The sequence below is a fragment of the Bos javanicus genome, chromosome X, assembly GCF_032452875.1.
Source record: "Bos javanicus breed banteng chromosome X, ARS-OSU_banteng_1.0, whole genome shotgun sequence".
NCBI classification, from domain to species: Eukaryota; Metazoa; Chordata; class Mammalia; order Artiodactyla; family Bovidae; genus Bos; species Bos javanicus.
The window spans coordinates 108,862,975-108,935,063 of NC_083897.1; the positions used below are offsets into that span (position 1 = coordinate 108,862,975).

The 72,089-nt window shown below is 39.1% G+C and overlaps 1 protein-coding gene across 1 annotated transcript; it reads left to right on the forward strand.

The window, feature by feature from the left end:
• Positions 1 to 18,347: 18,347 nt before the first annotated feature.
• Positions 18,348 to 19,605, forward strand: LOC133242862 (melanoma-associated antigen B16-like). The gene has a single exon (XM_061409089.1). It carries the CDS (start codon positions 18,392 to 18,394, stop codon positions 19,187 to 19,189), a length of 798 nt encoding a protein of 265 aa, XP_061265073.1. The 5' UTR covers positions 18,348 to 18,391; the 3' UTR covers positions 19,190 to 19,605.
• Positions 19,606 to 72,089: the final 52,484 nt, after the last annotated feature.

Below are 72,089 nucleotides of genomic sequence, written 5' to 3' on the forward strand. Positions count from 1 at the left end.
CCTAAAAGTGTGTTTGATTGTGTACAGGTAGGCGGGGCTCTCGAGATAAACAATTTGAATGACCTCACATCAGCGTGTCAACATCCTTTGGGTAGCTCAAGGTCAAGAAATCACTTCAAAGAAATACCACACTGGTCAGAAAGAAAGAATCCCCTCACTGGGTCATCCTCATGGAGTCTGGTCAGAACACTGAGCCAATGAATGGGAGAGACCTGGGACTCCTCCTGGCATCTGGATTACCCCACACTGAATTGGTGTGGGTTAAAGAGTTAGAGCGTGGTTTCTGAAAGGGTAGAAATGGGATGGAGCCCACGTTGTTCTTGAAATGTTCAGCCCTGCTGCCTCCATAGACCCCTGGCACCAGAAGGCGTTTTAGACATCTTCCTGGAAGACTGCTTCGGCCTACCTGGCTCCTTGAGGCAAAGGCAAGCGTTGCCTGAAATAAAGAGTGGTACTGCCCTTAAGTATGGGAGAAGGCAATGGCAACCCACTCCAGTACTCTTGCCTGGAAAATCCCATGGAAGGAGGAGCCTGGTAGGCTGCAGTCCATGGGGTCGCTAAGAGTCGGACACGACTGAGCGACTTCACTTTCACTTTTCACTTTCATGCATTGGAGAAGGAAATGGCAATCCACTCCAGTGTTCTTGCCTGGAGAATCCCAGGGACGGGGGAGCCTGGTGGGCTGCCGTCTATGAGGTCGCACAGAGTCGGACACGACTGAAGCGACGTAGCAGCAGCAGCAGCAGCCCTTAAGTATCAGAGAAGGCAATGGCAACCCACTCTAGTACTCTTGCCTGGAAAATCCCACGGTGAAGGAGCCTGGTAGGCTGCAGTCCATGGGGTCGATAGGAGTCGAAAACGACTGAGTGACTTCACTTTCACTTTTCACTTTCATGCATTGGAGAAGGAAATGGCAACCCTCTCCAGTATTCTTGCCTGAAGAATCCCAGGGACGGGGAAGCCTGGTGGGCAGCCATCTATGGGGTCACACAGAGTCAGATGTGACTGAAGCGACTTAGCAGCAGCCCTTAAGTATATATCATCATATGTATAGCCTACACAGTTATCTAGTGAAGAGTATATACTAATTTACTTGACCTAATATTCATTCTTGGCCACAGATGTCTAGTAAATGTGTTGCACGGGCTTCAAGTTTAACATTTAGACATTTATTTTTAGTCATTATTACAACCCCCAAAAAAGAGAGGAAAATGTAAGGAAAACTTGCACCTAAATTTTCACACACCCATAGGTAACTACTGCAAATGCTCAAGTATATGTTGGCAGAACAGCCATTCATTATTGTTTTATAAAAGTAGAATTATGTATACAAATTATTCTGTAACCTGTGATTCAGACCCAGAAAACACACTTTCCATGTCAATAAATAAATTTATACAAGGCCACTTGGTAACCAGAAAATATTCCACTTAGAGAAGAAACCTACATCTTCAATCATTCTTATTTTGCAAATATTTGTGTTGTTTTCAACTTTTTACCCTCTAACACATCACTGCAAGGAACACATCCTTCTTGCTAAATAAAATTTATTATAATCTAGATTTTCATTGTTATGGATGAATTCCCAGAGGTAGAAATTGTTGGTATGACATACGTAATTCTTTGATAAAAATATTAGCAATCTGATCTCCTGAAAGTCATTTTTATAACAATTTTGTCAAAATGGAATGGTATGTTTAGTGGAGTGGATGAACAACTGGAAATACAATACAAAAAAGAATGGAATGATATTTGGAATGTTAATAATATGGGATATAAGGTGGATTTGAAATGTAATACTGAATGGAATGAAATGAGACTGCAGAGCAAACTAGAATGAGATGAGGAATAGAAAATGGACTTGAAGAGGGTATGGAAAGGAAAACTGAATGGAAATTGAATGGAATATAATGGGAAAATGGAATGGAAAGGAGGATGGAAATAAATATTTAATGGCATACAAAATAAAAAATATAACATCATATGAGAAAAGGAATATAGAATAAAATAAAATTTTTAAGAAAAAGAACAAAATTGAAATTAAATAGGAAGGAATACAGAATGGAACTGAAAATGCAGTGGCAGGAAATAAATGGACTATGAAATATTCACTATTTAAAAATAGATGAAATGGAAAAGATGAAATGGGACTTGGAATGAAATATAAAATACAATGTCTTAAAGGGTGGGATAGAAATTGAATAAAAATGAAATGGAAGATGGAAAATGAAATTACTGATGAATGAAAGGAGGCACTAAAATGAGAATACATTAAAAGAATGTGTTTAAATCAGTTACTGCTCCATAACTTGATGCTGTGAAACAATAATTATAGATTCTGCAGATCTGCAGTTCAGACAGGGTTTGTCTCTATTCCACTGTATCTGGGCCCTCAGCTGGAAAAAATTGAATGGCTACTAGGTCATGAGGGAAGAACAATCAGTGATGATTCCTAGAATTTGGCTAGAGAATCTGGGTGGATGGAACAGGGAAAACTCGCTGAAAGGGAAAACTCGCTCAGTAGAGGAGCAGATTGGGAAGAGAATGGAAGCTGGTGATTCTGTTCTGACCAAGCTGACCACTACAACCCGAATGGTTGTGCTACTCATTTAGAGGAACAAACCCCAACTCACCTCATAACATTCCATATGTTCTAGAGGGCAACTTTCACCAGTTTCATGGATCCTGTATTCCTCTGGGGTATCATTTCAGACTACTCTCTGATATCCGTCCCTTCCTTTACTCCTTTTTGTAGTCTTTCTGGAACTGAGTGATAATCCTTGAGTTAATAATAACTAAGATGTCTCCATTTGTCCTTGCTCTCATTTAAAGATATATCTATTTCTATATATAAATACATATAAGGAGAAATATTTATGGAGAGAAAATGTATATACTTCTCCATGTATGTATATCTTATATGTATGTATATATTTCTATATATATTTTTATATAAAAACTACAAAATTGTCTTTACATATATTATTTTTAAATAAAAATATATTACATATATAAAATTTTCTATATATTTTTATATAGAAATAAATTATATATATATAACTTCATTAAATATACATATTTATATATTACATTAAATATATACTTTTATATGGGCTTCCCTGATGGCTCAGTGGTAAATAACCCACCTGCCAGTGCAGGAGACATAAGTTTGATCCCTGGGGCAGGAAGATCCCCTGGAGAAGGAAATGGCAACCCACTCCAGTATTCTTGCCTGGGAAATCCCATGGACAAAGGAGCTTGCCGGGCTACAGTCCATGGGGTCACAAAAGAGTTGGAGGAAATGGCAACCCACTCCAGTGTTCTTGCCTGGAGAATCCCAGGGATGGCGGAGCCTGGTGGGCTGCTGTCTATGGGGTCGCACAGAGTCGGACACAACTGAAGCGACTTAGCAGCAGCAGCAGAGCAACTAAACAACAACAACAATCTACCTGTGTATCTATCTACCTGCCTACCAATCTATCCATCCATCCATGATTTCCTTTGGCTACTGTAAAAATATTAACACAATTTTGATGACTTAATGTAATAGAAATGTATTCTTTCAAAACCCTGGAGGCAACACATAAAGATTCAGTATCACTGGGCCACAATCAAGGTATGGGCAGGCCTGCAGTCCCTCTGGAGACAATAGAGGAGAATCTGCTCTTGACTCCTCCAAATTCTAGTGGCTACCCACCTTCCTTGGCTGATTGCCATCATCACCCTAATTTCCACCTCTGTCTTCCCATGGCTTTCTCTGTATTTGTACATCTCTCTTACATCTTTCTACATCTGTCTTTGCCTCTCTCTTAAAAGAACATGTGATAGCATTTAGGGCTCACCCAGATAATAAAGAATTATCTCCCCACCTCAAGACTTCAAGATCTGTAACTTAATCACATCTGCAAGGTCCTTTTTTTTTTTTTTAAACCATATAATGTAATGTTAGCAGCTTCCATTGATTCCATTGATTAGGATGTGTATATCTTTTGGTGGATCATTATTCAACCAACCACACTATCCATCAATCTCTCAACCTACCTATCTTTATACCTACAGAGCTTTCTTACATAGATTAGGATCACATCCCCTAAGGAGCTGTAGTTCTCCACTAGGTACATTTTTTCCCTGAGGAGACTTGTGATATTAATAAAATCCCTGGAGATATTTTTGGTTGTCCCAACTGGTAATGGTGGAAGTGCTATGGGCATCTAGCATGTAAAGGAGAGAGACGCTGCTAAACCCCCTCAATTCACAAGATAACATCCTACAAGGGATTATTTATCAGAATCACGTCAACAGTGTCAAAGTTGACAAACCCTGCTGAAGACGATTTAGAAAAGCTGATAACAAATTTTAAATCCCGAGCAATCCCTCCAGTGATTGATAACTATTGTTAAACATTTGATATGTCATCAGAGTGAAGTCCCAGGAAGTTGACAGAGCAGAGAAATCTAAAAATCCATCCCTCCACAAGCAAGCGTTGGCAAAAAAAAAAAAAAAACCCTCAGTATCAACTTGGTTTTGAACTCTATAATTTAATTTAAAAACTTAGAACCAAAAAGTGCTTAATGAATTAAAGGCATTTTTTGTTACCTGCCTACCATCCCCATTCCTTGGTTAGGCAGTAGCTCTGTGGATGGCAGCCTGAATTCCTGATTCAGCTTGCTGGTGCCAGAGGGAGAAATATAGACGTTTTTCTCAGAGTTGTGGTTGTGCATTTTGACCTGTTTTGTGGCTCCCTGAGGAATCACTCAGAGATTTGCCTTTGCTTCACCTACCTCAGAACTGTCAGGGCTGGAAAAGCCTCCTGGGTGAGCATTTGTTGAAAATATTTCAAAGCAAATACTACCTCTCACACAACTCAATATCTAAAAAACAAACAACCTAAAAATTGGGCAGAAGACTGGGATAGAAGTTTTTCCAAGGAAGACACACAGATGGCCAACAGGCACATGAAAAGATGCTCAACATCACTAATTGTCAGGGAAATGCAAATCAAACCACAGTGAGCTCTTCTCATACCTGTAACTGCTCAGTCATGTCTGACTCTTTGTGACCCCATGGATTGGAGTCTGGCAGGCTCCTTTGTCCATGGAATTTTCCAGGCAGGAATACTGGAGTGGGTTGCCATTCCCTTCTCCAGGGGATCGAACCTGGGTCTCCTGTGTTGCAGGCAGATTCTTCACCATCTGAGCCATGTGTGTAAAATCCTTACACCTGTAAGAATGCTTATTATCAAAAAAGCAAACAAATAAGTGCTGGTGACCATGTGGAGAAGAGAACCCTTGTGCACTGGTGGTGAGAATGTTAACTGGCACAGCCACTACAGAAAACAGTATGGACGTTCCTTCAAAAAACTAAAACTAGAACTACCATATGATCTAGCAATTCTATTCCACGGTATATATTCAGAAAAGACAAAAACTCTAATTTGGAAAGATTCATGCACCCCAATTCATTGCAGCATTATTTACAATAGCACAGTTATGGAAGCAACCTAAATGTCCATCAACAGATGAATGAATAAAGAAGATGTGGTATTTGTTGTTGTTCAGTCACTTGGTCGTGTCCGACTCTTTGAGACCCCGTGGACTGCAGCACGCCACGCTTCCCTATCCATCAGCAACTCTGGAGCTTCCTCAAATTCATGTCCATTGAATGGGTGATGTCATCCAAGGTATATATACCACATCCAACATGTGGTGTAGGTAGCACTAGTGGTAAAGAACCCATCTGCCAATGCAAGAGACATAAGAGATGCAGGTTTGATCCCTCGGTCAGAAAGATCTCCTGGAGGAGGACATGGAAACCCACTCTAGTATCCTTGCCTGGAGAATCCCATGGACAGGGGAGCCTGGGGGGCTACAGTCCATAGGGTTGACAGAGTCAGATACGACTGAAGTGACTTAACACATACATATATAAATATACTGGAGTGGGTTGCATTTCCCCCTCCAGAGGATCTTCCTGACCCAGGGATCAAACCCACATCTCCTGCATTACAGGTGGATTCTTTACTACTGAGCCACCAAGGAAGCCCCATCCCTGAGGTAGAGTGTCTCACCTCAAGGAGACTGAGACTCCTACAGCAGGCTGCTTGCTCTAACTAGGTCCATTGTGCTGATGCTGACCACCTTGGTGTCTTGGTGTGAGAAGAGTCTCATGCAGATAGAGGTATCTGGGACTAAGTTACTTCCCTGACTGGGTCCCTTTTACCCTGTTCTTCTCTTGTCACCCTCCCCACCCCCAAAGCCCCCCAGGTCTCTGTACAGGGAGGAAAGTCTGTGGCTCACAGGAACAAAGACTTCCTGGATCAGGCTGCATGTGGGACTTGGATTTTCACCATTTTAATAGGTGTGCTGTGGGTCTCGTTCACTTTTAACTACAGGTTAGTCAGACAGCCTTCATTAAAGCAGAACTGTTACCCACATGAAATCAAACATAAATGAAAAGTAAAATCTGCCAGAGAGCAAGAGCAAGATTAAACACAGAACTGGGGGTTTACAGCACTTTTATAAAATTCCTTGAGGCTATTCATAGCCAAACCTGAAAGCTGTATCAAGAAGGAGTGAAGTCTGGGGTCTTAAAATTTGCTTTTTGCCATTAGAGAAAAAAATCTACAACTTCTATTGGAAGGCATTTAAAGCACCCCATGGAACAAATTTAGAAATGTTACAATTCAAAAGCAGAGCTGGAACTAGGTTGTGTAAAACATTAACCATACGATGGGAAAAGTCAATGCAAGTAGAATACCTAGGCAGAGCACTACGGATTGCACGTATTTGGTAATCCCTATATCTTTCTGAAAGGATACAAAAGCTTTTATGAAAGCCCTTTTTCTTTGCTATAAGAACCTCAATCCTCCAACAATTCATTCAGATTAAGTTAATTCTTCTTTTATGCCTAAAGCATCCAAGTAGGGCATTCCTATATTTCACCATGTAAATCCCTGTGATATTTATCTAATCAACAGCTGGATCTTTGGTGTTTAGGAGGAAAAAATAGGTCAGTGGGAAATCTTGAAACAACTATGGAGAATAACATATTTGACTTCCCTGACTGAAGGATACATGTGATACTAATTTGGGGAAATAGGACCTTCTCTCTGCATTTCATCCTTCCTGTCTTCAGATTGGACTCCACAAACAGAACCTTAAGCTCTGCTCTATAATTTCAAGGTTTTGGGGTTTTTTTTTTCTATCTTTTTTTTAAATTTTATTTTATTTTTAAATTTTACATAATTGTATTAGTTTTGCCAAATATCAAAATGAATCCACCACCGGTATACATGTGTTCCCCATCCTGAACCCTCCTCCCTCCCCATACCATCCCTCTGGGTCATCCCAGTGCACTAGCCCCAAGCATCCAGTATCGTGCATCGAACCTGGACTGGCATCTCGTTTCATACATGATATTTTACATGTTTCAACACCATTCTCCCAAATCTCCCCACCCTCTCCCTCTCCCACAGAGTCCATAAGACTGTTCTATACAGTATACTAACGCATATATATGGAATTTAGAAAGATGGTAACAATAACCCTGTGTACAAGACAGCAAAAGAGACACTGATGTATAGAACAGTCTATCTTCTTTTTTAAAAATTTTGGCTAGTGAAGCAGAGTCTCTGACTTTAAGGTTGCCTGAGTGTGTGTTCTAGTTTTACCTTTGAAAAATGCCACCCTGAAATCTGGAAAGACAGGTATAGGAGCCAAGATGTGCTTACATTGTTGTTCAGTCACTAAGTGGTGTCCGACTCTGCAACCCCACGGATCTGCTTACATAATCATGGATTTTTTTCCCTCCAAGGACCACGCTAAGTTCTCAGGGTAAAGAATGAAGAAATAACCCTTTTGGCTTTGGCAGAGGGAGGGGAGAGTAACTGTTTGTAAATACCCCCATAATCTTCCTATAACCAAAGCCTACTTTCCAGGATAAGATACTTCAAAATAGCATAATTCTGAAATTTTATCCTGGCTAGAAAATGAAATCCCTCTCCAATCTGTCACCCATGGTTTTCCTGGCCTCACCTGGTGGGGGCGGAGAGTGGGGGGAGCTTTAAGGAGATGAATTGGGAATGTTGCAGTCTAAGAAGTCGAAGTAGTAGAAAAAAGGCAAAAATGATATATCACTGGAGGAGGGACAGAAACCATTGTTAAGGTCATAGCACTGAAACACAGGCCCTCTAAAGACTGACAGTCAGGTTATAGAATGCTTCCTGTCCTCCACACCCTACCACCAAATCAACAAGGCTCCAGTATAGTGACACCATGTACCAACCCTTGTGTCCTTGTCTTTAAAGTAAAATGCTGACTCAAGAATTAATGATTGGGAAATGTGAAGATGAAGAACCATCCAATGGCTTGTTGGGTTGGGGAACTGGTAACAATTTAGACTATATATTTGCCATTTAGCAACATAAACCAACTCCCAGTTCCCTGAAAGATATGAATAAAGGCCTGACACATTCTTAACTTGTTTTTAAAGGATGCAGACCCACCTCCAGATGAAAACTGCTGACCCTAAGAACACAGAACATAGACTGGTTGAAACTGGAAGACTGATGATACTTGAAACTTCACCTTGATGCCAACTGATGGTAGAATTTTCCACGAGCTGATCATGCCTTGCTCCTTGAACACTATAAAATTCCTTACTGCCCCCTCCAGGGTGAGTCACACAGCCTTGAGGGTATTAGCCTGTGTGGCCCCCTTTAACTGTCAAGGCAGTAAAATCTACTCCTTTCAACTTCACCCAAAACTCTGTCTCTGTGTTTCAATTTGCCACCAGGAAACAGAGGCCAGGTTTCAGCAAAAATAGTAACTCTGGGTAACAGCTGGAAAAGCTGTAAGAAACAGCTCAGGGAACAGTGCACAGAGAAACCCCAAAGCCAAAATGGGGAACCAAAATAAGGACGCGAGAGGAATTTGATGCTTCTAGCACCCATAGCCACCATGAACATTTATCACAACCCTCCTCTGAGCCAGATTAACAAATCTTCACACTAACAGACTCTACCACAGTTTTATAACCCAAACATCTACCTTTCAACAACAACAAAAAAGGACAAAGTATATCAAAACAAACCCATAGTCTTAAAAAACAAAAGAAACATCAGAACCATACTCAGATACAGCACAGGTATTAGAATTATCAATGAATTTAATATAACTCTGAGTAATATGCTAAGTTGTTTAATGGAAAAAGTAAATAACATACAAGAACAGATCTGTAATATAAGCAGAAAGATTGAAACTCTAAGAAAAACAAATTCCAGAAATCAAAAAACACAGAAACAGAAATTAAAAATGCCTTCAACTGCCTCATTAGTAGACTCCACATGTTTGAGGAAAAAAATTGAAGATGGGTCAATAGGAAGTTCTCAAAGTAAAATGCAAAGAAAATAAATATTTTTCTAAAAAAGAATGTATACACATGTATAACTGAGTCACTGTGCTATACAGCAGAGATTGGCAAAACACTGTAAATCTACTATATTTCAATGTATTTTTTAAAAATAAAGTAAAAAATTAAAAAAACAAAAACAGAATAACCAAGAACAGTGGGGCAATATGAAAAAGTAACATACGTGTAATTAGAGTACCAGAAGGAGTAGAAAGAGAAAATGGGGCAAAATAAATATTTGAAGTAATAATCACTCAGAACTTCTCAAAATGAATGACAGATAATGATGGATAAATTATAGATCTGGGAATCTCAAAGAACATTAAGCAAGATAAATACAAGGAAAAAAGCTACACTTAGACATATCATATTCAATTTGCACATTAAAAAAGAATGAATTTGAAAAAAAGGAAAATAAAGTATCTTATTTATAAAGGAATAAAGACAAGACTTACAGTGGACTTCTTGTCAGAAAACATGTAAGCAAGAAGAGAGGGCTGTGAAATATTTAAAAGTGATGAAAAGTGATGAAAGTATCCTTCAAAAGTAAAGGAAAAATAAAGACTTTCTCGGAGAGAAAAAATGTGGCAAATCATTGCCAGTAGACCTGCCCTGTCAATAATATTCAGAGAAGATCTTTATGTATAAGAAAAAATATATCTGATATATACCTGTATATTTATCAGAAGATTTGATTTTCATTGAAAAAAAGCATCTGAGAAGAAATAAATGAAGATAAAATATTTTCCTTTTCCTAATTTAATTTCCTTTTCTTAGCCTAAAATATACCTTTCTTTAAAGCATTAATAATAACAATGTATGGGGTTGGGGGCTTCCCTGGTGGCAGACTGGATAAGAATCTGCCTGCCAATGCAGTTAACACAGGTTCAAGCCCTGGTCTGGGAAGATCCCACATGTCACAGAGCAACTAAGCCTGTGAGCCATAACTACTGAGCCTGTGCTCTAGAGCCTGCAAGCTATCAATACTGATGCCTGCGCTCTAGAGTCTGTGCTCCAGGACAAGAGAAGCCACTGCATTGACAAGCACCCACACCACAAGAAAGAGTAGCCCCTGCTCACTGCGAATAGAGAATGTCTGCACAAAAGCTGACCTGGTGCAGCCAAAAACTTAAAAAAAATTTTTTTTAAATATTAAAAAAAATAAATGAATGACTACCTAAAAAAACAAATGAATAAATGACTACTTAAAAAATGTATGCAGTGACTATATCATATAGGTAAGTGAAACAATACATGCAAGGTCACAGGGAAAGCAGGCAGGATTTGAGAATATTCTGTTATAAGGTACCTGTGCCACATGTAAAACAGTATAGTGTTATCTGAAGGTGAACTAACACTAATTAAAAATATGTCTATTTTAAACCCTAGAGCAAGCACTGAAAATTTTTTAAAATAAATATAAATAATAGGCTGAGACAGGATATAAAATAGAACCAAATAAAATCAGAGAAGGCAGAAAATGACGAGGAAGAAACAAACAGGAAATAGAACACACAGAAATCAGTTACACGGGTGGTAAATATTAATCTAGCTATATAAATAAACACTTTACATGTGAATAGTCTAAACATCCCAACTAAAATACAGAGATACTCAGAGTGGGTAGAAAAAACTAGACCAATTTTCCTTAGAAGATAGTGGTTTAAGGGAAGAAATGAGTGTCTTGCTGCCCAACAGGAGAATTGCCAAAAAGGGATCAACAATAGAAACAGAACAAAAAGAGGACAGAAATGAAGATTCAGAGCTATAGCTTCTAGGCCTCTTCAACAAGTACACCTGATCTGAGAAGAAAACCTTGGGAAAGAACAAATACAGTGAATGGCAGCAAGTTACCTGTTATTTCCAGACCAAAATCTGTGCCCTCATCACAGCCCAGTGACAACAGAGTGCAGACAGAGGAACTAGACTGTGATAGCCTGAAGCAGGACTTTTTTCTATTTTTTAGGTCACGCCATGCAGCATGTTTAACTTATATGCAGAGTACCTGCTTATTTAACTTACATGCAGAGTACATTATGCGAAATGCTGGGCTGGATGAACCACAAGCTGGAATCAAGATTGCTGGCAGAAATATCAATAACCTCAGATACCCAGATGACACCATGCATATGGCAGAAAGCGAAGAAGAACTAAATAGCTTCCTGATGAAAATGAAAGAGGACGGTGAAAAAGTTGGCTTAAAATTCAACATCCAAAAGCTAAGATCATGACATCATCCCATCACTTCATGGCAAATAGATGGGGAAACAATGGAAACAGTGACACACTTTATTTTCTCGGGCTCCAAAATTACTGCAGATGGTGACTGCAGTCATAAAAATTTTTAAAAGACACTTGCTCCTTGGAAGAAAAGCTGTGACCACCCTAGACAGCATATTAAAAAGCAGACATTATTTGCCAACAAATGTCCGTCTACTCAAAGCTATGGTAGTAGTCATTATGCATGTGAAAGTTGGACCATAAAGAAAGCTGAGAGCTGAATAATTGATGCTTTTGAACTGTGGTGTTGGAGAAGACTCTTGAGAGTCTCTTAGACTACAAGGAGACCAAAGCAATCAATCCTAAAGGAAATCAGTCCTGAATATTCATTGGAAGGACTGATGTTGAAACTGAAACTCCAATACTTTGGCCACCTGATGCGAAGAACTGACTCATTTGAAAAGACCCTGATGCTGGGAAAGATTGAAGGCGGGAGGAACAGGGGACGACAGAAGATGAGATGGTTGGATGGCATCACCGACTCAATGGACATGAGTTTGAGAAAACTCCAGGAGTTGGTGATGGACAGGGAGGCCTGAATTGTTGCAGTCCATGAGGTCACAAAGAGCTGGACACGACTGTGTGACTGAACTGAACTGAATGCAGCATGTGGGATCTTAGCTCCCCAACCAAGGATTGAACCCATGGCCCCTGCACTGGGAGCACAGAATTTTAATCACTGGACCACCAGGGAAGTTCAGGACACTGCAGATGAAATGAGAAAAGAATTAACTAAGCTAAAAGAAGAGCTTATTGATTCAAACAGGCAGGAACTGAACAAGTCAAATACCACATAGAGCAACAAACTAAGGAGAGATAGGACTTTAATCCGGAGAAAGAAAAAAAAAAAACACCTACAAAGAATAACTGTTAACATAAAAAACCCTTACATTTTGTGGGCTATAAGAAGAAAATGGAGATAGTTAGAAGGAGGAAAAAGGCAACATAGTTTGAAAACCTTCTGACATTACTATTCCTTCAGACATTACTCTTACTTCAGACATTACTATTCTGGTGATAAGCTATTTCCCTCCCAGTTTGCTGCTTTTTTCTTCACAACAGGATGGAAGAGAGTTGTATAGAAATTCCTATATCACTTATGAAGAAAATACTAAACCTGTCAGGCAAGATACTGTGCACTGAAATATTTTCTTGTCAAGAGAAAAATCACACATTTTCCACTACCCGTTGCAAAAATAAAGAAAAGATAGGTTGGAGAAGACAGAGGATGACATAGTTAGATGGCATCACTGACTCAATGCACATGGGTTTGGGTGGACTCCAGGAGTTGGTGATGGACAGGGAGGCCTGGTGTGCTGCGGTTCATGGAGTCACAAAGAATCAGACACGACTGAATGACTGAACTGAACTGAACTGAAGAGACTCTCAAGAGTCTTTAAAGGATTATTAATTAAATAAAAATGAAACACACCTTAGCAAAATCTGTGGGCTACAACTGAACAATGTACATGGAAATTTATAACTTAAAGTGCATATATAAGCACAGAAAAAAGACCTAAATTAATTACCTAGGCTTCCACCTTAGGAAACAAGAGAAAAAAAGAACAAATTAAAACTTTAAAATATTTTATTTTAAGGTATAGTTAATTAACAATTTTGTGTTAGTTTCAGGTGTAAAGTAAATTAAACTTAAAGCAAGGATAATAATTGCATAATAAAAATTAGAGCAGAAATCAGCAAAATTAAAAAAGGAAAACAATAGAGAAAAAATATCAATGAAACTGAAGGCTGATTTTTTTTTTAAATCAATAAAATTGATAAGAAAACAGACAAATCTCAGTTGAGGGACATTATAAAAATTACTTGAGAAGGTACTCCTCAAAACTGTCAAGTTTGTCAAAAATAAAAAAAGTCTGAGAAACTATCACAGCCAATGAAGACCTTGAGGAGACATGATCTAACACTGTTCTCCTGGAGGGGACTCAGGAGTTTATCAAAGAACATTAGATTAAAAACTAGGGAAATCTGGAAAAATTATGGAGTATAGAAAATAATGTATTAATATTGGTTCTTTAATTGTGACAAACATAGCCTACTAATGGAAGATATTAACAATAGAGGAAGTGGATATAGTTTATGTATATGGAAAATCTCTGGATTATAGAAAATAATGTATTAATACTGGTTCTTTAATTGTGACAAACATAGTCTACTAATGGAAGATATTAACAATAGAGGAAGTGGGTATAGGATATGTATATGGAAAATCTCTATACTATCATCACAACTTTTCTGTAGATCTAAAGCTTTTACACACAAATAAAAATTACAGAATTAAGAGACTAAAATAGTATTTATTATTCCAAGTCCACTTGTTACATTTATACAAAATGCTTCTATTTCAACTTTTGACTTAACATATATCATGGGCATTGACAATTATGCTTACTATAGCATTAAAATACCCCACATTAGTACAATTCAGAATTTTACCCATTTTAGAATACTTTTGCTTTAAGATGAGACATAGAATAGATGCAAATGCTCCATAAAATAAAGATGGAATCTTTAAAATTCCAGATGACATTAGTTCTACATTCTTAACCACTACTCTGTCTCTAAAAACCCCCAATATATAGGAAACAGAAAACATTTTATATTAGTGATATAGTACATGAGAGTTGACAAAAAGGATAAAATGAAGACATAAGAAGTTGATTCTGGGACCTCCCTGGCCATCCAGTGGTTAGAATTCTGCCTTGTAATGCAAGGGATGTGGGTTTGATCCTTGGTCAGAAACTAAGATCACACATGCCATGGGCACCACAACTACTGAACCCACATCCTGAAATGAAAGATTCCACAACTAAGTTGCAGCTAAGACCCAACACAGCCAGATAAATAAAATGCTTTCTTTAAAAACTTGATTCTGTCTTACTCTGATATCCCAACCTCAAAAAAGGAATGCAAGTAAATAAAATATATCCAAAGAGCTCTAAAATGATTCCAAGGCAAGATGGACTAGGTGATGAAACTGCTTCACAGCATAAGCTCTCAAAGAGCAAATAGAAAACCCGTCCTTGGACTTTGTGCTTGAGACTTTAAGCTTATGCCTAAGCGTCACAGTATGCTGGTTGGCATTTAATCACTGTGATTGACAGGGCTTCATGTAGCTGACCTCATATGTCAAGAACAGGAAATACAGAGGCTAAGTCTATAAAAGGTAGAGTATAGAAATAGTTAACCTTGTAATTTTATTGTTTCTCATTTCTCATGGCCCAAGGAAAGGCTACTAATTCTCATGAGCAATACTTAGAACACCAATTATATATCTTAATATACATGCCACCTCAAGACAATATTTTCAGACAAAAATGCATTAGAGTTTTAATTACAAGCTTAGTCATTTTAGTTTTCTTAATAAAGAAAAATGCTAAATCTATATAAAGGTCTTGTACATTCTGGAAATATAGACAAATATATAAAATGTCATCAAGAACATGGTCAATCTGCAAAATAGTAATAAAATTATCTGAATTTCCTGACTTTAGGGCCACTCTGAAGATTGATATTGTATATGCTTCAAGATGCATTACTAATTGGGGGTAGAGTTGAAAAATAATATGTATTTTATTGTTCCATTTTTTTAAGTCATGACCACATTTCCATCCATTCAGAATAAACTCATAATAAGGTTATATGGTGGTGGGGATGAGGGAGGGGATTCTCAAGGGAGCATTTTGTTATGACTGCATGTTTGGAATTCTTACAGTGAGAAAACAGTCATAGAACACTTCGGTGTTTTCAACAGATCAGAACAAATCACTTGCAAAACACTCCACTCCCCACTCTGAAGCCCCAAGTCATTTTGAGTACAAGGATGGAAACAGCGGATGTCACTGTGATTACTCCTTGTGGCACAAACTGTGTGATCCTTGACAAACCACCTCCCCCCCACCCCCAACCCTGTGCTCCAGGCTCTACATCCAAAGAATGACAATTTGTAAGATTCCTACTTTACTATTTCAATTATTTACCAAATGATTAGAGGTCAAGTAAGAACTTATATCCACCTAGTGGGCCTATGCTGGCTCTTACAACTGTTCATTTCATCATGAAATGAAGTGACACAATGCTTCCAAGGGATATGGCCAAAATTTCCTTAAAAAAATGTGTCTACATGAGTCTCCACCCTGTAAATCTTTTGGAACAGAATATTCCCAAGTGTTTAAGTCTGGCTGGAGAAGAGACCTCTGATGGGAAGGGATGTGTGGGTTCTCTAACAGTCTAGCAGCAACTCTAGACACACACATACCTTGTGCTGCAGCCTCCCCAACTAAAATCTAGTCTGGGACTCAGATTTCAATCTCTATGAGAGTTGCAGTTTGACAGAAGTGCACAGACTGATAACTCCCTTCATTAGTAAGAAATATTAATCAAGGATCAGTTAATTAATCAAAAGGACTGTGGCCGAGAGAAGGATCCTGAATGAGGGCTGAATGTGGCCACTCACCCCAGAAGAAAGAGGGCCTCACGGAGCCAAGTCCCAACTGTTAGCCCTGGGAAGCTTGCAGTAGGGGTGGCCAGATGGTACAATCCCTGACCTTCTCCTGCTGCTGCTGCTGCTAAGTTGCTTCAGTCATGTCCGACCCTGTGTGACGCCATAGACAGCAGCTCACCAGGCTCCGCTGTCCCTGGGATTTTCCAGGCAAGAACACTGGAGTGAGTTGCCATTCCCTTCTCCAATGCATGAAAGTGAAAAGTGAAAGTGAAGTCGCTCAGTCGTGTCCGACTCTATGCGACCCCATAGACGGCAGCCCAACCAGCCTCCGCTGTCCATGGGATTCTCCAGGCAAGAACACTGGAGTGGGTTGCCATTTCCTTCTCCAATGCATTAAAGTGAAAAGTGAAAGTGAAGTCGCTCAGTCGTGTCCGGCTCCTAGTGACCCTATGGACTGCAACCTACCAGGCTCCTCTGTCCTTGGGATTTTCCAGGCAAGAGTACTGGACTGGGGTGCCACTGCCTTCTCCATCCTGTAAGGCAGGTGAGGACATTAAGTGAGAATAGACAGGTGGGGTGGGGTCTCACATAGCCCCGCTTATTAGTCTGCTCAGGGATACGCCACATATGCGTGGCCGGAAGTCACGCCCCTAACTTCCCCCTCCGGAAGTGAGACTGGTGAGGGCACCATCTGAGGATAGAGGTCACAAATCAAGAGAGACAAGTTCCGGTTCTGCAAAGAGTCCAGGTAAAGATTCTGAACCAGGACTGAGGGGCCGCCCACCCAGAGAGGAAGGGCCCCCCACAAAGCCCTGCCCCCCCCCCCCCAGCCCGGAGAGCTCTGGAATAACTGTCCGAATGAGGCACCCGCTCATTTGTTCTGGGGGTGGGTATGGGGAGGGTGGTCTCAGGGGAAAGAGGGCTTTGCTCTAGGGTGGAGTCCTAGGCCTGCAAGGGGTGTAGGTGAGGACTTGTGAGTAAGACCTGAGGGTATCGCCCCTCTCAGAAAAGAGAAACAGCCACACCCTGGCTGTAGGCGTTGGAAAGCCCTATGGAGGTAGATAGAAGTAGTGCCGCTGAGCTCTTCTTTGGGCGCCTCAGGCCTGTAGAGACCTGTCCATAGGTCACCAGAGGGAAGATTTCCGGGCTCTGTAGGTGTCCCGGTGAGGCTCTTCATTGAGAAATTATGGGACCACTTATCCAAAAATGGCCGACATCCATGAGAGCCCCGTCCCTGCTCTCATCTCTAGGAAACCCCAGAATACCTTTTAGACCGAGATACCCTTTGACTTTCACTCCTGGTGATACAGGGAGGTGAGACATGTCCCAAGGGAGCCCTGGCCTCAGGAAAACAGAGGGGAAGTGACCTAGGGCCTTCTAGGGATCAAAGTGAGGGCCCTCAGTGAGAACTGAGGGAACTACCCACCCCAGAATAGACAGCATCCTCCCCCGCATCCCCACCCTGGTTGTTAGACCCGGGCAGCTCTCAATAAATCTGTTACACTCAGGCATCCTCAGACTTCCTACTCGGGGTTCTCAGGGAAGTAACTACCCTACTCTGAGGAGGGGGGGCAGGTGGTCCTAGTTCAGGAGGAGGAAACGTTCCAATCAATGCATTGAGTCAACGTGAAGACCCTTAATGAAGGCTGAGCAGATAACACACCTTTGAACACAAGGGACTGCACATGCCTCAACCTTGCCCTGCTTTCAGTCTGAGAGGGCCAGCTGCATCCTGAGGAATTTTTCCATTCCTCCTTCAGGTTATTATGGAACAGGTGGTGTAGGACAGAAGTCCTGTGAGGCCCTCTAGAGCGCTGTCCTTGGGGAAGACCTGTGGAGGTAGCCTCCATGAGAGCTGTGATGGCAAAGGTTACCAGCTGAGACCAGTCACACCCTCCCCCTCTCCCTTAAACTGTGGGCCCTCTTAACCCACTCTCTTGATGACACTCCTGTCAGCTGTCACCTATGACTGATAATAAGGAGAGTCCATGCTTCCCACATGAGCAATACTTTTAGGCACACAGGGAGACCCAGGGCCCGGCAGGTGCACAGGTAACACAAGCTGAGAATGAGGCTTCCTCTTCCTCCTCCTCTTCTCTGATCCCCCACCCCATGGAGGACGTTTCTATTTCTGGGACACCCAGTTCTTCCCAGTGTCCTCAGAGTGCCTCCTTCTCCTCCACTGTCACCACAGGTACCTCATTAAGCAGATCAACAGAGGGTTCCAGCATCCAGGAAGAGATGGAAAAATCAGATGGGGGTTCCACTAGCCAAGAAGAGATGGAACAATCGAGCACTTTGCAATCCCTGTCAGACCTTGAGAACTTGCACATAGACCTTCTAGATGAAAAGGTGGAACTGCTAATCAATTTCCTGCTGCAAAAGTATCAAATGAGAGAGCCAGTCACGAAGGCAGACATGATTGGTAATGTTGTCAAAGAGTACAAGGATGACTTCCTTGAGATTCTCAGGAGTGCCTCTGAGCGCATGGAGCTGGTCTTTGGCCTTGATGTGAAGGAAGTGGATCCCATCAACCATAGCTATACCCTTGCTAACAAGCTGGATCTCACCTACAACGGAATGCTGAGTGATCAACAGGGCATGCCCAAGACTGGCCTCCTGATAATTATCTTGGGAGTGATCTTCATGAAGGGGAACTGCGCCACTGAGGAGGAAGTCTGGAAAGCGCTGAATATGATGGGTATATATTCTGGGAGGAAGCATTTCATCTTTGGGGAACCCAGAAGGCTCATCACCAGTGATTTGGTGATGGAAAAGTATCTGGAGTACCAGCAGGTGCCCACTAGTGATCCCCCTCGCTATGAATTCCTGTGGGGTCCGAGAGCCTATGCTGAAGTCAGCAAGATGAAATTGCTGGAGTTTTTGGCTAAGATCCATGGGACCAACCCCAAGAGCTTCCCATCTCAGTACGAGGAGGCTTTGAGAGATGAGGAAGAGCGAGCCCGAGCCAGAATTGAAGCTACGGCTGGCACAAGTGCCATGGCCAGTGCAAGTTCTGGTTTCTCCGACCCTTACTGAAGACTGAGGCAGCCTCTGCACTTTGCTCTTGAAAAGGGATGTCAATGTTTGAAACAGTGGAAGGCTGGAGTGGGATTAGGGGGAAAAAGTAGATAAAACCTGTGTATTCTTATATTTCACTGTGTTGGAAATTTACCTTTTTGGCATTTTTCATTTTTTTTCTTTTAACAAGAGGATTTATGAGCGTTAAGAATGTAAGTTTATGAATGACATTGTTTAGACATCTATTACTGTTCCTCAGATTTAACACTAAGAGATTTGTTATCCTGTAATAAATGGAAACCAGGAATTTCCTTGGAAATTTCTAAGAATGCAGCAGTAAGATAGTTGGAGTCAATAAATAGCAATAAAAAGTAAAAAATGGTCAATTCCTGGCTTGTTTTTTCCCTGTTAATGTGTTCTACAAAAAAATTAAATACATATATTTGGATTTGCTTAGCTCATTCAAGATGTAGAAGGAACATTAACTCCAAACATTAATTGGGCAGCTACTCTTCAGAAGGCACCACACTAGTCCTGAGGACATTAGGATAAGTAAGACCCAATCCCCATCCATAGTATTTTAGCATATAGGAGCAGCAGTTACATAAAGATGATGGTGGGTATCATCTAAGACCTAAAGGACAAGGAAAAATGAGTGAGAAGATTGAGGATCCATATGACAGAAGTCAAGTTTAAATGCCCTGAGACGAGGCATACTGGGGTCTTGAGAAACCATAAGTCCTTCAGTGGAAGGTTCAGTGAAGCTGAGGGGTGGGCAAGGTGAGGCATGGAAGTGGTGAGCAGGAGCCAGACTCTCCAGTGTATCTGAGTCTGAAGCTAATAACCTGAAACTTATCACACTGAACATAGTATTATGGTAAGCCAAAGAAATCTGTACTTCGGGCAGGAATGGAACTTGTCCTGTGCTCTTGTAGCAGTGCACCTGAACACAGTACACAAACTAGTTGTTTTATGTACACTGTTGTCAAGGAGTTTCTGAGAAACAGAGTGATGTTCCTTTGGAGTGCCACCAGCTACTGGGATGGCACTGTTTTTGCTGCTTTTAGAGAGCCAGAACCGACTCCATTCAAAGGACATTTTAATGAGATTATCTTGAGTGTAATTTATCAACCTCTATGTGAGATATTTTTGCCTTTTCATACTGTTTATGGGGTTCAAGACTCTGATGCTGGGAAATATTGAAGGCAGGAGGAGAAGGGGACAACAGAGGATGAAATGGTTGGATGGCATCACCAACTCAATGGACATGAGTTTGAGCGAACTCCAGGAGATAGTAAAGGACAGGGAAGTCTGGCATGCTGCAGTCCATGGGATCTCAGAGGTGAACACGACTGAGCAAGTGAACAACAGGAATGTGAGATCTAGATTTTTGGTAGAGGTAAAATAAATGAAAATAAGCATGGTTTGGGTAGAAGGGCAGCTGAGTGGGAATGGAAGGAGTGCTCCTCTACACAAATTCTAGGGGCATTGAGGTGCATTCAGTTTAACAAAATTCCAAAACAGAAATAATATATGCTCTAAAGGGGAAAACTGATTTAGATTTTCTTGCTAATAACCATTTTTAACTGACTTGGTATACCATGTCCTAGAGTATTGCATTTCCCCTAACATCTTCTCAATAAATAAATCTCAATAAAGAGGGTATTGGGGTCTGAGGTCAAGATAATAGTAATACCTGCTAATCATTAAAGACCCAATGTACTAAACACAGTACATTAGTTGTTTTACATTCAGCACATGGATTTCAACAGTCCTACAACACAGGGCTTATCAGTCCCATTTCGCAGATGAAAAAACTAAGGCTCACAGAGCTTGGCAATATGCCCAAGTTCGTATGGCAGAGTTGTATGTGGCAAAATTGGGACAAGACCCCTGATTGGAGAGTGTCTATTGCCCACCTGAGGCCCACTCCTCCCAGCTGTAGAACTTTTGTTTCTTAATTCCTCTGGACACTGAGTCCTGCTCCCAGTGGAATAGACAGCCCAGAATCATCTGCCCTCTTCCTGATGGAATATTCCAACTTCCTGTAGTCATCTCTTGATGGATCCTCATCACGGGATCCCTCTGAGAGCAACAGCCCTTACTCTCTAGAGTTCACATTGGACAGTGAATTTTAGAAACGTGATCGTCCTCCATCGGCATCTTTATCACACTCAAGGCATTTTCCAAATACACTGGATAGTAGAATATGACTGGGCACAGAACCTACTGGTTTCCAGCATATAACTCTGAAGTTAGAAAGGGGTTTTTGAAATCAGCCTTAACTCAGATGGTAAAGAATCTGCCTGCAATGCAGGAGACCCAAGTTTAATCCCTGGCTCATGAAGATCCTCTGGAGAAGGAAATGACTACCCACTCCAGTATTCTCACCTGGAGAATTCCATAGATAGAGGAGCCTGGCAGGCTATAGTCCATGGGATCACAAAGAGTTGGACACGACTAAGCAACAAATACTTGACATCTGAATTAGGAGTTTACTAGTGTCTTCTTTGAAACTGGACATATGTACCTATATGTGAGAATACTTACATGGTCAAAATCAAATCCTCTTCCACAAATGGTAGATAAGGAAACACCATGGAAATCACTGTATAAGCAAATATATAGAGAAGCTGAATTCCTACAAATTCTGCAGTATTTCTAGAAGGTGGAAAATGGTTCCTTGGCAGTCATGCTAGCTTTGATTATAAAATAAAGAAAAATAATTCACCATCCTTCCATTGCCTTTTATCTGTGGACACTCCCCAGAAGAAAATGCTAGTTTTCAGGTTGTCTATTGGCACCTGTACATTTTCATTTCACAGATGAAAATGTTCCATTATTTTCAGTCAGGTGACATGTAGGAGGGGCTCCCAAGTTAAGATATTGAACATGCACCAAAAAGAAAGGAGAAAATGCTCAGGCTACTGAGATGATAGAGGTTCTTTCAAAGAGCAGTGTAGAGAGGTACTACTGAGTGACGAAGGGTGAACCTTTCCTACTGATAATTTTCAGGCTCCTTTTGAAAATGAAATGGCATCCTATATTGGAAAGCACCTATCACATCTTAGGCTCTTGAAAAAGCTGGTTAATTGTAAGATGAATTTGTATTTCTCAGAAACTTCTCCAAGAAACAAAGAGGGTTGCTGTCATAACGAATTGTATAATAGTTGCTCTGTATTGAACACAGATTATCTAACAGTTTGTGGGAGAGACTGCAAATGTTCACCCATATCCTGGCTTCCTCTACTTCCTTGATTCCTGGAAATACTACACTGCCAAGTACATGCATAGCTAGAAAGGATTGTGTGAGTAGCCCTTGCCACTGAAATAGAAGCTTAAGTAATGATATTTGTCAGTTCCAGGCTAAGACACATGAGAACCAGTTTGACACTTGCATGCTTTTTTGTCTATTTGGCAGCAAACATGGAGAACCTGACTTGAGATGGTGGACATACAAGAGTTGGAAACCTGGAACTCTACTTCAACTGACAGCAGGGAGTCCCTGCCAACCTTGTCCACTTTATGTGCAGTGTAAATGCTTCTTGTTTTAAGCCATTCACGTTTCAGATTAAGAGAATTTTATCTCACTGAATAACAGCTACTAGCTCTGCTGTTGTCTGTTAGTTGCTCAGTCATGTCTGACCCTTTTCGACCCTATGGACTATAGCCCGCCAGGCTCCTCTCTCCATGAGATTTTTCAGGCAAGAATACTAGAGTGGGTAGTCATTCTCTTCTCCAGAGGATCTTCCTGACCCTGGGATCGAACCTGGGTCTCCTGAACCACCAGGGTAGCACAGTTCTGTTGTTAGACTTATTTAAATATTCCAATTACTAAGGTAACAGTACAAAGAGCTTTCTTGCAAAGAAAAAAAATTCTAACAAGACAAATACATCACAATTCCACTCTTTAGAATATTTCTCAAAAATTCAGCCATTCTCTAGAGTTAACCACTATGAACAATCTGATGTGCTAAAGTTGATTCTAGGTTTTTTCACATAGAAATTTATTTAATAAACATACATTGTGATTTTTTAAATACATGGGTAGTGATGTATACATTCTTCTCCCTCTTGCCTCTGTGAATTAATAAATGATCAACTAATAAAATGAAGGACCTTCCATAGCAGGACATACGTATCTACTTCACTTTTGTAACTTCTACCTAGGCATGCCATGAATGTGTGCAGGAAATCAGCCATTCTTCCACTGATAGACACAGAGTTGCTTCCCACTTCATGCTATGACCAATAGTACTGAAATAAGCATTTTGGAACATGAATTCTTCAGAAAATATGCACTTTTTAAAAGACATAGCTGTGTGTAACCTATATTCAAGTAGAAAGTGTGATTATTTTCAATTTCTATAAATATTGCTAAAATTTCATTCTAAAAATGCCATACCAATTCATGTTCGTACCTATGTGAATGTTCGTATCTATGTGAATGCATTCTCAAAGACATTACGTTTTGCCATTTGTCATAGAGTTATTTTAATTTATAATATCCCTGTTTCCTAATTAGGCTAAGCAGAAACTTAACATAGCCCGGCCAAAGTCCCTATGTATTCAATCAAGCACTTAATGTAGGTGTTACAGTGACACTACTGATGGTAGTTAAATTTATGGTTTCAATTGTATGTGTCAGCTTGGCTGGGCCATGGTGTTCAGATACATGGTCAAACCTTATTCTAAATGTTTCTATGAGTGTATGCTTGTATGCTTTAGAGTAACATGTAAACTGATGGATTTTGAGCAAAGCATACTGCCATCCACAATGTGTGTGGCCCACATCCAATCAGCCTGAAAAAAACAACAACAAAAAAATGACTTCCCCTGAGCAAGAGGGAAATGTGCCGGCAGTTTTTGGATGGGAACTGAAATATCAGCTCTTTCCTTGGTATCCAGCCTGGTGGTACATCCTGAATATTTTAAACTTCCTACCTTTCATAATCACAAGAACCATTCCTTAAAGTCTCTTTTTCTTCTTTCCATTCCCTTCCCTTCCCCTCTCTTCTCTGTCTCCCTCTGGTCTCTTTTTCTACCTATCTTTCCATCTATCTATCTATAATCTCCCAGTGGTTCTGCTTTTCTGGAGAACTCATCAATTAGAACTTTATAGATGTAATTTAAACCCTTAATTAGTTGATTTTAAGAGAAATTTTTCTGGATAATCTGAGTGAGCCTGATTCAGTCAGTTGAAAGACCTAAAAGCAAGGATGCAGGGATCCATGACTAATTAAACTTTTGAAATCAATCAGGCTAAACCTACTATATTAACCAACTAAAGAAGAAAAATTACATGATCCTAACGATTGATAAAGGAAAAGCATTTGAAAAAATTCAACACCCATCATGATAAAAACTCAGAAAAAAACAGAATTAGAGTATAACTTCTTTAAGTTGATAGCTTCTACCAAAAAACAAACAAATAAATAAATACTCTACAGCTAACATACTAAACAGTGAAAGGCTGCTTTTGCCCTAACACTGAGAACAAGGAAGGGATGTCTGCTCTCAATATTCTTGTTCAACATAATGCTGGAAATACTACCCAGTGAATAAGGAAAGAAAGGGCGATAAAAGGCTGACAGACCAGAAAGAAGAAATAAAACCATCACTGTTGGCAGATGACATGATTTTCTGCATACAAAATCCCAGGGAATCTACCAAAAAAAAAAGTAAAATACTTCCTTGGGCCAAGAAGTGTGTTCAGCAAAGTCATAAGACAGAAGATAAACATATATAAAATCTGCATTTGTGGATACCACTATTACAAATTTAATGCTATTTACAATCACTTAGAAAATGAGAAAAAAACATCAGATACTTAAATGTACTTTTACAAAAACCTGTACAGGACTTGAATGGTTATAACTAATGAGGCTAAAATTCTGAAAGAAACCAAGGAAGATCTAAATAAATGGAGAGACATACAATACCCAAGAAATAGAAGACTCAACATATTAATTATGCCAACTCTTCACCAACGATATACTTATTGTAATTACTATAAAAATCAAACCAAGTTTATTGTAAAAGTTACACAGCAAGATAAAGAAACTAGAGTAGCTAAAACAATTTTGATAAAGAAGTACAACACTGGAGGAATCTGTTAATCAGAATTTAAGACACTATATAGCCACAGTAATCAAGGATGTGTGGTATTTGCAGAGGGATGGACAAACGTATCAACAGAAGAGAATAGAGAACCAAGAAATAAACTGACCTAAGGAAATGCTCAACTTACTTTTCTCAACTGCAAAAGCACTTCAATGTAGGAAATACAGCCTTTTCAACAAATGGTGCTGGAGCATTAGGACATTCATAGGCAAAAAAAAAAAAAAGTAACCTTGACTTAAGCCTAACATTATACACATAAACATAAATATATTTTATAACATAAAATTAACTCAAAATACATCATGGACTTAAATTTGAAACTTAAAATGATACAAGATTTAGGGTAAAATAAAAGAAGAAGCATTTCGGGATATAGGGTTAGACTGACAGTGTTGACCTATAAAGCACAATCATAAAAGTAAAAATTCATAAATTGGTTTACACCAAAATTAAAATATTCTGTCCTGTAAAAGGCTCTTTTAAGAAGATGAAAACACTATATACTATAAGAAAATATTTGCAAACCATATTATCCGAAAAAGAACTAACATCTTGACTACATAAAAACTCTCCAAACTCAACAAGAGAGAAACAATGCAATAAGAAAATGGGCCAAAAGCATTAGCAGACATTTTACTGAAGAGGACATGCAGATGTCAAGTAAGTTGCCAAGGAGATGCAGATCTTTGTATGTTCAAAGTCAGTAGCCATCAGAGAAAGGCAAATTCAAACCACAATGAGTTATCACTACACAACTATTGGAATGACAAAAAAATAGAGTGACCAAATGCTGGTGAGGATGCAGAGAAACTGGATCACTCATACGCTGGTAGTGGGGAAGTAAATGGTATGGCTGCTTTCAGAAAGAATTTGGCAGTTTATTATAAATACCATACAGCCTTGCAATTACACTCTTGAGCATTTATTCCTGGGAAATGGAAACGTATTTTCACACAAAAATCATGTATAATTATTTATAGGAGATTTAGTCATGATAACCAAAGACTAGAAAAACCCTAGGTGTCCTTCAATGGATGAAAGTTTAAAGCAACTATGGTATATCCTTTCTACTGAACACTACTAAGCAATACATGGGCTTTCCTGGTGGCTCAGACAGTAAAGAATCTGTTTGCAATGCAGGAGACCTGGGTTCGATCCCTGGGTTGGGAAGATCCCCTGGAGGAGGGCGTGGCAACCATCTCCAGTATTCTTGCTTGGAGAATTCCCATGGACAGACGAGCCTGTGGGGCTGCAGTCCATGGGGTCACAAAGAGTCAGACATGACTAAGCGCAAGCAATAAATAGGAATAAACTATTGATAAGTGCAACAACCCAAATGAATAACCAAATAATTATGCTGAGTATGATTCCATTTATATTAATTTTTAAAATTATAAAGTTACAGAGATGGAAAGCATATTAATGGTGGTCGGACATTAAGAAGGGAATGTATACCTGTGGCAGATTCATGTTGATATATGGCAAAACCGATACAATATTGTAAAGTTAAAAAATAAATAAATAAATAAAGTGTCAACCAAAAAAAAAAAAAAAAAGAAGGGAATGTGGGTGGCAGGGGGTTGGTTGCGGATATAAAAAGAACAACATGAGGCATCTTGGTGGTGATGATAAAGTTCTGCTCCTTGACTGTATCGGTGTCAATATCCTGGTGTGTTATTATGGGTTTGCAAGATACTGCTCTTCAGGGGAACTGGGTAAAGGGTATATGGCATCACTCTATTATTTCTACTTCTCTGGTTAAATACCAACTTCTGCCTTGAAGAAAAACACTTCATTAACAAAGCAAAAGGAAATAAGAAGGAGCTGAAAACTGCTGGGAGGAAAGCCTCTCACCTTACACTCACCCTACATGACTGTCCCTGCTGGAACATAAGCTAACTATAGTCTGACAGAGAGTGACAGTGGCATGGAACAGGAGACCAGTGTTAGACAGCTTAACTCAAGCTGTCTGTTTGAGGATGGTGAGGAGGAAACAGAGTTGAGAGTTTTAGGTAGTCAGTGAATATTGAAACAGTATGTGGGGAGGGGCTATCTATAATGAGAATTTTGCCTGACTAAATTGAAGTTATTCCTCTTAACTGACACTGGAGAATAGAGACTAGAGGAAATTGGAAATAGAGGAGGAGGGAGAGTTGGTGGCGATTTGAGTGAGAAGCAGAGATGAGGAAGGATGTGATGGTTGAGGTCAGTGTGGGCCACTTAAGGTTCTGCGGACTGTCCAGGTGGAGATGTACAGCAGAAGATGTGGGCCTGGCTATCTCAGGAGGGGCCCAGGCTGCAGATTCATTTTGGCTGCATTAGTAGAGGTCATTTAAGGCCACAAATTTAGATAAAACCAAGTGTTGTGAACATAGTAACTCACATGCTATATAGTATGTCATCCTCTCTTCCAAAAACACAGTAGGAAATACAAATTACATAGCTTATTAAAATCAAAAGCTTAAGAAATCCAGGAAGAACTTCAAAGGGGAAAGTACCCAGAAATCCACCAGAGAAACTTTTCCTATGTTTCCTTAAGCTTACTTTTCTAAGCATATATCTATGCCTTTGTATATGCCTATGTATTTGTGCCTTATCTATAAAGTTAAATGAGGAGGGAATGGCAACCCACCCCAGTATTCTTACCTGGAGAATCCCATGGACAGAGAAACCTGGTGGGCTACAGTCCATGGGATGGCAAAGAGTCAGACACGACTGAAGCGACTTAGCAGCAGCAGCGTATAAAGTTAAATACCTGAATTGCTCAATTTCACCTCTTCTATCTTGGGTCCCCTTTAAGACTCTACTCTTGATTGGGTCCCCTTTAAGACTCTACTCTTGATAACCCTTGTCCAAGTTTGACCTTATACTCCCCACCAGTCCCTAGATACTTACTTATCTGCTGTCATGACTGTTTCAGTCAGCTAGTAGCTCTCCAGTAACTCAAGTTTATCTCCACATACAGAACAGGGTGTTGAAGTCAGCTTTGAGCACAGGTCTCTGAAGGTTGACACTCCATAATGAATGTTCAATCTAACTGCCAGACAGTGGACATGAGCATTTTTGACATGAGACCACTTATTCTGGCTGAAGCTTTCTCCAGAAATCCAATTCATGCACATAAAGAAGGCTGAGCAGTCTGTGTCAAGGGGGGCTGCAAGCTGACAGCCCGTTCTTCCCCTTGGGACTATGGACCCTAATGCCCACAGAACTCTCGTGTGCCCCCTGAACACTACTGTAGAAGATCAGTGCTAGAAGACCCTGCCTTAGTTGTGGACTTCATCTAGGGCTGTCAGTTATTCTGAACACACAGGACATATCCTCTATGTGATTGTGTCTTGCATTCTACATTGACTTTGTCAGGATACCCTAAATGTCCTATATTCAGTTTTTTCCAATAAGTTACAAAAATTCAGCAGTTAGAGATGTTTTTCCAGAGAAGGCAATGGCACCCCACTCCAGTACTCTTGCCTGGAAAATCCCATAGACGGAGGAGCCTGATGGGCTGCAGTCCATGGGGTTGCTAGGAGTCGGACACGACTGAACGACTTCATGTTCACTTTTCACTTTCATGCCTTGGAGAAGGAAATGGCAACCCACTCCAGTGTTCTTGCCTGGAGAATCTCAGGGACGGGGGAGCCTTGTGAGCTGCCATCTATGGGGTCGTACAGAGTCGGATACGACTGAAGCGACTTAGCAGCAGCAGCTGAAAAGCATACCTCCACAAATAAAGACCTGGTCTCTCCTGCAGGTTTGGCTGAGAGAAGAGCATAAGGGGTAGTGGGAGGTATTTAGAATTAAAGAAAGAAAGTTCCCCCCATCCTTCCTCCCAGGGGAAGGGATAAAGTTAGGGAGTTTGGGATGACATATACACACTGCTATATTTTAAATGGATAACCAACGAGGACCTACTGTATAGCACAGGGAACTCTGCTCAATGTTATGTGGCAGCCTGGATGGGAAGGGAGTTTGGGGAAGAATGGATACACGTATATGTATGCCTTAGTCCCTTCGTTGTTCATCTGAAACTATCACAGCATTGTTTGCTAATTGGCTATACCCCAATGCAAAATAAAAAGTTTTAAAAAAAGAAAGGAAATTTTCACAAAAGAAAAAGCCTGTTTTTTGTTTGTTTGTTTGTTTTTGCGAAAGTCCCAAGTTGTGAACAGGCAAGCACCATTCATTAGAATCAGCCCATAAATACAGCCTCTCCCCAGTAATCAGTTTCTGAAAGACAGCAAATCAATGACAGAACGAGGCTTCAGAAAATCTGCCAATCACTCTTCTAGTCAGTGGGTCTTTAGCAGCCTTACTCTAGTGACAACAAAATCACCCCTGAAAGTCTGTCCATCCTTAAACACTTTCACTTCTGAATGATTACCCATCCTTGAATCCCTAAGCTAACCAAAACCTTACATAGGATGGACTCTGGCTTTGTTCTAGAATACTGAGCCTCTTAAGGACACTTATCCCTTTAGGCAAACATGAAGTTCAACTTTTTGCATTAAATACTGAGTTCAATCTATTTATACTGCCTAAGTTCACAACCCTGTCAACCATTTAACCCTTGTTTACTTTTGAGTGACAGGCACATCAACTAACTTTGCCTTGAGATTTTCAAATTCAGCCTTTACAAATCTTGCATTGTTTGCATTCATTTATTTTTACTTGCGTGTGTTTGAACTTTGAAATGCCCAGACACAAGTGTAAAAGCTGTGATAAGTTTTATGAACAGAGCACCTTTATTAAATGAGAAGTCCTTTCAAAGATATTTGTGCAACATACACTTGACCATTCAATATAGAAAATGGTGGAAAGTCGGTTACAGACCAACAAAGACTACAGCTCAGCATGAGAGATGTATGATTCTTTAAACAGTGTCAAACAGTAAACTAAGGAATACTTTACTGATTAAGAGAAATTCACATGAAGAAGATAGAATAGTCACAGTGGAAGTTGGATGACTTTCTACAATATATATGGAAGGTATCAGTCTTTCAACTCAAATGACTGAATGTACTACCACCAGAAATATTTCCTGATTTCAAAATTGCAACAAGTTTTGAATGCCTGGGTGAAATCATAAAAACTGTAATAGCTCCATTTACTATTACAAAGATGATCAAGATCAAAATGGTAAGTCTAAATCATCCACGCTAAAATATCTAACCCTTTTTACAGCATGGCTGCAAATGCATGTGACGACAATGCAGGAAATGTTTTTTCCCTGGTTTGTGCGATAGTTTTCTTTTGAAAAAGGCTTGCTATTCTGAGTTCAATTCTTCCAGATGTAATTTCAGAAACAGATGATTTTTACAGACACTATTTTTAAGTTTGTAGTGAATGAGAAAAATGTACTGTTTTTTGTAGAGATGATATAAATTTTGGTGGATACTTACTTGTGCTCATGTTCATGCTCAGTTGCTAAGATGTTTCTGACTCTTGCAACTCTGTGGACTGTTGCTCACCAGGCTCTTCTGTCCATGGGATTTCCCAGGCAAGAATACTAGAGTGGGTTGCCATTTCCTTCTCCAGGGGATCTTCCTGTCTCAGAGATTGAACCCAGGTCTCATGATTTGGCAGGCAGATTCTTTACTGCTGAGCCACGAGGGAAGCCCCATATACTTGTATACAGGTACAAAGTTTATTCAAAATGGAACCAGAACATGAATGATTCTATGAAATGTGTTGACTGTAATTCTCATATTCTACATCATTTTACTCCAGTAGTAGGATATCCTTTCTTTTGACACTGAAATAATCGTTCTCTTATTTCAGCATTTATACAATTTGAACTTGGGAATTCCCTGGTGGTCCAGTGGTTAGGACTCTGTGCTTTCACTGCAAGGGGGACAGTTTCAATCCCTGGTTACCTGGTCAGGGAACTAAGATCCCACAAGCTGTACACCAAAAAAAATAAATAAAAAATTGAATGTAATGATTAAGTCATTTTAGTGCTTTTACTAGCAACCAGTATTCTTCTTTCTCATTCAAAAATCCACTGGCTCTCTTTAATAAGTAGGATTGAAGGCTCTTCAAGTTGTTTTTTTCTTTTTTTAAACACTGAATTCAAACTTTAATTATGAAAAAAAAAACAAATTTGTTTTGACTTTTAAAATTATCTATTGAAGGAAGCCTATTGATTTCTTGCTCACTATTTCATTTGCAAAAGGATTTTACAAAGTGATAGAAGACCAGAGTTACTGAAGGACTCTATTGCTTAAAGGAACTTGTTGAATATGTTAATATAACATCATGTATGGATGTGAGAGTTGGACTGTGAAGAAAGCTGAGCACCGAAGAATTGATGCTTTTGAACTGTGGTGTTGGAGAAGACTCTTGAGAGTCCCTTGGGCTGAAAGGAGCTCAAACCAGTTCATTCTAAAGGAGATCAGCCCTGGGTGTTCTTTGGAAGGAATGATGCTAAAGCTGAAACTCCAGTACTTTGGCCACCTCATTCGAAGAGTTGACTCATTGGAAAAGATTCTGATGCTGGGAGGGATTGGGGGCAGGAGGAAACGGGGACAACAGAGGATGAGATGGCTGGATGTCATCACCGACTCGATGGACATGAGTTTGAGTGAACTCCGGGAGTTGGTGATGGACAGGGAGGCCTGGTGTGCTGCGATTCATGGGATCTCAAAGAGTCGGATATGACTGAGCGACTGAACTGATCTGAACTGAACTGGTGAAAAAGTTTATCCCTTTAAGTGTCAAGGACTTTCATAAAATGGACAACATTACCTACCAAGGGGAAAGAAATTCTGACTTGAAGTGGATAATTATGGTACTTGCCATGAGCATCTTTCAAAATGGATTTCATTGCTTAAAGAATCTGATTCTTTTACATGGATATTACTACATACTCTTCCAGCATAGGAACAAGTGAAATCAACATATGAAGCACTAAAGAAAAAGGGGATTAAAAATGGTAACAATGTTCTCTTCTGTCAGTGGACAACAACAACAAAAATTTGTGGATCAATAGGTACAGTACAGTTTGAAAGAATGGAAAAACAAGTTCTATTATGCCTGTATCAAATTTGAAGAAAAATTCTCAAAATGGTGAACTTTATGCCAGTATATGTTCAGTATGCGAACTAAAACTGCTGCTTGCCATGTCAGTAAACAAAGGATATTGTAGCCATCAGCCACTACAGCTGCCCACAACGGTGAGCCCTGAGGGAATTCAGGACGAAAACAGAGGGCCTGTCATCAGATCATCAGACATACTGCAGCCACCACAACTTCAACCAGTGCACCCTCAGGTGACTCAGGATGAGAAAACACAGGATAACAGCGCTAGATGGTGGAGGTACATATCAAAAGAATGATTTCAGTGAGACTAGACTCTTGTATGGGCTTCCCTGGTGGCTCAGATGGTAAAGAATCTGCCTGCAATGTAGGAGCCTGCGGGTTGATCCCTGGGTCGGGAAGATCCCTGGCGAAGGAAATGGCGACTCACTCCAGTATTCTTGCCTGGAGAATTCCATGGACAGAGGAACCTGGCAGACTACAGTCCATGGAGTTGCAAAGAGTCAGCCACGACTGAATGGCTAACACTTTCAGACTCTTGTATCTTCTCAAACACAGAAAAGAGCTAAATAATTTGAGATGGCTGGTTTTTTTTCATTAACAGTAATCTTTTGATGTTCCAACTCTCTGGTCTCTGTTGCAAACACTCCTATACATCTTGGCTCTCCTATTTGTCTCTTTGGAGCAGCCTCTCAGAGTTAATCTGAGATGCTGCGTCCGGGCTTAAGTCTTCACTTTTGTCTGCCATATAAAACATCACTCTCAACTCTTAGGCTGTGTACTTTTTTTCAGTCAACAAGTATCCTGGCTGATAATGCTAACACTGAATTTATATTCTCATTAATGACTCTACAATGGAAAAAACAATGAAATAAGTTGGCAGTTACCAGTGTAGAAGCTATGCTATAATATAAATAGACTGTAACTGCAAAGAATTTTATAAGCAAATTTTGCAAAACAAGGAATTGTTAGAGGCAAATAATCAGAGAGATATAACTAAAGAAAGATCTATATCATTTATATGTTCTCTTTTTTTTTCAGATAAACTGGCAACTTTTTAAAGTATCTTCCATGCAATGTTTTTCTTTTATCTCAATGTACATATATACACATAGGCAATTAAAAACTATTCAATTTTGAAAGAAAGAAGACATAAAAGGGTACATCCAGGGACTTCCCTGGTTGTCCAGTGGTTAAGGCTCCACACTTCCACTGCAGGGGGCACAGGTTCCATCCCTGGTCAGGGAAATAAGATCCCACATAAGATCCCAAATAAGATCCACACACACACAAAAAAAGGCAATCTAGTTCTCTTCTGATTATATAACACTCAGGCTAAATTAAACAGTATATTCTTTATGATTTCATATATATATGATAAAACCAAAAGGAAAAGCAAGGAGACAATTCAAGAGACAGAAAGTAACTAGTAGAAAGAGAAGGATATGGTAAGCAATGAACTCACATGATATCTAATATGTTTGTGGTCTCTTTTCTTACACATATGAGTTTCACAATCTTTTCTATTTTTAATTATTATTTAAACTATGCATATCAATATATATTTTTAAAGTAATTATAGGTATCTCATAAAGTTCAGTAAGTCTAAAAATAAGACTTTAGAAAATTATTGAACTTATTGTTTATCATAAAATACAAAACTTCGTAGAGAGCATCTCAAAACTTGGCTAATTATTATTCAGAAACCACTCACTGAGGGACTTCCCAGGTGGTTCAGTGGCTGGGGCTCCATGCTCGCAATGCAGGGGGGTTCAAGTTCGATCCCTGGTCTGGGAATTAGATCCCACATACCGCAACTAAGATCCAGCACAGTCAAATAAAGAAATATTTTAAAAAAGAAAACTAGTGACTGATATGAAGCTATGAGGTTAACAAAGACTGCTTTTACACTGAAATGTTCAATTCTAAAATAAAATCCTAAAGAGATAGCTAACATTTCTAGACACATTACAATGTGCCTACCTTTACCTCCATGGAGGTCTTGGTTTTCAGAAAATTATAATGAACTATAACTCATTATTGCAATGTGTTAATCCAGCTAAGTACCATGTTGCTGCCATATTTCTCTTCTAGTTTCATCATCACATCTTTACTCCACAGAGATACATTTTACTTCAGTGCCTATATCAAATCGATAACTGGAAGTGATATGTCACTCTAAAATGAGGAAAGCTATCCACAAGCAGTTGCTCAAGTAGCTAAAAATACATTTTCACAGCTGATGTGTTAATGGGGAAATTAACTCTGGAGCAAAATGAAATAAGAAACACAATGCAGTTTGAGAGGCAGCTGATCTCCATGTCACCCTTGTTGTATTGGAATCTCCGACTGGGGCCCAGCCTGCCGGCTCTCCTGTTACTTTCAGGCCCCCAGTCTATCTCTGTACTGAGGGTGGAGGATTGGAGGAGCCTGCTGTGCTTTCAAGATACATCTTTCCTCCTACCTACCACAGAGAGCAAGAAGAGCCCTTTTCTGTAAGGGGAAAACCTCTACTCCATATGTGAATGAACTAATAGTTTTCAGTACAAGCCTTCAGGAAGAAGGAAGCCTAAAAAGAACTGACTTGTCATCTGGAAGATTTCTCAAAATGTTAAAGCGGTATCCTCAGTTTCAAGGCTACCGTCTCCTCTGATTTCTCGTGAAGTTCACTAGGTCAGAGAGTGCTGGTGCCTGGAGAAGCCAGTTAGGGAGGAGGCATCGTGGGTGGGTGGGGGGAAGTCAGGAACTAGCAGATACACTGCACAAGAGACTGAGCCATGGCTGCCAGTTACAAGAGCTCTTTCTTCTTGGTCCTGAATTATCTTTTCTATCTATTTTCATGGATCGAATAATGGCCCCCTTGCAAAAATTCACTCCACCCATTGCTCTGTGATCACAGAGGGGCAGATGTATGGGGACTGGATCTCCATTCCTCTCTGAGGTCACTTCCACATGGTCACTTCCACAGAGTAAATGAAGAGAACATAGCTGAATTCAGGGAAGAGTTTCATAAATGTGCGCACCTTCCTCAGGAGCATTGCCCAAGTGCAGATGGAGTGTAAATGGCCTCCAGGGAGTCTGTAAATAATTCATTAGGCAGGAAATGAGAAAAATTGGCTATTCTGCTATTAGAAACAGAGTGACATTCTTTTTTTTTTATAAGAAAGCTTTTTATGACAGACGAGATCAATCATCTGATCAAATGTCTTTTCTCCCTTTTGAAACAGCACAGTGCTAATGCATTTTCTCTTCTTCCTCTTCATAAATGTGAATTCTTCCTACACACATTTTGTTGTTGGTAAAGAGAAGCTATTACTCTCGCTTCAGAGTGAGCAGGACACTCTCCAAGGTTCATTAGAAGTATGGCAGGGTCCTGCCCCTCCTTTAACCTGATCTACTGCAATTTAGTTCCACCTTCCAATACTTTGTGGTTCTGTAGGCTGATACTTCTAGGGTAAGATTCTATTTCACTACAATAGAAGACAGATTCTTCAAAGGACCTGACCTATAAAATCCACACTTAAGCAGCACCAATCTTTTCAGTTTATCTGACAGTTTTTCCAACCACCAAAATGTAGTTTTCCACAAATTCTCTAAAATGAATTCTCTCTCTTTCACACACACACACCCCTGTAGATACTGTGTCACAGTAACATATTTCAAATTTAATTTAACACCTGGAAGAGAAAATTTAAATTGCTTAATAATAGATTCTTATTCCTTTAGCTTGAAAGGAGAAAAAAGTAAGAAATTAAAGAGATAGAAGTATCAAGGTTGGGGAGAGAGAGGTAGGGAGGAAAAGTGGAATTAGGAGAAAGTGACTTATAAAAAAAAGATGTCCGAGAAAGGGGTAGCATGAAATAATCTTCCTCTTTGGCTTGAAGAATCTATCATAGTGTCTTGGATGAGAGATTTCTGAGGAGATGGGAGGCTGGGAAAGTTCTGATATGGTAGCCCAACTACCATCACACTTAACCCAGATGCATATGGTTCACAAGAGCCTCATAGAATTATATTACAACAAAAACGTAGTGCTGTCTGTCTTTAGATTATGTGATTTGTATGATTTTCTTTGTGCTGTTCCACACAATCCACAATGCAGAAACTATTCACATATTAAATACTTTTAAAATGATCATTCAGACTCTTGGTATTATCATAGATCCAACTCTGGGTATAAGAGGACCTCCTCATTTAAGCCACCAGGCTTTCCTGGTGGCTCAGACGGTAAAGCGTCTGCCTGCAATGCGGGAGACCTGGGTTCGATCCCTGGGTCGAGAAGATCCCCTGGAGAAGGAAGTGGCAATCCACTCCAGCACTCTTGCCTGGAAAATCCCATGGACGGAAGAGTCTGATAGGCTACAGTCCATGGGGTCACAAAGAGTCGGACACGACTGAGCCACTTCACTTTCAACTTTTCCTCATTTAATGACTTACTCCTCAGAATTGTTAGCACCTTTGAAAATAACACACCGGAGCTTCCCTGGTGGCTCAGTGAAGAATCTACCTGCCAACACAGGAGACACGGGTTCAATCCTTGGTCTGGGAAAGACCCCACATGCTTCTGAGCAACTGAGCCTGTGCTCTAGAGCCTGGGGGCCAACTACCGAGCTCACATGCTACAAGTACTGAAGCCCGTGTCCCCTAGAGCCCATGCTCCACAAGAGAAGACACCACCATGAGAAGCCTGTGCACCACAACCAGAGTAGCCTCTGCTCTCTGAAACCAGAAAAAGCTTACATGTAGCAGCAAAGACCCAGCACAACCAATACAAATAAAGTTATCAAAAAACAAACAAAAGAGTAACACACTGATTTTTTTTATTATTATATAGACAATATTATTATGGAACTTAAATAAGCTAGAAGCCTAAAAACAGAATTAAAAGATGTACCTATAACCTCATCACTTCATTACCCAGAGTTACTTCTTATTTTATGTATTTTAATCTTTTAGCTCCACAAATACTACTACTGCTACTGATGATGATGATGATGATTATCATAATGGTTAAGGGCTTTCTTTGTGTCAGATCAGTTTTAACTCTTAGATGTATTAATTTATCCTTCCCCCAACTCCTTGTGTAGACATACCATTATCTTCATTTTGCAAGTGGGGAAACAGAAACTTTAAATAATTAGGTGACTGGGCTAAGGTCCCATAGTTAGAGACAGAGCCAGAGTTTAACCACTCTAAGCTGCCTCAATTGTGGATATGTGTGTATGCATGTGTGTTGGACATTTGACATACACATGTGATCAAAACACAACTTGAGGCATGTGGCTCACAGCTGTTTCAAAATCCAAGGGAGCATGGACGAGAGACAAATTAGCAGTTTGGGGTTAACACACAGACATGATTATGAATAAAATAGACAACCAATATGGACCTACTGTATAGCACAGGGAACTATATTCAATATTTGATAATAACCTATGAGAGAAAATAATCTGAAAAAGAATACATATATTCTCCAAGAATGTAAATACATAAATTGCTGTGCTGCATACCTAAAACTTACATGATATTAGAAATCAACTATACTTCAATAAAATTTTTAAAAAATAAAATAAAAACCCAATTAAGAGGGTTCAGTTCAGTTCAGTTGCTCAGTGGTGTACGACTCTTTGCGACCCCATGAATCACAGCACGCCAGGCCTCCCTGTCCATCACCAACTCCCGGAGTTCACCCAGACACACGTCCATCGAGTCATGATGCCATCCAGCCATCTCATCCTCTGTCGTCCCCTTCTCCTCTTGCCCCCAATCCCTCCCAGCATCAGAGTCTTTTCCAATGAGTCAACACTTCTCATGAGGTGGCCAAAGTACTGGAGTTTCAGCTTTAGCATCAGTCCTTCCAAAGAAATCCCAGGGCTGATCTCCTTCAGAATGGACTGGTTGGATCTCTTTGCAGTCCAAGGGATTCTCAAGAGTCTTCTCCAACACCACAGTTCAAAAGCATCAACTCTTCGGCACTTAGCCGTCTTCACAGTCCAACTCTCACATCCATATATGACCACAGGAAAAACCATAGCCTTGACTAGACGAACCTTTGTTGGCAAAGTAATGTATCTGCTTTTGAATATGCTATCTAGGTTGGTCATAACTTTCCTTCCAAGGAGTAAGTGTCTTTTAATTTCATGGCTACAATCACCATCTGCAGTGATTTTGGAGCCCCCACAAATAAAGTCTGACACTGTTTCCACTGTTTCCCCATCTATTTCCCATGAAGTGATGGGACCAGATGCCATGATCTTTGTTTTCTGAATGTTGAGCTTTAAGCCAACTTTTTCACTCTCCACTTTCACTTTCATCAAGAGGCTTTTGAGTTCCTCTTCACTTTCTGCCATAAGGGTGGTGTCATCTGCATATGTGAGGTTATTGATATTTTTCCCGGCAATCTTGATTCCAGCTTGTGTTTCTTCCAGCCCAGCGTTTCTCATGATGTACTCTGCATATAAGTTAAATAAGCAGGGTGACAATATACAGCCTTGATGCACTCCTTTTCCTATTTGGAACCAGTCTGTTGTTCCATGTCCAGTTCTAACTGTTGCTTCCTGACCTGCATACAAATTTCTCAAGAGGCAGATCAGGTGGTCTGGTATTCCCATCTCTTGAAGAATTTTCCACAGTTTATTGTGATCCACACAGTCAAAGACTTTGGCATAGTCAATAAAGCAGAAATAGATGTTTTTCTCGAACTCTCTTGCTTTTTCGATGATCCAGCGGATGTTGGCAATTTGATCTCTGGTTCCTCTGCCTTTTGTAAAATCAGCTTGAACATCAGGAAGTTCACGGTTCACATACTGTTGAAGCCTGACTTGGAGAATTTTGAGCATTACTTTACTAGCGTGTGAGATGAGTGCAATTGTGTGGTAGTTTGAGCATTCTTTGGCATTGCCTTTCTTTGGGATTGGAATGAAAACTGACCTTTTCCAGTCCTGTGGCCACTGCTGAGTTTTCCAAATTTGCTGGCATATTGAGTGCAGCACTTTCACAGCATCATCTTTCAGGATTTGAAATAGCTCAACTGGAATTCCATCAAATCCACTAGCTTTGTTCATAGTGATGCTTTCTAAGGCCCACTTGACTTCACATTCCAGGATGTCTGGCTCTAGGTCAGTAATCACACCATCGTGATTATCTGGGTTGTGAAGATCTTTTTGTACAGTTCTTCTGTGTATCCTTGCCATCTCTTCTTAATATCTTCTGCTTCTGTTAGGTCCATACCATTTCTATCCTTTATCAAGGCCATCTTTGCACGAAATGTTCCCTTGGTATCTCTAATTTTCTTGAAGAGGTCTCTAGTCTTTCCCATTCTGTTGTTTTCCTCTATTTCTTTGCATTGATCACTGAAGAAGGCTTTCTTATCTCTTCTTGCTATTCTTTGGAACTCTGCATTAAGAGGGTAAGAGGGGGTAATCCTTCTCTGTCATTGGATGAATATTTTGTTTATTCATATATCAGTTGGTCCACCTCTTCAATTTATAAATAGCACTGCTATTACCATGGGTATGTAAATATCTCTTCAAGATCCTGCTTTCAGTTTTTCTCAACATATATCCAGAAATGAAACTGCTGGATCACATGGCGATTTTACATTTTTTGAGGAGCTGCCATACGGCTTTCCAAAGTTGCTGTACCATTACATTCCCACCAACAGTGCACAAGGGTCACAGTCATCCACATTCTCCCCCAAACTTGTTATTCGCTGTTTACATATTTTTTAAACTTTGATCGTAGCCATTCTAAGAGGAATGAGGTGATATCTCACTGTAGTCACTTAATTCTTTTGAGGGAGGCTTTCTCTCCTTCTGGCAGCTATCTGACACTCGCATTAATCCAAAAGTATTTATAAGTGAACAGATAATGTCAACTATTTAAACTGTAATATCATTCGTAGAATGAAAATTTTAAGATAATCAGCAGTGACTGCCACAAAGAGAAAAAACACTCAGTATATTCAGAGGGAACATTTTCTAACAAAAGGAGCATATTCAGAATTTCCTATCTATATACTTCCCACAGTCTTCAAGCAATCACCCATAATGTGATAGCCTAAATTCTCAAGCCATCCTTCTAATTTCTTTCTAATTTCTTTCCTTCCACATGAACAGGCAACCGCCATATTTAGTCATATTTATTTAACATTTCACAACCAGTCTCTTGTCTAAGTCTTGACTCTGACTTTCTCTAAACCAAAGCACAGCAAGCCTTGATCTTGAAATCATTTTCCATTTCAGATATATTGTGCTGGCTCAGAGCAATTCAGGAGCACTCCAGGGTTGGATATAAATTTCTGACTAATCTTCAACATGTCCATCCAAAATTCAGTGTTAATAACATGCTGCTGCTGCTGCCGCTAAGTTGCTTCAGTCGTGTCCAACTCTGTGCGACCCCATGGACGGCAGCCTACCAGGCTCCCCCGTCTCTGGGATTCTCCAGGCAAGAAATCTGGAGTGGGTTGCCATTTCCTTCTCCAATGCATGAAAGTGAAAAGTGAAAGTGAAGTCGTTCAGTCATGTCCGACTCGTAGCGACCCCATGGACTGTAGCACGCCAGGCTTCGCTGTCCATCACCAACTCCCGGAGCTTACTCAAACTCATGTCCATTGAGTCGGTGATGCCATCCAACCATCTCATCCTCTGTCTTCCCTTATCCTCCTGCTTTCAAAATTTCCCAGCATCAGGGTCTTTTAAAATTAGTCAGTTCTTCGTATCAGGTGGCCAAACAATGTGTTACTACTATTAGTTCTAATACCTGAAGTGCTGTTTCTAAAGAAAGAAATGAGCCAAAATTGAGGAATCAGGAGAACAGAACAGAAGTTTGGAAGGACAAAAAGAAATCAAGAATATATCTTGAAGGAATTAAGCAAGGAAGGGAAAAGGAGCAGGGAAAAACTAAGCAATGAAGAACTAAAGCAAATGAAAATGAAAAGAACTAAAGCAAAAGCTTATAAACTAAGCAAAAGAACTAAAGCAAATGATGAAAGTGAAACGTTAATCACTCAGTCTGATCTGACTCTTTTCAACCCCATAGACTGTAGCCCGCCAGGCTTCTCTGGCCAAGAATACTGGAGTGGGTTGCCATTTCCTTCTCCAGGGGATCGTCCCAACCCAGGGATCAAACCCAGGTCTCCCACATTGTAGGCAGATTCTTTACCACTTGAGCCACCAGGGAAGCCTGAAATAAATTATGGACAGCATAAAAAAAAAAAAAAAAAAAAACTTCAGTCCTATATACTGCCCCTGTGAACTTCACAGACTGATGGTGGGGCTGGAAAGGGGTGATTGGGTCTGTTGTGAGGTGCTTCTGCATCAGTGCTTTTTCATATCTGCCCATCCAAAGGCTTCTGATGGTTATCTATAGGTCATCCCTCCATGAGACATTGCAGAAGACCTCAGGAGTCCAGAATGGCCTGAGCATCCCTTCAGTAATGACCGAGGTTAGGCAGGTTGTAAAGAGGAGCAGAGATTAGAATTAATGTCTATGTTTAAAAAATAGTACAGAGGCACTTAATTACAAAATAGAAACAAACTCACAGACATAGAAAACAAACTTATGATTACCAAAGGGAAAGAGTGAAAGTGAAAGTCTCTCAGTCGTGTCTGATTCTTTGCAACCCCAAAGACTGTACAGTCCATGAAATTCTTCAGGCCAGAATACTGGAGTAGATAGCCAGGGGATCTTCTAAACCCAGGAATTAAAGCAGGAGTTCTCCTGCATTGCAGGCATATTCTTTACCAGCTGAGCTACCAGTGGAAGAGGGGAAGGGATGAATTGGGAGTATAAGATTAAAAGATGTACACTATCATATATAAAACAGGTAAACAACAAGGATTTACTATATAGCACAGGGAACTATATTCATTATCTTGTAATAAACTATAATGGAAAAGAATTGAAAAAATATAGGTACATACATATATACGTAGAATTGAATCACTTTTCTGTACATCTGAAACTAACACAATATTGCAAATCGAATATACTTCAATTTAAAGAAAGAAAAAAAAAAAACCAGTAAACTGTCCAGATAGACTTTTCTTAACAATATATTTATGGAAAAGATTTCTGATGAATTTATTTATAAAGACCATTTCTTATTAAAATCAAACTTCTTCAGGCTCCTCTGTCCATGGGATTCTCCAGGCAATAATACTGGAGTGAGTTGCCATTCCCTTCTCCAGGGGATCTTTCCAACCCAGGGAATCAAACACAGGTCTCCTATATTGCAGGCAAATTTTTCACCATCTATGCCACCAGGGAAGCCCAACTAGCATATAAAACAGGAAACCAGAGTAGAAGCCATCTCTTGTCTACAAAACTCAAAAGTAGGGGGCTTGAAGCTTGGCAAACCCTTGGCACCTCAGATGCAAGGCTTTGAGGTGTATGATGATGAGATCTCAGTATGAAGATAATATGTTACCAGGCTTGGCCAAGATCTAATTAAGATTAGAAGTCAGATGTGATTTGAGCCTACAATTTGAGGGCTCTTAGTCAATGCAGCCAAGTGAAGCTGAGGTAAGACAGGGATTTGTTGTTCAGTCGCTAAGTCATGTCTGACTCCTTGCGATTCCATAGACACCAGGCTTCCCTGTCCTGCACTATCTCCCAGAGTTTGCTCAAGCTCATGTTCATTGAGTGGTGATGTCATCCAACCATCTCATCCTCTGTCACCCTGTTCTGCCTGCCCTCAATCTTTCCCAGCATCAGGGTCATCAAACCAGTCAATCCTAAAGGAAATCAACCCTGAATATTCATGGAAAGACTGATGCTAAAGGTGAAGCTCTAATAATTTGGCCACCTGATGCAAAGAGCCGACTTAGTGGAAAAGACAGGAATGGATATTCACTATTAAATTGAGAAGCACATGGTGAATGTAATGATTATTGGTCAACATTCATTGGTAACCCAAATGAATACTAGCATTTTAATCACAATGCAAACTCTCAATTTTTTGGTACCATAAGAAATACACCCTTAAGGGAAATTCTCAATGTTTTTTTTTTTTCACACTCATCTCACATTTTGTGTTTCTGCTTGTCAAGCTTGAGGATACCAAGTCCTTATCTTTGGAAAGAATTTGAATGGCTTTTTAGCCAAATGGGAAATTGGACCATCTGGTGTTATTTCTGTATGCAGTGTAAGTCCAAATACCATAAGAGGGACTGGCAAACTGCCTAGATAGCTCCACCAATTTTCCAGATTTACTGAGTTTTTCCAAGAGCTTCAGTTCATCATGGGAATTTATTTTCAAGCAGGGTACTATATCTTCCTCTGTAGTCTGCTGAGCACCCAGATTGTGAATTCCAGGAAGTAGACCAAGAACTTCATGTTATCACAAATCATGTATTTTAAATAGGGAGTCTACTTATTATTCAACCTGACAATCAATTTCAGTTTTATAACAATAAATAGTCTAAAGAAATGACCGTCTGTTGCCAGCATTTTCAGAAATAGTCTATGCTCATTTTAGGTTTCCAGAAAAAGATAACCAAGTTATGTATTGCCAAAACAAAAACTCTAAATGACTAGCTCCTTTCCAAATTCTGGTGTTACACACACCCCCTCCCCTAAACACACAAACACACACACACTATCAGTACTAGAAGCTGGGGAAGCATCAAGCATGTGAATGTGAGTGTGAGAGAGCTAGGCTACAAATATAAACAGTGACTAACCGGATGGAAGGAAGCCTTCTCTAGACTTGAACTACTGCACATATTCTTTACATTAGTGGTATTGACCCTTGACTGCCCATTAGAATCACTTGGAAAATAGTTAAAAATCTGGATGCTAAGGCCACAATCCATGCCATTAAATCACAATCCCCAGGGGTTGAGTCCAGGCACCAGAGTTTTAGAAACTCTGCATGTGATTCCAATGTACTGCCAAGGCTGAGAGTCACTGCTTTAGACAGTAGTTTGCAACTAGAAAAGCCTTGTTAAGGACAATTCCTTCATAATCATTTAAACAGTAGTTTAGGGCTTCCCAGGTGGCTCAGATGGTAAAGAATCCGCCTGCAATGCAAGAGATCAAGGTTTGATCCCTGGGTCAGAAAGATTCCCTGGAGAAGGAAATGGCAACCCACTCCAGTATGTTTGCCTGGAGAATTCCAGGGACAGAGGAGCCTAGCAGGCTATAGAACATGGGGTAGAAAAGAGTTGGACACAACTGAGCAATGAACACTTGTGTTTGTTTGTTTGTTTTTACCACACCATACAACATGTGGGATATTCGTTCCCCAACCAGTGATTGAACTGTTGCCTCCCTGCATTGGAAACATGGAGTCTTAACCACTGGACTGCCTGGGAAGTCCCAGTTTGTGTTTCTATAATGAACCTAGATCTGACCTAACACAGACTTCCAGAAATGCAAAATCACTTTGATATCATATAAGTTTGCAACAGGTACAATATTTTCCTAAGTCAGATTTTTTACTAGGGGCTGTGTTTCTAAGAGTACATGTCCTTTATCCACAAACTATTCTCAGAGTTAGGGGTTCTGATATCATTCATCCTTCCCAGGGTGCACATTAGCACACACAGTGAAAGTCCACAGAGACAGACATGCCAGTGGAATCGGGGGCGGGGGGGGGGCTGGGGATCAATGTGGCCCACTCACTGCCAGAACTGGGAAGCTTTTGCTATTTAGTATTCGCTAGAGTGCATGCTGAAATGCCATTTTCTGTTGATTTGCATTCCACAGTAAGGTGGTGAGGAGCCCTTGAAAGAGCTCTCGCAAGTCCATCAATGCAGTCTTCATGCTATTCTAATATTTAGTGTTGTAACTGGTCTTAGTCTTATATTCTCAAATTCTGATGGAGTTACATATGCCACTTATTCCTGAAATAGTAAGCAAGACTTCAGTTCTACTCTTCAATAACCTGAGCACTTCTGCCAAATCTTTATTTCCCAAATTTATACAGTTCTGAAATTTGCATAACTTAAGATGAAGCACTGAATCATCCCAGGCACTTACTGTGCCAAAGCAATTTCCCACTACTCTTTGCTTTTTATCCCTAACTTTTCATTTCTTTAACTCAGTGTTAGGAAATACAGAAACAAAGTGGGGGAGGGAGATGTAAGAGCATTCTTCTTATTGACAATTCTCTTGAACACTCACTATATAAAACTTGATTTTGCACATAAAACACTGGTAGAGTTGGAATTTAATCAGTGCCTCACATGTGTGTATGTTGGTCACTCAGTAATGTCCAACTCTTTTATAACCCCGTGGACAGTAGCTTGTTGGAACCCTCTGTCCATGGGATTCTTCAGAAAAGAATACTGGAGTGGGTAGCAATTCCATTCTCCAGGGAATCTTCCTGACTCAGGAATCATACCCAGGTCGCCTTCATTGCAGTCAGATTCTTTACCATCTGAGCCACCAGGGAAGCTCCCCATATATCTAAGATTTATAAAAATCCCAAACTCTTACATTGCTCAGTTTTAAGGATTATAGGCTTCATTTTAGACCTACGTCTCAGGCGTGAGTCACACTCTAAATATATCATGTATCAATTCAGTCTGGGGAACTATGTTTCAACCAAATGAGTTTGAACTTATTTTTCTTCCAAACTAAATCCCTTCTCATCATTTAAATGAAAATCAATCAATGTGATACACCACATTAACAAATTGAAAGAAAAAAAACACTTGATCGTCTCAATAGATGCATAAGAAGCATTTGACAAAAACCCACATCCAGTCATGATTAAAACTCTCAACAAAGTAAGTACAAAAGGCATTTATCACAAAAGAATAAAAGCCACACATGAAAAACACACATCTAATATCATAATCAGTGTAGAACAACTGAAAGGTTTCCCCTTATGATCTGGACAAGGCAAGAATGGACACTCTTACCATATCAAGTCAACACAGTACTAGAGGTCCTAGCCAGAACAATTAAAAAAGGAAAAGAAGCGTAAAGCCAACCCAAATTGGAAAGGAAGAATTAAAACTATCTCACACATCAGATATCCTGGAGTATGAACTCAAGTGGGCCTTAGGAAGCATTACTACAAACAAAGCTGCTGCTGCTGCTAAGTCGTGTCAGTCATGTCCGACTCTGTGCGACCCCACAGACGGCAGCCCACCAGGCTCCGCCGTCCCTGGGATTCTCCAGGCAAGAATACTGGAGTGGGTTGCCATTTCCTTCTCCAATGCATGAAAGTGAAAAGTGAAAGTGAAGTCACATACTTGTGTCTGACTCTTTGCGACCCCATGGACTGCAGCCTACCAGGCTCCTCCGTCCATGGGATTTTCCAGGCAAGAGTACTAGAGTGGGTTGCCATTGCCTTCTCAGACAAACAAAGCTAGTGGAGGTAATAAAATTCCAGCTGAGCTGTTTCAAATACTGAAAGATGATGCTGTTAAAATGTTGCACTCAGTATGGCAGCAAATTTGGAAAACTCAGCAATGGCCACAGGACCAGAAAAGATCAGTTTTCATTCCAGTCCAACAGAAGGGCAATGCTGAAGAATATTCAAACTACCACACAATTACACTCATTTCACATGCTAGCAAGGTAATGCCCCAAATCCTCTAAGCTAGGCTTCAGCAGCACATTAACCGAGAACTTCCCGATGTACAAGCTGGATTGAGGAAAGGCACAGGAACCAGAGATCAAAATGCCAACATCCATTGGATTAAAGAAAAAGCAAGGGGATTCCAGAAAAACATCTACTTCTGCTTCATTGACTATGCTAAAGCCTTTAACTGTGTGGATCACAACAAACTGGGGAAAATTCTTAAAGAGATGGGAATACCAGACCACCTTATCTACCGCCTGAGAAACGTGTATGCAAGTCAAGAAGCAATAGTTAGAACCAGATATGGAACAACAGACTGGTTCCAAATTGGAAAAGGAATATGTCGAGGCTGTATATTGTCACACTGCTTATTTAACTTATATGCAGACTACATCATGTGAAATATCAGGCTGGATGAAGCACAAGCTGGAATCAAGATTGCCAGGAGAAATATCAATAACCTCAGATATGCAGATGATACCACCGTTATGGCAGAAAGCGAAGAGGAACTAAAGAGCTTCTTGATGAAGGTTCAAGAGGAGAGTGAAAAGGCTGGCTTAAAACTCAACATTCAAAAAACTAAGGTAATGGCATCTGGTCCCATCACTTCATGGCAAATGGATGGGGAAAATAGTGAAAACAGTGATAGACTATTTTCTTGGGCTCCAAAATCACTGTGGATGGTGACTGCAGCCATGAAACTAGACACTTGCTCCTTAGAAGAAATGCTATGACAAACCTACACACCGTATTAAAAAGCAGAGACATTACTTTGCCAACAAAGGTGTGGATAGTGAAAGCTAGTTTTTCCTGTAGTTATGTGGAGAGTTGGACCATAAATAAGGCTGAGCACCAAAGAAATGATGTTTTCAAATTGTGGTGTTGGAGAAGGCTCTTGAAAATCCCTTGGACAGCAAGGAGATCAAACCAGTCAATCCTAAAGGAAATCAACCCTGAATGTTCATTGGAAGGACTGATGCTGAAGCTCCAATACTTTGACCACCTGATGTGAACAGCCAACTCATTAGAAAAGACCCTGATGCTGGGAAAGATTGAGGGTAGGAGAGAAGGGGATGACAGAGGATGAGATGGATGACATCATTGACTCAATGAACATGAGTTGGAACAAACTCTGGGAGACAGTGAAGGACAGGGAAGCCTGGAGTGTTGCAATCCATGGGGTTGCAAAGAGTCAGACAGGACTTAGAGACTGAACAACAAATTGATGGTAATATGTTCCAGCTGCAATAAGAACATAAAATATGCACCATGCCTGGATCCTAGATTTGACCCTTAACTGAGATCAAGGCATCTCTACCCATTACCTGCCCAGAGTTTACTCACAAAGAAGAGATACAGAGAGAAATCAGTTGGATAAGCAGGCATAGTGTTTGCTACAGAAGCCTTCCCATAGCACTTACCATGTGCTGTAAATTCACATAGTCGCCTCTTCCTTTGAACTATAAAACCCTCATAAACACAAACCAGGACATAGTCAATATAAATATTGGCTATCATGGGAGCTGACCTATCATCAGTTTCAATAATTCTTAAATTAATAAATAATAGAATGAATATGTAATCATCTAAGTCATCATTTGGAAAAACACTGGACTAGAAAAACGAGTACAGTGATCCAAAGTAAAAAATAAGCTGTCAGTTACAGGTTTTTCACTACTGTAAAGATACTAGAGTGTGTGTGTGGGTGTGTGTGTGTGTGTGCGTGTGGGTTCTCTCACTCCCTGGCCCAATGCTTTCCATACTCAGTTTTTTTTGGATGATTTTAAAAACTGGCTTTCCAAAATGCCTCTTTATTTTACAAAGTTTAGCTGTCTTTAAGAGGAATCACAATTCAGTTTTAGACAATAAAAATGTCATTTTTCATAGCATCATCAACATTTCATGAATATTTTATAAAAGTTTAGTCATGGGCACTGCAGGTTTCTCTTCAGATGCTGTGAGATTGAGATACCAGAAGTTGTAATACAATATTAAAAATTCTGGCTTCATGTTGGAAGATTACCTAAAAGTTTACACCTTACCAAATTTTTCAAGCAATTAATTTTCATCAAAATGCAAAAAAAATTAATGCAAAAAAATTTTATGAATGCAAAAAGTTTTAAAAAATAATATATTCTCATCTTATCCTCACAGAAACTACACATATTAAGAATAAATCTTGAGGGTTTCCCTGGTGGTCCAGTGGTTAAGAATCCACCTTGCAATGTAAAGGACACTGGTTCAATCCCTGGGGCAGGAAGATCCCACATGCCATGGAGCAGCCAAGGCCAGGCACCACAACTAGTGAAGTCCAGGCGCCTAGAGTCTGTGCTCCGCAACAAGAGAAGCCACTGCATTGAGAAGCCTGCACACCACAACTGGAGAGTATCCGCTGCTTCCCCCAACTACAGACAGCCTGGGCAGCAACAAAGATCCACCACAGCCAAAAAATAAATACATACATCTCTTTTTAAAAAAGGAAAAATCTTCAGACTTCCCTGGTGGTCCAGTGGCTAAGACTCTACACTCCCAATGCAGGGGGCTCAGGTTCAATTTCTGGTCGGGGAACTAGATCTCACACGCCACAAGTAAAGATCCTGCATGCCACAACTAAGACCTGGCACAGCCAAATATATAAACTAATAAAAATAAATACTTAAAAAAGAATAAATCTTGCCTCTCATCTTTGTTTTACTTATAACCATGGTAAATACACAGTGTGTTATTCTGCATATACGATACCAATATTTACACTTTAGCTAATCCATTTGTCAGAGGCAAAAAAAAAAGTCTTATACACAATGGAGTATTACTCAGCCATTAAAAAGAATACATTTGAATCAGTTCTAATGAGGTGGATGAAACTGGAGCCTATTATACAGAGTGAAGTAAGCCAGAAGGAAAAACACCAATACAGTATAATAATGCATATATATGGAATTTAGAAAGATGGTAACAATAACCCGGTGTACGAGACAGCAAAAGAGACACTGATGTATAGAACAGTCTTATGGACTCTGTGGGAGAGGGAGAGGGTGGGAAGATTTGGGAGAATGGCATTGAAACATGTAAAATATCATGTATGAAACAAGATGCCAGTCCAGGTTCAATGCATGATACTGGATGCTTGGGGCTAGTGCACTGGGACGACCCAGAGGGATGGTATGGGGAGGGAGGAGGGAGGAGGGTTCCGGATGGGGAACACATGTATACCTGTGGCGGATTCATTTTGATATTTGGCAAAACTAATACAATTATGTAAAGTTTAAAAATAAAATAAAATTAAAAAAAAAAAGTCTTACGATGCTCAGTGCTCTAGTAACTTTCAATAGTTGATTCTCTTAAAACAATTACTCAGTGAAATAAAGCATGAAAATATAAAAGTTAGTGAATATTTTAGCACTGATTTAAAATCATATTTCATCCTGGTATTGCAGGAATGTTTCTCTGTTTTCCCTTTACAGCTAGTGAATGTGTGGTCTTAGAACACTTTAAATAATTCATGATTATTAGACCAGGACTCAACTATTTCAATTAAACCCAATGATTTAACAAATCTCTTGAGAATTTAGTGTCAGGAATTATAGTGCAACTAGGGTAGCTGTCTACTTTCCAGTTAGAGAATAGTGGGGCCATATCTTGAGGTGAAAAATACCATCAGCATAGTTTTAAAAGTGTTTATGTATTAGTGATAAAGGATCCTGATAAAAGGAAATGTAGTAACCTTTTCACAGAATCCTGTCAGCCAGAGAGGTAAACAAAGGCCAGAATCAAGGGCGAGGGAAACAAGTGTCAGAATCAAAATCTCGATTAGAACTGGAGTCTGAACAGCAGCCAAGAGTTTGCCTAGAATTTCACAGCCAGTGGGCATAGAAAAGATATTGGATTGTAATCCCTTCCTAAGAAGGGTCAAAATGTTCAGATGTCAGATCCTGGAACCATTGGATCTTGAAAGAAGGGAAATAAACAGGCTTAACTGTGTTCATCAGATTAGGCAGATATAGAGAAGGGAGCCATGCACTATGGGGTTTGCCTGGGAGTCCCAGTTTTCACCTGTGTCCAGTTTTGTGGCCTCAATGTAGAGAAATGATTGTGGTATTACAGATGCCAGAGGTGGGATCCTGACCTAATTCACACAGACATAGTTTTCCAGTGGTATTTGAAAAACATTTTTTAATGTGATTTTAATGTGATTCTGAGAGCCAAAAGCAACCAAAAATCACCATAGTTACAAATAGTTTTTGTTTCAAATCACTTTTTCTCAAGTCTAGAAGAGTAAAATAAAGTTAAGAAATGAGGCAGTTTTGTAGCATTCTGGTGCCTTAAGCAAAAGTAGCCCTTTAGAATGATGGCTCCATTAAGCAGGATTACTCAAAATTGATCATTGAGAGTTGGAAAGAGAAAGAATATTTGAGTGAACACTGGAAAAGAATATTCTGAAGAATGAAACTCTTTCTTAGGGGTAGAATCATTGTCTATGTGGAAACCTTCATGGGATCACCACCATGGTTCTCTGCCACAGTTTTATTGGTAACTTAGAGTAATGACATATATATCAAATCTAGGAAATTCTTGTGGCCTTCAGCAATCCCTTTATTACCTGTGAGTCTCAGTTTCCTCAAATGGAGATGCAGGGCTAAAATCCAGTGATCTGTAACATCCATCAATCCTTAACATTGTGAACATCCTTTTTCATAACACTCTCCCCTTTCTCTGCTCTGTGTTCAAATCTATCTTCCTTACTCCCGCTACTCCAGTCTTGATACATCTCCCTGATATTACTTGTCACCCCCGACTTGAAGGAGACAGCTCTAGAGACTATTAGTCAGAACTACTACACGGTCATCATCAATACCAGACAAGCAGCCTTTGTCAGGGAGAGAAGGGCTGAGCAAGCATGAAAGCAATAGTCACTAGACTGAAATGAATGAGCAAGAAACATTACCAGGAAAAAAGTATTGCACTGGATCGCCTCCACATTCCTGTCTTTATATGTTTTCCTTTCCTCCTTCTGTCTTTTTTTTTTTTTTCTCATCTGAGAGTTACAGGAATGTTTTATCCAAACTATGCAGGAATGGCTAATCATAACTTCCCACTTTACCTCCTAGCTTAGAGGGTGAACACTAATTAATTCCCAATACACTGATTAGCTAGTTACACAGTGTATACCCCCTGGTTACACCCCCTGCAACCTCTGTGCTTCGTACAGTATCTGCTGCTTAAATATGTACAAAATGTGTGTGTCCATATATATTAACATGGGTATGTGTTTACATACACACACACACTTTGCTTCTTTGTTTCAGCTTTTAGGAGAAGTTAAACTCTTCCTGCAAGTGTTAAAAAAGTAAATGATGGATCATGGTATTTAATGGTATTTAAATATAGGAATCACTTACACTGGAGAGAACTTTAGTGTGAATACTGTTGTTGTTCTTCCTTTTATAAAAGGAAAAAAAAGTCCTCAATATGTCATTGCTATCAGTCCAAACATCAAACATGGTCATTTTTAGGAACTCCATGTCAGTCATTCTATTTAACACCAGATATTTAGTACAGATTAGAGAAAGATGACAAGAGGAAAAAATATAGTTTTTGTTTAATGAAAATGAGTTTAAAAGACAATCAACAGAATGGGAGAAAATATTTGCAAATGATGTGACCAATAAGGGATTAATTTCCAAAATATACAAACAACTCGTACAATAAAAAAAGGGTAGAATATCTAAATAAACATTTCTCCAAAGAAGCCATACAGATAACCAACAGGTATATGAACAGATCCCTAACACTGCTTATTACTGGAGAAATGCAAATCTAAGCTACAATGAGGTATCATTTCACACTGGTCAGAATGGCCATCATTAAAAAGTCTACAAATAATAAAATGTTAGAAAGGATGTGGAGAAAAAGAAACCTTCCTACACTGCTGGTGAAAATGCAAATTGGTGCACCCAGTATGAAAAATAATATTCAGAGTACTTAAAAAAATAAAAACAGAGTTACCATATGATTCAGTGACCCCACTTCTGAGCATATATCTGGAGAAAACCATAATTGGAAAATATACATGCACCCTAATGCTCATAGCAGCACTATTTACAACAGCCAAGAGGGGGAAGCAACCTAACTGTCCACTGACAGATGATTGGATAAAGTGGTATACATACACGATGGGATATTACTCAGCCATAAAAATAGAGTGAAATAATGTCATTCACAGCAACATGGATGAACCTATAAATTACCATACTAAGTAAAGTACATCAGATAAAGACAAATATCATATTATATCACTTATATGTGGAATCTAAAACATGATAGAAATGAACTTATTTTAAAAACAGAAATAGACTCACAGACTTCAAAAACAAACTTACAAAGGGAAGTGGGAAGATAAATTAGGAGTATAGGATACACAGTAGTATAAATGAAATAGATAATCAACAAGGACCTACTACGTAGAACACAGAACTATACTCAATCTCTTTATATATATATATACATAAAATTTAGATTCTCAATATATATTCTCAATATACTCATATATATCTATATTTAGATTCTTTCCCATTATAGGTTATTACATAAACTATACATTAACTATTACATAAACTATAATGGAAAATAATCTAAATATATATTCTATTCTAGAACACACACACACGTGTATGTATAACACAACATTGTAAGTCAACTATGTTTGTGCTAGGTTCAAAATGTCCTAACTACCTTTATCTTCAGTCACACATGAGGTATCCAGGGCTAAGTTTTCTAGTTGAGGAGCCTCCAATGAAATGTGACTTACACATTAAATAAGAAATTATCACTATTAAGCCTATAGTCTTCCCTGTTAGTTTCACATTTTCAAATTATTGCATTCTGATGCTTCTTTAGTACTTTAGAAGTTGTCTGTGACAAAAGCTAGAGTTAACTCCCAGATTCTGCCACTACCAATAAATCTGTTGTTTTAATGGATTAAAAAAGGAAAATAAACAGATTAGCAAAAAAAAAAAAAAAAAAAAACAGTGAAAAATACTGGAAAATATGTGTTCATTCATTCATGGAACAAACATTGCTAGACATTTCCTTGTGCCATACAACTTCCTAGGAACCAGAGGAAATATGGTACTTAGCTCCTATTCTGAAGAAAATTATAATACGTACGTTGACAGAAGACAAATGTGTGAAAATGGGAGAATGAGCCAGTCGAGGAAAAACATAACGCATTCACGGATTGTAGGCACAACACTGTATGCACTGTGGCCCACTCTGGAGACTTCATTCTTGTCACAAACAAATCTGAGGGGTTGAACACAAGAATAGTTTAATTCTCATTCATACAAAGTCTGGTCACATGTTTCTTCTGCAAAGGTGATGTAAGTCTCCAATCACTTTCCATGCTATGTAATTATATCCTCAACAAACGATGTCAAGATTGCCATTACAGCACCCAGTTGGCAGAAAGTGTGGCGACTGAACGTGAATCACACCCACTTTTAAATGCCTCTATCCAGAAATAGCATACTACTGCCACCCGCTTTTCATTTGCAAGAACTTCTTATATGGTTCCAAATAGATTCAGGGAAGCTAGGGAATATAGTTTCAACAGGGTGCCTAAGAAGAGGGTGCCTAGTTTTGGTGAGTATCTAGTCAGTTTTTACCCATCTATACTTCTGGTCACCATATCTCTCTTTCACTACTTCCCCACACTCTTCCCTTTCAGGGAGATATCTCAAGGCTCCTCTAGCTCCATTCATTTTCATATGTTCAAAGCACTTTATTGCAATTTTGAGTGAAATTAACCTTTCCTTTGAAATGGCCATAAATTCTCCCTACTCTTCTAAACCTGTTAAATACCTGTTAAAGATATGGAGATTCTCTGTGATTAACTTTCCTTTCTATTCTGATAAATTTCTAATGTATGAACTTCTCTCCTCTCCAATTCAATCTTTCTCCTGCCTTGAAAGGTGATTCTTGAAATATCCAAGAGTCTAGTGTCTTAAGGCTTCCCCGATGGCTCAGAAGATACAGAATCCCAGGAGACACTGGAGATGCAGGTTCAATCCTGGGATCGATTGGGAAGATCTCCTTGAGAAGAGCATGGCAACTGACTCCAATGTTCTTGCCTAGAGAATCCTATGGACAGAGGAGCCTGGTGGGTTACAGTCCAAAAGGGTGGCAAAGTCGGACATGACTGAGTGACTAAGCATAGCACAACTTGTGTCTAATGAAAATTTTCAGTTGAGAAACTGACAGGTAGGGTAAATATTATCAATTACAGCACCATGCATTTCTATTTCCTTAGGAGTTTTGCACAATCTTTCTAATAACAAGCTAAGTACATTTGAAGCTTATTGTGTTGGGGATTCATGTGGGAGTTTTCTGTCAGAGAATACTCCCAAGTGAAAAGGGAAGACACATATTTCTTTAGTCTGTAATTCCATGTTCTCTGGGCTTCAATTAATAGTACCAAGAAATTTCTCAATGACTCCCAAACTTTCCTTTTCTTAACAACTCTGTCATTTTGCCCTTTATTTGCTCCTCTTCTTTTTTTCTATATTAATTCCCTTGCAATTTTTACTCCTTTTTTATCTTGATCTTATATTTGAGGCAGGAATAACCATATCATGTCCAAATTGCCTAGGAGAGAATCTAGATATTGTGGAACATGAAGCTATTGTAATTTGGCATGGAGGACTTCTTAAAAAAAGGATATAACATCATCATAACCAGTAGAGCGTTGAAAGTAGCCTGCTCAAGTTAAGAGCCCTAAAGATTGACCTTCATTAGTTTAATGGTAAATCTGCTTATCACAGATAGTCCATCCCAGATCTGTTCTTCCTTTACACTGATTTGTTATTATATATTCACTGTGTGTGTGTTTGTTGCTCAGTCGTGTCTGACTCTGCAACTCCATGGACTGTAGCCTGCCAGGCTCCTCTGTCCATGGAATTCTCCAGGCAAAAATCCTGGAGTAAGTAGCCATTCCCTTCTGCAGGGGATCTTTCTGACCCAGGGATCAAATCCAGGTCCCCTACATTGCAGACAGATTCTTAACTGTCTGAGCCACAACTGGAGGCCATATTAACAGAGTTTCTGCTACATTTATTCAGTATCGCAGTTTTACTTATTACGAAGCAGCACTATAACCAGTATGTAGGTAAAGAAGCAACAGTTAGAACCAGACATGGAACAACACACTGGTTCAAAATTGGGAAAAGAATACATTGAGGCTGTATATTGTCACACTGCTTATTTAACTTATATACAGAGTACATCATGTGAAATGCCAGGCTGGATGAAGCTGAAGGTGGAATCAAAATTGCCAGACGAAATATCAATAACTTCAGATATGTAGATGACATCACCCTTATGGCAGAAAGTGAAGAGGGACTAAAGAGCTTCTTGATGAAGGTGAAAGAGAAGAGTGAAAAGGCTGGCTTAAAACTCAACATTCAAAAAACTAAGATTATGGCATCTGGTCCCATCACTTCATGGCAAATAGATGGGGAAACAATGGAAATAGCGACAGACTTTATTTTCTTGGGCTCCAAAATCACTACAGATGGCGACTGCAGCCATGAAATTAAAAGACCCTTGGTCCTTGGAAGAAAAGTTAAGACAAACCTAGGCAGCATATTAAGAAGCAGGGACATCATTTTGCCAACAAAGGTCCATCTAGTCAAAGCTATGGTTTTTTCAGTAGTCATGTATGGATGCGTGAGTTGGACCATAAAGAAGGCTGAGTGCCAAAGAATTGATGCTTTCAAACTTTGGTGCTATAGAAGACTCTTGAGAGTCTCTTGGTCAGCAAGATCAAACCAGTCAATCCTAAGGGAAATCTACCCTGAATATTCACTGGAAGGATTGATGCTGAAGCTAAAGCGCTAGTACTTTGGCCACCTGACGCACAGAGCCAACATTAGAAAAGATCCTGATGCTAGGAAAGACTGAAGGCAGCAGGAAAAGGGGATGAGATGATTGGATGGCATCACTGACTCTATGAACATGAGTTTGAGCAAACTCCGGGAGATAGTGAAGGACAGGGAAGCCTGGCGTGCTGCAGTCCATGGGGTCACAAAGAGTTGGGCATGACTGAGAGACTGAACAACAACTTCTACAAAGAAGTAGCAGTGGACTAGTCAGAATCTCTCAGAGATTTAGTTAATGTAAATCTTCCTATGAATAAAATCAGAGCTAGATGGGATTCTGAACTAGACAGGCAATGGAACTTTTCCTTGGTAGGAGAGGGAGCTGAAGCTTGAGAAGCACAGATGGAGAGATGACATGCAATTTTGTATTACTTATTGTGAAAAATAATATTTAAATGCAAAGGGAATCTTGGAAGCAGTTGGCAATAGTCAACTTTTTTCTTTTCATCTTCAATTTCCTATTTGTATTGCCAGAGAAACACTAAATTGATAGAAAGACTTCAGGCTTTAGAGTTAAATAGACCTCAAAGCAAATCCTGGTTCTGATACTTACTTGCTATGAGATTATAACTTCTCTGATGAAACCACTGCAGCAAGTATGAATGTAGAGAAAGATACGCAGTTTGTTGTTAGGATTTGTTTTAATATTTGCATGTGTTAGGATCTGTTATTTGTGTGTATTGCATAAATGATACTTATGCAATGATACTTATGATACAAATGAATCATAATAATCATGTAATTACTATCATTAAGCAATCTCTCTCTATATATATATGTTAGGTATATAACACACATGTAATTGATACAGTACACATTTAAGAAAAATTAAAGATTTACTGATATTCATATTTAAGGCAGAATTATAAGGTTGTTATTTAAACAACTTTCTCTGTAATCGATTCTCTGAAGAGTTTTTCATAATAATTTTGCTTTATTATCATTGTAGTAATAACTTCATGGATTAACAAATGTCTCTTTCACTTCTTGAATTTCACAGCTTGAATCAGCCTGCCAGACCCTATCACTTGCCCCTCTCTTAAAGTTGTATGCTAGCAAATGTAATAAAAATTTATGTCCTTATTAAGCATTCGTTTTAGGAGAAACAGTCATCCAAGTACCAACTGCATTTCCAATTTCATCAGCATTATTCTATTTAAAGATATGAAGCCTCTTGAGGTCTGAGTCACAGGCAGAAACTGAGTTAGGCTGAGACTGAAAAGTAATTTAGTGGAATCCTATGTAGAGCTCACAGAATTGACTACCAGTATTGGAAAATAAATAAAAATCTAGGTAACTCCTGAGGAACTGACTAAAAAACCTGCATTAGAAATCCTGTATCACTAAGAGTCTAGTCCAGTGTTTTTCATGCTTCAGGTAAGGGCTTATAGTAAGACAGGAAGTCAACTTGCAAGTCCTGACCAGAATTTTAACGAGGAATGGAATGGAATAGCATAGAACAGAATAGAAAACAGTAATGGTACATTACATGAATAGCTATAATGAATAGTCCTCCACATCCTTGATGATTCACTGAACATTCAATATATCAAGAGAGGGTCCAATTGGACAAATCTAAGGCATAATCTTGTTCTCTAACATTTTCTAAAATTTATTTCATTCTACTGCAATGAACAATGAGCCATGAATATAGCTCAAAGTTACATTAAGAGGGACTGAAAATATGGAGCTTCTAAACAAACATTACCTACCTGTGCCTGGCAAGAAACACACATACCGTTGGTCTGTATCTCTCATGATTCTGCTATTGGAAGTTTAAAAAATTCAGCATATGTATCTGGCTGGGAAAATAACAAAAGTTCCCTCTTGCAGCCATTCTGACTGGTGTGAAATGGTACCTCATAGTGGTTTTGATTTGCATTTCTCTGATAATGAGTGATGTTGAGCATCTTTTCATGTGTTTGTTAGCCACCTGTATGTTTTCTTTGAAGAAATGTCTATTTAGTTCTTTGGCCCATTTTTTGATTGGGTCATTTATTTTTCTGGAGTTGAGCTATAGGAGTTGCTTGTATATTTTTGAGATTAGTTGTTTGTCGGTTGCTTCATTTGCTATTATTTTCTCCCATTTTGAAGGCTGTCTTTTCACCTTGCTAATAGTTTCCTTTGATGTACAGAAGCTTTTAAGGTTAATTAGGTCCCATTTGTTTATTTTTGCTTTTATTTCCAATATTCTGGGAGGTGGTCATAGAGGATCCTGCTGTGATGTATGTCAGAGACTGTTTTGCCTATGTTCTCCTCTAGGAGTTCTACCAGTCAGAATGGCTGCGATCCAAAAGTCTACAAATAATAAATGCTGGAGAGGGTGTGGAGAAAAGGGAACCCTCTTACACTGTTGGTGGAAATGCAATCTAGTACAGCTACTATGGAGAACAGTGTGGAGATTCCTTAAAAAACTGGAAATAGAACTGCCTTATGATCCAGCAATCCCACTGCTGGGCATACACACTGAGGAAACCAGAAGGGAAAGAGACACATGTACCCCAATGTTCATCACAGCACTGTTTATAATAGCTAGGACATGGAAGCAACCTAGATGTCCATCAACAGATGAATGGATAAGCAAGCTGTGGTACATATACACAATGGAGTATTACTCAGCCATTAAAAAGAATACATTTGAAGCAGTTCTAATGAGGTAGATGAAACTGGAGCCTATTATACAAAGTGAAGTAAGCCAGAAGGAAAAACACCAATACAGTATAATAACACATATATATGGAATTTAGAAAGATGGTAACAATAACCCTGTGTACGAGACAGCAAAAGAGACACTGATGTATAGAACAGTCTTATGGACTCTGTGGGAGAGGGAGAGGGTGGGAAGATTTGGGAGAATGGCATTGAAACATGTAAAATATCATGTATGTAACGAGATGCCAGTCCAGGTTTGATGCACGATACTGGATGCTTGGGGCTGGTGCACTGGGATGACCCAGAGGGATGGTATGGGGAGGGAGGAGGGAGGAGGGTTCAGGATGGGGAACACATGTATACCTGTGGTGGATTCATTTTGATATTTGGCAAAACTAATACAATTATGTAAAGTTTAAAAAAAAAAAAGTTCCGTCTCTCAATCTTTCTCTAACTCTCTCAATCTCTCTCTCACTCTCTCAATCTCTCTCTTATTCCTTTGGCTTTACGCACAAATACTTGGAAAGTTCAAATACCTGGAAAGCTGAGCTTGTTTTGATAGAAGCATTAACTAGGACTAAATGGCTTTCTCTTTGGTCATTTAATCCTCATGTTAATACTAATACTGCTTGGCTATAAGCTATGCTGATGTGGGTCAGGGTGAGGTCAACATGAAGCTCTGTTGTCTATGCTTACTGAGGCTTGTCCAGCCTGAGCCATTAAAAAACCCATGATCTGAAAAAAAAAAAAAAAAAGAGTGGATATATGTATACACATAACTGATTCACTTTACTATAACCTGAAACTAACACAGCATTGTAAATCAACTATACCCCAATAAAAAAGAAAGAAAATTCTTTTTAAAACCCCACCAAGGTGAAAAAATCACATGACTTATGAAAACATTGAAATCTGATGCCCCTTGTCAAATCTGTGTCAGCAGCATGGATCTGATCTTCCCCAAGTATCAGTTCAAGGCTTCTAACCAATGGTCCAAGATGTTAGAGTATTAGATTGCTGATGGATAGCACACTTATTCCTTTCACCCAAGTTAGAAATTAGTTAGTGACAGGCAAAGGAGTATAAAAGAGGAGGGGTGAATCAAAGTAATAGTTTCATTACTAATAAAGTTGAAGCAAAGATTCAACCCTTAAATCAGAAAAATATACAAGGTATAAATAACTTCAACAAATGGTGCACGGTAATTGAATAGATAAAATTACCATTTTTAAGGTTCTAAGAAGAGTTTAATAAATTATATATCACATTCTAGAATGAGAAGACACAATATTATGATATATAATATCTGCTATCTCTCAATTAATCTATAATTTTAAGACAGTTCCAGTAAAAATCCCATTAGCTTCTTTTTTCCATGAAGCTTAATGAAAATCATTCAAAACTTATTTGAAAAAGCAAGAGACTAATAATAAATAATGAAGATAACTTTAGGGAAAAAAGGATAACAACAGAGATCTGCACTTTCAGTTATCGAAACATCACAAAATTTCATTGTGGGTTTTGGCAAAGGGATAGAAATGCAGACAACAAAGAATACAGAGTAGAAAAAGACACACAGAAATAAATAGGATCTATATAAATGGCACCCCACTCCAGTATTCTTGCCTGGAGAATCCCATGGATAGAGGAGCCTGGTGGGCTACAGTCCACGGGGTCGCAAAGAGTCGGACACGACTGAGTGACTTCACTTTCACTTTCATATATGTGACAGAGATAGATTAATCAGTGTAATATGGGTTACTTATTTATCTATATGAAATTATCCAAATGAAATAATAAAATTAAATTGGAATCAGGACTTCCCTGGGGGCCAGTGGTTAAGACTTAATGCTTCCATTGTGGAGGGCACAGGTTCGATCCCAGATTAGGAAACTAAGATCCTCCATGCCACAGGAAAAAAAAAAAAAAACTAAATTGGAAACATTGCACCTTACCCATAAAACAGTCCAAGTAGATTAAAACATGAATTTTTTTAAAAATCTAAAGTACTGGACACATATTTGAGACTTTAAGTTAGGGAAGCACTTCTTAATCAAGGCAAAATAAGCATAATGTACCAAGGAAATCAATTTAAAATTTGACTCCCCTAATAGTACACGTCATAACAATAACCACAATAATCAAAAGGATAACAGCTGAATCACTTTTCCCAAATTGTGACCCATATTTCCCTTTCTGAACTACAAACACATTTGGAGGGAAGTGAATGATAGACAGGAGCCACAGAAGTAATCCTTAGTGCAACTTAACCATTTGAGAAGCACAGTGGAGTCAAATGTTGTCCAAAACACTTCCTTCTCTGTCTCCAGAAGGATTCCCACATTTCATCTGGTAAATTTATAGAGGTGGATAATATCTTATCACTATTAACTACTGTCTACTGATAGTAACCCTTCTTTCTCAATTCCATGAATCCAACGTGAGTGTTACTAAAAAATTTCTTCTCCTAAAAGAGGGCACATGAAGTTGGATATTTAAGTACAGTGAAAAGGTAGGGTTTCAAAAATTCCAGTAACCCCTATGTTTAATGCAGGTAGCAATGCTTTTGTCTTTTCCTCTCAGACAGACCAGTGACCTGTGTAAACCATTTCCCAGGTGCTTCACCACTTGGCTATATCCTAGTTCAACTCCTCTGCGTTCGGAAGATTCATTGGGATCACATAAAATTTCCCCCATGGTAGCCACTGACAGATTGGTCAGGAAGCATACACTTATGCTCAGATCATCGGGAGAGAAAAAAATGAAAGCTATTCTATGCTTAATTCGATCTTGCAAGAAATACTTTTCTAACCACATTATAGTAAAAAGAAGAAACCAGACAACTCTTCAGTTAGGTTCTAAAATATTTAGTTCATTTTAATATGAATAAAAGAAACCACCCTCATAGATAGGGCATTACAGTATAATCAATCTTTTATGTCATTTAATCCAGGATACAGAGTGGTAGGAAATGGGACCCTCAGGCAGTTTTAATTTACTGTTGATGGCTGGATGATAGAGCAAACTATCCTGCAAATCTCAAAAATGATGTATCAATGAACAGGTTATACACATGCTACAACAACACACATACATGATGCTTTTCAAGGGAATGAAATAGGATACAAGATAGCTGTAATATCCTCCCGCATAGGCACACTCACACCTGCATTTAACAATCTCCATTTGGGTGGTATGTGCAGTTTTAATAAGTAATGAAAGAAATAATGAAGCTTTAAATCCAGAGCATAATAATAGCAGCCATAGGGATTCAGCAGAGCCGAAGACAGCCCTGAGGCTGTGCATTCTGAAATGGATCTGGCTCTGTGATTACACACAGGCAGTCTTATCTGTTATAATTATAAAATGACGTCAGAGAGCAAGAATTTGGGTTTATGGCAAAGAAAAAGGCATCTATATCAACTGCAAGTCTGTTATGATTTCTTTTGGAATTTGTCAGCTTTTATAGAGTACAACAATTGAAATCATCTCTTTTGCCCCTTTATATCTCCATGAGGACTACAGTTGTTAAGCTCTTCTGAAATTTTTCTAATTATCTTCAATATTTCAGCATCTACTGGCAAATCTTTATACACCTTGGATAATTTCTTGTCACTATTAACTACTATATGCTGATAGAAACCCTTCTTTCTCAATTCTATGGATCCAAAGTGAGTCTTATTAAAAATTCTCTTCTTCTAAAAAGGACACATTTAATTGGATATTTAAGTACAGTGAAAAGGAAGGGCTTCCTTTTTAGGTTCCATCAAAAATGAAGCAATGATTCATGACATATCTTATTCCGATGCAATTCATGTCCTTGAAAGGAACTGACTACAGAAGAGTATGTGTTGAATTTTGTATCTTTCAATTAACCTTTGAGATTTGAGGGGTTAAAATTAAATACATTCTCTGTATTTCACTGCTCAAAGAAAAGATATAAAAATAAATCAAAGTTATATATCTTTCCTCTTAGCCGCCTTCTTCTATTAAAAGGCAGAACTAAAATTCTCCCAATTACACAAACTCAAAAGCTCAAAGACATCTTTCATTTTTCAGATCAGTCGTAAACTGAGATAAGATCTTGGGAGATAAACTAGAGAATTCCTTCTCCCAAAGAACACCCTTTGATGATATTTTACATGTTTCAATGCCATTCTCCCAAATCTTCCCACCCTCTTCCTCTCCCACAGAGTCCATAAGACTGTTCTATACATCAGTGTCTCTATACATCAGTGTCTCGTACACCGGGTTATTGTTACCATCTTTCTAAATTCCATATATATGCGTTAGTATAAGAAACGAGTTGCCAGTCCAGGTTCGATGCACGATACTGGATGCTTGGGGCTAGTGCACTGGGATGACCCAGAGGGATGGTATGGGGAGGGAGGAGGGAGGAGGGTTCAGGATGGGGAACATATGTATACCTGTGGCGGATTCATTTTGATATTTGGCAAAACTAATACAATTATGTAAAGTTTAAAAATAAAATAAAATTAGAAAAAAAAAAAAGAACACCCTTTGATTGACAGCCACCAAGATGTTCCCCAAGGATCTTCTTTCCGTGTCCATACCTTTGCATACTGCCTTCCCACTGTGAATTAGGGCTGACAGACATGAACAATAGGATTCTGCAGAAGTGATGGTGTGAGACTTCTAAAGCTAGTTATAAAAAGTACTGCAGTGTTTGCCTCAGCCTCCTTAACCACTCCCTCCAGGGGAAGCTAGCTACCATGTTGTGAGGATACTCAAATAGCCCTATCAGTTCAGTTCAGTGGCTCAGTTGTGTCCGACTCTTTGCGACCCCATGGACTGAAGCACGCCAGGCTTCCCTGTCCATCACCAACTCCTGGAGCTTGCTCAAACTCATGTCCATTGAGTCAGTGACCCCATCCAACAATTTCATCCTCTGTCATCCCCTTCTCCTCCCACCTTCAATATTTCCCAGCATCAGGGTCTTTTTCAATGAGTCAGTTCTTCACATCAGGTGGTCAAAGTACTGGAGTTTCAGCTTCAGCATCAGTCCTTCCAATGAAAATTCAGGACTGATTTCCTTTAGGATGGACTGGTTGGATCTTCCTGCAGTCCAAAGGACCCTCAAGAGTTGTCTCCAACACCACAGTTCAAAAGCATCAATTCTTCAGCATTCAGCTTTCTTTATAGTCCAACTTTCACATCCATACATGACTACTGGAAAAACCATGGCTTTGACTAGATGTAACTTTGTTGGCAAAGTTAATGTCTCTGCTTTTTAATAAGCTGTCTAAAAGTTGGTCATAACTTTTATTCCAAGAGCAAGCATCTTTTAATTTCATGGCTGCAGTCACCATCTGCAGTGATTTGGGAGCCCCCCAAAATAAAGTCTGTCACTGTTTCCATTGTTTCCCCATCTATTTGCCATGAAGTGATGGGACCAGATGCTATGATCTTAGTTTTTTGAATGTTGAGTTTTAAGCCCTATAGAGAGGTCTAGATGGAGAAGAACTGAAGCTCCTGCCAACAGTCAGTACCAATCTGCCATCTATGTTAAGTAAGCCTTGGGGGTGGATGGTCCAACCCAATTCAAGTCTTCAGATAACTGCAGACTTGGCTGATAACTGTCTACAATCTTGTGAGATATCCCAAGTCAGAATCACCAAGACAAATCACTCTCAAATTCTTGGTCCTCTGGAAAAGTAAGAGGTAAGATTTATTATTGTTTTATATCACTTGAGTTTTGGTATTATCAGTTACATACACCCTTTACCATCTTCTAATCAGCTGCCAAATATTAGAAAGTCCCCCTTCACAGAGCACATCATCCCCTTTTCCATACCTGTCATTAGAACCTTGGCTCAGAAGGTCATTACCTCTCACTTACACTATCACATTTGCATTTCAGTGGTAGTGCTCCACAACACTGTCAAGAAAATGGGCTGATAATGCAAAGTAAAGTCAAAAGGTACAAACTTCCACTTATAAAATATATAAGTCCTGGGGATGTAATGTACAGGGGGAGGGGGAAGCAATGTGCTGAAATTACAGTTCTGACCATTTAATTTCCCTCATCAAAAGCTTTAAAAAGTTGTCCAGACATTTCCAAAATTGACTCCCATTTCTTTGTCTTGATATTTAAAGGCCCTGTATCATAAATTTCAACTTTTAAAATTTATATAAGTTTCAGGTGTAAAGCATTATATTTCAAGGTCTATATATACTACAAAGTGATCACCACATGCTTAGTTACCATCCATCACCATACAGCTGACCCCTTCACTCATGTCTGCCTCCCCCAACTGCCTTCCTCTCTGGTAATTACTAATATGTTCTCTGTACCTATGAGTATTTTTCCTGTTTGATTTTTTAAATTCCATATATCAGTGAAATCATACAGCATTTATATTTCTCTGTCTGATTTATCTCACTTAGCATAATACTTTCAAGTTCCATCCATGTCGTTGCAAATGGCAGGATTTCATTCTTTTTCTGGCTGAGTAGAACTCCATTTTGTGTGTGTGTACATACACATATATATCACAACTTCTTTAGCCATTCACGGACACTTAGCTTGTTTCCATGCTCTCTGCATACAGTCTTTTTTTGCTGCTTAGCTACCATGTTACCATGTAACAAGCTCAGCCAAACTGTAAATTCTGCCTGTGTGTCTGTAGTTATGTTGTTCTCTCTACAGGCAGACTTTGGTTATCCATCTTTGGCTATCAAAGCACAGATCAAATGCTTCTTCTTTCATTGAGCCATTTTTGATGATCAACCTAGACAATGTCTCTGCCTCTTTTGATCTTCCACAGAAAGTAATATTTTTCTAATGGAGCTTTATCACATTCTGTTTCATCTTACAATATTTGGTCCTTTATTCTTTAGGCCAAGAATCATATATTATTCAACTTTATATCTCCCCAAGTACTTGTCATGGTGATCTGTATGTAGCAGACACAGAATATTTACTAAGCTGAAATTAATTTATTTTAAAAAAGAAGAATGAGTATCATTGCTTGGCATGTAAAATTTTACATTTTGCAATTATATCCCTCTAAGATGAGCTGAAGTATGTCAGATGGGAATGCATAATCAGATGAATTATTCTACCTATCACATGATGATATTTTATAGCAAGATTATTTATTTTTATATATTATCTTTGTATTGAAATTGCATCACTTAAGGGCAGCAAGATATATTTTTCTCTTTTCTTTGAGAATATACCTGTGTTATAGTTTAATGCAATTTCAGAAGAGCAAAGACCATATTTTTAATTAATTGATTTAGAGTTTCTCTCAGTTTTCATTGCTAGATCATAATTTATTTCGTTTGTTTTGTTTAAACTTTATCACATGGGAAAAAAGATACTAAGAGTCAGACTAGCCAATATAATAAGACATTTAAATACATTATAATCATGATTAGTGTTTGCCTGTTTTCTAAGTGATCTTAAAATGAGAATATGTTTTCTAAATTTTCCTTTAGGCCTGGAATGAGAATTTTGTAGCAAAGAGTGACCTCAGTCAGAGTAGGCATTTGGACCTGATTCTGGAGCAGGTTTTGTGAATTCAGAAAAGTCTTTTGATTAACCTGTGTCAGTTTTAACTTTAGTTAAAAGGAAATCTTTACTTATTTTCTAATTGTCAGATACTTTATGTCAGACACATTAAATGCACCCCGAGGGTCTGCTGTGACCCCCAAGGTCTCAAGCTTACTAGTCACCTTTACGCTTTCTTAAACAGCTAAATACAATGGCTCAAGTCTTCATTGCAGATACAGATGGAAGTTCCATGTGGCCCTAATTACGTCCAAGGGTTCCCTTGTGGAGATGGGAATGGGAGAGCTGCACTTTCTTTTATCTCTTTTGATTCTACTTCTTATTTCTGCAGCATTTTCAACTGTTTTTCCTGACTGCTACTCTCTTCCTGACCCACCTTATGCCATGCTGTAGTTCACAAATTATCCTTCGTTTTCCCAAAGTACTATTTTTCTTAGAAGTTATACTTTGTAGCAGACTTTTATTAAAAGTTTGAGGTAGTAAAGGAAGATTACAGAATACTAAGAGGCACAGTTAGTACTGGAAAGATTTTTTCTAAAAATCATTAGTGAAACTCTAAGAAATGTTACTGTTCATGTTTTCTCTTAGGACTTGGATTAATACCTTCTTTTACTCTAATAAACCCTTTACATTGCCATCATCTCCCCCTCCTGTCTCCTTTGCTGCTTGAAATAGAATTCTTTCATTGTGTAACTGAGAATAATAATAATCAACTTTCTATGGCTCAACTCAGAATTTACCCATTCTCTAGAAGTCTTACTTTTCTCAACCAGACCTGTTCAATCAGGATGCTTTGAAAGATGAAGGAGAATCATTTCTATAATAGACTCTGTCATTTATTTATTAATTTTTTTTGGCAGGGGGTATTTACTTTTTTTTTTTTTTAGGTATAACTGACATACAACATTATATTAGTTTCAGCTGTACAACATATGATTCAATATTTGTATATATTGTGAAATGATGACCACAATGTCTAGTTAACATCTGGCATCATACACAGTTACAGAATTTTTTTTCTTGTGATAAGTACCTTTAAGATCTACTCTCGGGGCTTCCCTGGTGGTTCTGTGGTTAAGAATCTGCCTTACAATGCAAGAGACACAAGTTTGATCCTTTGTCCAGGACGATTCCACGTACCGTGAAGCAATTAAGCCCATGCACCACAACTACTGAGACTGTGCTCTAGAGCCTGGGAACTGCAACGACTGAGCCTACAGGCTGCTACTACTGAAGCCTGCATGCCCTGGAGCCTGTGCTCCGGAACAGAAGCCAGCACAATGAGGAACCCGCTTACTGCAACAGAGTAGCAAAGCTTGCCACAACTAGAGAAAGCCCATGCACAGCAACAAAGACCCAGCACAGCCATAAATAAATAAATGTCAAAAAGAGATGTACTTTCTTAGCAACTTTCAAATATGCAATACAGTATTATTAACTCTAGTACCTTGCTGTATATTGTGTCCGCATGACTTATTTATTCTATAACTAGAAGTTTGGACCTTTTGAGCCTCTTCACCCATTTCACCCACCTTCCACCCTCTGCCTCTGGCAACCACCAATCTGTTCTCTGTACCTATGAGCCTGTATTTTTTCTTAAAGATTCCATATATAAGTGAAATCATTTGGCATTTGTCTTTCTTTGTCTGACTTATTTCACTTAGCATAATGCCCATGAGGTCCATCCAGGTTGTCACAAACAGTAAGATTTTATTCTGTCAGTGTGAAAATTCTGAAACATAACACTTATTTTTTCCCAGTAACATTTATTCCTTTCTACCATATGCAATTTCATTATTTCCTTTTTTTTTTTTCATTTCTCATTTTATCCTGGTCTTTGATACCTTCAAACAAAAAATAGCAGCTTTTTGAGTTCAACTTGGTCTTTCTCATGACAAGCATTTATTGGCTGTCATGTTTGTAGGCAGTATGATTCTGAGCCTCAGGAACCAATGATGTAAGACAATGGACATGGATTCTTGACTGGATGTATTATAACTCAGTCATCTCTTTTTACTCCAAGACTTTGAGGTCTTTTGTTGCCTGCTTGAAATTCCTGTCCTTAAATACCTACTACTGATCACCTGCTAGTGAAATTCCCTCCTCCAGAGCTGAACTCCAGGGTCTCTGACAATCACTGTCCCCTTCCTTCTTGGATAGACTTTCTTGGGTCTTGGCCATATATGAATCTTTGGCTCATGATAACAATTTTTTCCTTAACCCTGGTAAGTGCTTCCAACTTAATCTCCTTGCTTCTAGCGGATCCTCCATCAAACAGCACTTCCAGAATCATTTTGTGGAAACTTAAGTCTTATCCTTCTACTTCTCAAGGGTCTGATTCTGCAATTTCCAGTTGATCATGAAATCTGATTTACAGGCAATTTCCTATAAATCAGATTTCATCTCTTTCCCCCACTAAGACACCAAATGCAAACTCATTTCATTGGTCACTCCAGATCTTCTAGTGGATTTCCAGCCTTACCCTCTATGACTCCTTTTCCCTGTGCTTCAGCTTTCCTTCTTCTCCTCTGATATTTCCAGTTGGGATGTCTTTAAGATCCTGCTGAGCCTCTGAGAACCTCTTTCACCTTTGTCTTTCTGTTCATCTTACCATGGTTTTACCTGGACAGTAGAGAGGCTTTGTACCCTTAAAGGATGAAATTACTATCTCAAGCCATGACTCCCATAAAATACTGCTACCCCCAAACTAGCCAGGTTTACATAAGATGTGTATGCTATACTATTGAGTTAAATGTGGATATAGATGGTTGCTTAATAAAATGGATAGGAAAGTTGCTTATGATGAGATGGAGAGCTGAAAAAAAAAAATTGAAAAGTCAACATCAGGACCTCCATTCATTAATAAACAAATTTCACCAATGGGATGTAGTGCTTATTATTACTGCTTTACAGAGTTGTGAATAAAGCACTTCCTTCTGTGAAGTCAGTGAAGTAATGAGGAATCTTTGTACCTGGATTTATAAATATTTAGGAGATCTTTGGGTCAAGGAAAAACGCACTGAGTGAAGCTTTTGTTTTTTTTTTGGCAGGGGAGCGGGTGGTGGGGAATGTATTTCAGTTTCACAAAGCATGACATGTGTAAAAAAGGGACTTAACCTAGAGTCACCCTTACCCCCAGCTTGTCCCAATTCAGAGGCTATTCTGAAAGAGAATAATCATCCAAATGGGGCCTCTCTCCCTGAGGACACTAATTTCATAACTTAAAATTGCCAGATTTGGGGAATCAGTAAATGATTTAGTTTTATGTACCCATTTCATGTATTTCTCCTTAATAATCCCCCAATGAATTCTTAGTTAGGATTTTATAAAGACAAGAGACAAGAAAGGGGATAGAATAAATGTTTGAAAACAAAGGAATAAACTGAGCTATATTCTGTTAACCAAAGTTCATTAATACCCTTACAGATTTACAGGACATTGACAGTTTATACAGAAATAAATCATGGTGGTGGTACCAATGTTGGTTACTGCGAATGACTGAAGTGATCCCTCCATCTCAAATTTCCTCTGGACTCTCTTCTTTCACTGTCCTGATTCTGCATTTCCCATTTGGCTACAGAATTTCTCAAATAATACATCTCACACTACTTTGTACAAGACTAGTCCCTTTCAGCTTTCATAATGAACACAGGAATCACAGAATGTTTATAGTCTTTACTGTCCAGATAGTCTGCTTCCTAAAATTTAGCGACTATTTTTGTTTGTTTGTTTTACTGCTCTGACTATTTCTGTATTCATTTTTAAGTATGATTGTTCAAATCTATGCAATGCATAATGTTGAAGACCAGGTATTTGCAGTCTAAGGGCTTGCACATGCCTCTGTATTTTAGAAAGACACATATTACCTCCTAGGGAATATGCTCCATCATTCAAATGCCCTTTTCTTAATGTACATTTACTTTCCCTACAAAGAAGTGCATGCCTCTGGGACTAAGTTAACAAGTTCAGGTCTTTACTGCTTACCTGTTTATTTCATTTCTTTTACATTTATCTTATTTTACTATGGTGCAAAACACCACCCCATGCTCTGGAGGAAAAATAAGTTTTATTACAGAAGGTAAATAGAATATTTCATTACATAAGGCAGAATATTCCAGACCTACAGAGGTGGTTCCAAAAAGGTCCTGTTTCCCCATCTAAATTAAGAGACAGTGGAGAAACTAAGATCAAATACAAGCTCTTTAATAAATGTTAATTATGAAACATTCTTATATAAATGCTACATTCTTTTTGTATACATAATCCCATTTTACACTGGAGAATAGTGGTAGGTAGAATCATACAGAAGAGTATGTGAAATATGTATTGTTCAAAGAATAATAATAAAATGAACACCTATATATAAAAAGAGGCAGTGGACATACAGGAGAGGGCTCTCAAGGCTTCCGGAGGAAGTGATCAGTCCTAAAATAGAAGGTTTACAGTAGGACATGAGACTAAGAGAAATGACAACATTAGTAGTGCAGACGCATCAGACTGTAGTGCCTTATGCAGATCTGCACATTGGTGGACATGTAATTATAATACTCAGTTCATTAAACTGACCAGGAGCCCATGAATGTCAATTCTAACTGTGATAGGCCTGGAAAGGCAGATTCAATAAAAAGAGAATGCTTTTTTGGCTGATAAACATTTTGAAAACTCCAGGGGACCTTAGAAATCCTGTAGTCCAGAGTTTGAACTTAGATAGGAGGAAACTGATTTTTTGGCACTGTGTATAAAGAAATGAGCCACAGTCTTTCCTTGATGATCTGTCACAGAGCTACTCTTTATGACAATTTACTACCCTTCCAGAATTTACCTTCAGCCTGACCTATTCTGGGGAGAAATAAACCTCATACTCACTAATCACTCACTCATTAATTAACTCATTAAATGATTACTGATGCCACATTTTGTGATAAGTACTGGTAATAAAATAGTGGATAATAGAGATCATGGACCTCCCTTCACGAAGTCTGAAAGAGGAGACCAAGAGTTTAAAGGAATCATTGCAAAAATATGTGATAAGTGACGTAATAAGCAAGTGCAGGGTAAGATGTGAGCTGATAGTAGGAGCAACTAACAGTCTAGAGA

Excerpts from the sequence above, each read along its gene's own strand:
- LOC133242862 (XM_061409089.1), top strand. The coding sequence starts at position 18,392 with ATGGAAAAATCAGATGGGGGTTCCACTAGCCAAGAAGAGATGGAACAA.